This window comes from Cryptomeria japonica, chromosome 6 (assembly GCF_030272615.1).
Source record: "Cryptomeria japonica chromosome 6, Sugi_1.0, whole genome shotgun sequence".
Lineage (NCBI taxonomy): Eukaryota > Viridiplantae > Streptophyta > Pinopsida > Cupressales > Cupressaceae > Cryptomeria > Cryptomeria japonica.
In genome coordinates, this window is record NC_081410.1 from 434,765,413 (window position 1) to 434,837,501 (window position 72,089).

General features: G+C 38.4%; 2 protein-coding genes across 2 annotated transcripts; one reads left to right on the forward strand and one right to left on the reverse strand.

The window, feature by feature from the left end:
- Positions 1-6,114: 6,114 nt before the first annotated feature.
- LOC131037531 (uncharacterized) lies at positions 6,115-53,488 on the reverse strand. Its single transcript, XM_057969704.2, has 4 exons — positions 53,473-53,488; positions 7,690-7,824; positions 7,029-7,114; positions 6,115-6,939 (listed from the first exon to the last, which is right to left on the reverse strand). The coding sequence occupies exons 2-4, from the start codon at positions 7,750-7,752 to the stop codon at positions 6,621-6,623; spliced, it is 468 nt and encodes a 155-aa protein (XP_057825687.2). The 5' UTR covers positions 7,753-7,824; positions 53,473-53,488; the 3' UTR covers positions 6,115-6,620.
- On the forward strand, positions 25,139-26,866 carry LOC131876635 (uncharacterized). Its single transcript, XM_059222078.1, has one exon. The coding sequence runs from the start codon at positions 25,139-25,141 to the stop codon at positions 26,864-26,866; it is 1,728 nt and encodes a 575-aa protein (XP_059078061.1).
- Positions 53,489-72,089: the final 18,601 nt, after the last annotated feature.

A 72,089-nucleotide genomic window follows, 5' to 3' on the forward strand; every position in this document is an offset into this window, starting at 1 on the left:
ATACTTATAAAGATTAAGATGATAATATAATAAAAACAAAAAGAAAATTTCATATGTATACTTATGAGATAGAAAGAAACATGAGTACTAATAGAACAAATAGAGATAGATATTATGATGCATATATAAAAAAAATTGGCATGAGATATTAGGATTTAGAAACACATTGTTTTCCAAATCCCAAGTTCTTCTAATATGTCATATAGAGATGCAATTGATCATGACAACTCATTTCACGATGTTGGTGAGCCCACACATTGAAATTTCAACCAAAGACAAATGATTGTTGATCAAGATGAAGACTATATAGACCTTGTCAAATATTAGAAACAATAACTCCTAAAGAAAATTTACATGGAAAAGAGATTATATATAGAGGAATTATATGCTTATTGATAGAAGAAATATGGATAGAATGGTTGATGCAATATCTAAATTCATTGCATGAAGTATTGGGATCTAGAGACATATAGTGATGACCATCATCCATTTCTCCCAATATGTCATATACAGATGAAATTGAATATTAATTTTTATATTACATCGTAAAAATAGAAAGCTCTAGCAAAAGAGGCCCAACTTGCTTCAATTAAACTTGCAAATTACCTTTCAATTAACAAGGAGGAAGAATTTTCTTATGGTATATTATGTTAAGTACTAGGAAGATCATGATGATCAATCTAATGCATTTGAATATGAATTTGTGGGAAAGAAAGTAAAATATCAACTATGATGCACCTAATCATATATTTTAGTATAAACATAATTATGGTTCAAATGTGTATTAGTTCCCCACCATAATTTATAACATTCAAGATAACTCATGCAATAGAGGTGCCAACAATCCATTCCATCAAGTGAAAACATAATAACCCATACAAATGCAATAGTAGTGTAATTCCAAATTGGATATTATTCAAAAGATAGAAAAATTCATGGATGAAGTGATCCTAATATCGTTAGACCAAATGTAAGTGACAAACATTAACAATGCAAAGTAAAGAGTAAAATTTGAGGCAAGGAACACACTGCTACAGAACCAATACAATAGTAGATATTCAAGAAGAGAGATGTATCAAAATCTCACTAACATGTATTATCAATTACTACAAATGTTCCATAAGAGGTGAATTCAAATTTTAAGGCACAAATAGTTCAATCCCATCCATTGGAATAGCAATGTGTAAACATAAGAAGGAAGGAAGAACAAACTGGTAAAGGATGTTTCCTCTTGTAGTCAAGTCATGCTTTGCATTCCCAGTGTAAATGAATTGACCATCCCACATCATCAAGGGTACCTATCATATCTTTTCATTATGGTGCATGAAGAGGGGGTCAACATACATAGGGAAGAGAATATGTTGCACATTTTTGAGGATATCTACAAGACAAAAGTGTCATCCTTTAAATTGGTCCTAAGATTCTCTAAGCATATCACAATGAATGATATTGAGAAACTAACAAAATCCCTCTTTTTTCTTTCTCTTATTGAGCATATGAATGAAAATAAATAACATGAAGAAAGGAACCAAATGATGCACTTGTAAAATCAAGGAAATTCTTTAACAAGCACGAGTCTTGGTAAATCTAAGCTATTCTAATATTTTTAGTAGTTATATTTTACTCCATCCTATATTTTTGTTGTTTTTCTTAATTAGTACAAGTATGGATATGAACATCTCATTGTATTGATTGGAAAGTCTCCACGTGATGATGAATGGAAGTAATTACCTCTAGCTGATCATACATTCAAAGAAGTTGGCAAAGTACTATTTGAATTAGTCCTTGAAATAGATGTTAATATTACAATCAACTTAGGAATCCCAAAACATATTTTTTTCATAATTTTGAATAAGAACATAATGGTGTTATCTCTCAAACATTACTAGGGTTGACAAAATCTACATGGTAAAATCTTGTCATATAAGGAAACAATTTGAGGTATCTATTCAACAAGGGTCTTAATGGACATGTCCAAGATGGTGATATAGTCATTATATGGAATGCTCTATCAAATGATAAAGAAAAAGTAGAAATTTTATCCATTGTGCCTTGGTCAATATAAAGTTGTAAAATTTGAGCATCTCGAATATTTAATATGAAAAAATGATAATGGAATTCTAATTAAATTCTCAAACTAGAGAAGAGTGTAGCTTATAACATTGCCAAATAAATTTTCCAACTATGGTCATAGTGCATTTAACCTTGAGAATATAGTGAGAGATATCATGAAGCTAAAAAATTTCCATCATGGATTGAGTGTTACTTCTCATTGGTAATGGTTTATTCCTTGTATATCTTTTGTGTTTGTGTGTATTTCCTTATGCATGGAGACCCATTTTGATCATGATGAAGTTTAATTGTCTCAATCCCCTCCTTGTTCTTCATTTTGTAGCTTACTCCTAAAGATTTGATTCTTGATATGCCTACTATAGACACACATCTCCAACTAGATCTAGTGGTGGTACTCAATTTGATAGTGAAAAAATGTGTTTGAGTCCCATCCCACTTATGCATTAGGTCTCAGTTTTCCTATCATGTATAACCAATCTAGCCAATTTTTAAATGGGTCCCTCTTGTTAAAAATGCATAATTATTCGTCTTCTTCATCCCTAATGTTCTTATTAGATTATGGAAGTTGCAAAAAATAAAAAATGTTCTAAGTTTGGGAATTTTTTGGTCATTTTCTATATTTTTTATGGAGTTGCAAAGTTTTAGTGCACTACCAAACTTCTTTAATTTTCCAACCTCATAGTCTATCAAGTCCCTTACTCCCTCAATTTCCTCAATTTCATTAGTTTGTAATATTTTGGACATTTGGATTCATCTTCATTGTCTTGGCCTCAACAACCCATCCTTGTATTCTCGTATTCCCAACATCTAGTCAAGTTTCATGTGTATTGTGGAGTTTCAAGGTCCATCTAGACCTCTTCTTGCTCCCTTCTTCCTCCTAATTTTCAATCTTATTATTCTCCCATTTCCCACAACCATTGATTTCTTCCATGTTTTCCTTTTACAAACTTGTGGGGTTTGTTTGGACTTTCAATCCTTGTCCATCTCCAAATATCCTTACCACGTGATCTATGGTGGACTTTTTTCTTCCCCTTCACCTCTTGATCTCTTAATCTCTCATCCTTCCATCTTTTCGTGCATTACCTTTTATCATTTCTATGTAGACTTTTAGTGTACTTCAAGACTTACCTTTCCAATGTTTCATCTTGGTCTTCCATTTTTTACCTCTACTTTCGCATTGAATTCTCACAAAGTGTTTAGATTCTTTTTTCAATCATTCTTCTTGAGCAAATTTCAATCTAAATTATGAACTTATTTTGCTTGTTTCTTTCATTTGTGAAGTTTTATTGAACTTTTAAATTTGCATCCTTGTATCTTGTCCTATCCTATCATTCTACATCAAATTCCTACATTTACTTCATATTACCAATCACTTTCCTAATATTCCCAAGATGTCATTGATGGTTAAATTTAATTCTTACAAATACTCCAAATGTTTTTTCCCACTTCAAAATAATTTTTCATCTTGAGGATGCAAATCTACATGTTCAATGGTAAATGATGAAGAAATCCAATTCTCCATGAATGTAGTGGTTAAGTTACAATTGTTGATGATCTCCACACATGCTCCATATCATGAATTTCATGTGATTTTACTTTTCTTGCAAGCCATATATATGACTTTATTTTCTCAATTGAATTCTCTTGAGGCACATGAACAAAAGCCTCATAACCAAAGACCCTTGTGTGAAATAAAAGGCTTTCTAGCTATCTACACTTCATAAGGAGTTTTATCAACAAGAGCTAAACAAGGAGACTGATTAATCAAATAACAACCAATACTTATAACTTTTGCCCAAAAGCATCTATCAAGCTTACCACCACTCAACATGCTCCTAGCCCTTTCCATCAAGGTTCGGTTCATTCTTTCTGCTGCCCCACTTTGTTGGGGATTATAAGGAGTAGTCTTCTACCAAACAATGTCTGCATGCTTACAAAACTCATCAAATCCCTTGGAACAATATCCACCCGCATTGTCAAATCTCAACATCCTTATCTTATAATCTAATTATTTCTCAACTAAGGCTTTAAATTCCTTAAACTTGGTGAATACCTTAAACTTTGCAAGTATAAAATAGATTCGGGTGTATCTTGAAACATCATTAATGAAAACAACATAATAACGAGACTTTCCTAAAAAATCAACATCAACTGGCCCAAATACATCTGAATGAATGATCTTTAATAATCTCTTAGCCTTATTAGTCCCATTAGGAAATGATGACATGTTTTGTTTACCACACACAATGTTCACAAATACCAATAGAATAATATGAAATAGCACCAACCAACTTTTATTCAAAAGTCTCAAACCTTTCTCACTTATGTGGCCCAATCTATGGTGCCACAACACATGCATTTTCAATGTCATTTACATAGGGAGAGCTACAAAAAGTGGAGTCATTAAGCCTAAACAAAGTCCCTACTCAAGATACTTTAGCAATCACCAAACTCCCTCTTACCAACATGCCACCAAGCTTATCAAATACCACATGCATTCTAAAATCATTGGATACAAACAAAATATTTCTTGCAAGTCCTAAAATATATAAAATATTATCAAGGGTTTTAACCATCCCATCATTGAAACACAACTTTTACCTTTGTTTTTTTTTTCTTACACTCCACATGCCCTCTTTTTCCACAATTCCAACAATTATCAAATACCACATGCATTCTAAAATCATTGGATACAAACAAAATATTTCTTGCAAGTCCTAAAATATATAAAATATTATCAAGGGTTTTAACCATCTCATCATTGAAACACAACTTTTACCTTTGTTTTTTTTTTCTTACACTCCACATGCCCTCTTTTTCCACAATTCCAACACTTCAATAGACTTGTGGGTCTACAAGATTAAAGTAATATATGGAATCAAAAGCAACAAGCAAGCAACATGAAAGTTTTGCCACAAAACAAAAGGGTACCAAAGCTTTATAAGATTTTTCAACTCATCTTGATGTATCAAAAAATTCACAGCTATGTCTAACCCTGCCTCCTTAAAAGTGTTTAGATTAACTACTCCCAAGATGTGTCAAAGACCAAGCATTGCATGTAGTACCATTCTATCTCCACACTCCACACTCCACACCCTTGTCGTGTAAGAAACTTGTATCCCACTCCTCAAATATATTTTGACTTGTTTCTATGGTTACCAACAAACGAGTGCTAACACGAAGGAAAAAACAATTAGATAAAGGATCAATTAAAAGAAAGGTTTGTGAAGTAATTATTCACTTATTAACTACCACTTCCTTTTTCTTTTATGTGACATAATTAAAAGAAAGGTTTGTGAAGTAATTATTCACTTAAAGTAATTATTCACTTACTAACTACCACTTCCTTTTTCTTTTATGTGACATAATAATGAGTGTAAGTTTAACCTCTTTTGGAGGGGGCCTAAGCTTAGGTTTATTTGAAATCATTAATTTTAGTTCTCATAAGAATTTGAATATTGTGATATTAATATGTAAATATAATAAATGAATGTACCATCGATGCCTGCAGTACTCTAATGAGAGGAGCCATTGGCTCTCTCTATTTTTATTGTGTAATTAAAAGTTAACTACATACATGAAGTATGAAGTATGCTACTATGTTGTAGTGAACTGCGTTACTATATAGTAAGGAAATATCATACAATATTACTGTGCATTGTCTAATTACTGTGCATTGTCTAATATGCAATTGCATTGCCTTTAAATTAAAAAATTAGTGTGGTGTCACCTTTCTATTTTTCCCGTCTTTCAGATACCCAATTTTTTCCCAGTTAAATCCCAAATCTTAATATTTTAATTTGCCAATTTATTTCTTCAGAAGAATTTTTTCTATTCTATATGAAACCATGTCAGAAACCATGTCAGAGATGATAATAATAAGTAGTGAAATTTTGTAGAAATCCCATGGTATTAATCCTATTCAATTCCATTCTTTCCCCTGTTAAATCCCAAAATCTTTATATTTTAATTTGCCAATTTATTCTTCAAAAGATTTTTGCTACTATGTATGTCAGAGATGATAATACTAAATAGTGAAACTTGTAGAAATCCCATGGTATTAATCCTATATAATTCAATTCAAATTGGCATTAATGTTTGTCAGCATCTCTAATTTCCTGCCTTCCCGAAGAGAATAATCCTCTCACCTTTTGAAGATAGATCAAAACACGATTCATTATCACACCCATGTTTACCATTATCAGATCCATTTACAACAAATGCACATCTGGGCCAGAAGTGATAAGAAAATTATTACAACTTCCAAGAAACAAACCACAAAATTGCACTGGACTAAAGTCGAGCCTAGAGATTCACAATCTGATGAAACTGCCACTGGTATATTTATCGGTATGAAATAAATGCTGCGTTGTTTATCCTCCTCCACAATTAATTTTCCGTGTTCTTGAGGTCCTCTTTTTATGAACTGGTGCCAACATATCACAAGAAGGGATATACTGACTTCTGATTGTCACAATCTTTTAAACCCGTCCAATAGGATGTCTGCATAGATTCAGGCCAAAAACATGTCCACAAGAAGACCGCCTCTATCTATATTGCTTCTGCTTTTTTGCTTTCTTTCCACATGTAACTGAACTTTGCAGTGAGTTGGCTGAATATTTTTCTCGACGCTTGTTAAATGTATTTGCTCTGCTCTCTGAATCGCCATCGTCATCATCATAATCATCTACATTGCTATGCTTTATCTCATGTGCTTTGCTGTCTTTGTCAACTGAGCATGACTCTTCAGTGCCTGAAGCAGATTGTCGTTTGGCAGCATTTAGTTTTGCACGTAGCTTCTTCTCAACAGGGTTCAAGGTGGTTGCGAACTTAGAGTGAGGAACAAACTTTGCTCCTAAACCCAACCTTCAAAGTAAAGACAATAAACACAAAATGGTTATTTAAAACATGGACACAAGAAAATACTAAGATTGTATATAGGCACACTTTCTCACCTTTGAGGCCTAATCTGAATTTCCACTTCTTCCGCATCTTTTGCACTGTCTTCGCCTACATTCATTTGCTTCACCCATCCTTCAGCCTGCATCAAAAATGAGACTCAAATGCTACAAAAATATCTAAAACAAACAAAATTGATATAAAACAATGTCTTACAATCTATAAGTCTGTAAAAATGTAAGTTCTATCAAGAGCTTTGATCGTAATTGGGAAAAAACGGCTAGATGAACAAATAATGAGTTTTAACTAAAAACCCTACCAGAAAATCAGCCTCAAGAATCTCAAGAATGAGGATATAACTTCACAAGTCATCTAGAAGCATGTCAAACACTTGAGTATAATTGGTATAAAATAAAAGAAGGGTTGATTTTTCCCACAATAGATAAAGTCTCATTTATTCTTTACAAATTGAATGTTCTCGATGAGATTAGAAGTACTATTAATGGGTTATAGCAGTGGAGAAACTATTATGGTTTAATCAGTCATTCCAGAATTCAAGCAGATATAAACAATGGAGTTTGGCTAGGCCTATTTGAATTATAAATAATTCATATTTAGGATTAAACAAATTCAAAGATTTAAAATTTTATAATACAATATAAGAACAAAGAACCTCGTCACTACCATATGATATTAATAAAGAAACAAAATACTCACCAATTTCAACGATTTGTTCAACACGATCACTTTTTGTGAATCATTTTCCTTTGTAGATACCATGAGTACAAAATTGCACAATACACTAACTTGTTCTACCGCTGAGACCAAGATTGAAGCTTCAATTAAACTTATCTGCACAATTATAACATAATATGTGAATGTTAGAAAATAATATTAGTTTATATAAACATTCGAAACGGCATTTGCTTCAAACAAACAGAATTTTAGCAATATGGTAAGTTAAAACCTATTGGTAATAAAGTAACTAGTGTGTGGCCTTGTGTTCAAAATGCACATAAAAAGGCAAGTAACGAAGCAAAATAAAATCAACTTAAAGTATGATCATACAAATTTTCGATAAGAAGCTCTATACTTTTAAAAAAAGGCCAGTGAATTGTAAAATAGAATTATCTTTGTTTAAGCCTAAAACGAAAAAAATTTCTAGAACTGAATACCACTTACAAATAAATAATTTAGTTTAGCTGGATCAATAATCGACTAACTTCTGATAGACATGCATAATTGGGATACGGGAGAATTACACTGTTTGAAGCATCATAAAGGACATCCTTGATCTAGTCTAATGCCTTCAATCAACATTTTTTAATCAAGTCAGACGAACAGCCAATATTGCAGTAACCAAGGTGGCCAATGTTGCCTTCTAAGAAGTTGCTCCTTATTGTAGGAGACAATCTTTGAGAAACCATCATAGTGGGCACCATACAGACACCCTTTCACATATTGTCCGATGAATATTATCAACTATATAAGTTGATGAAATTATATCACAATTCAACTGCATAGTTTTTGAGTCAAACTCATTGATCCATATTTCATGACTAGCGATTCACACAAACTCAGTCTCATTAGAATGAATGGTCCACTTATCACTCATTGCATCTATATGAAGCTCACAGGGGTGAAGAATCAAGACCCCAGGAGGTTGCCTATCCCAGTACTACTCCAACTCAAGCACACTTAACCATCGAGTTTCCCCAAGATCAAGCCCACTTAACTTGCTACCCAATTTGCAAAACCTTCAGCAAGTGTTTCTAATGATATTTTACAACATCCAGGTCAAGCTAACAGAGATGACATGAATCCAGATGCAGACATCAACAACTCAGTTCTTAAAAATGTTATGGCCTTGCTGCTAAAGATAATTCCATCAATAGAAAGAAACTTTAAAGATCTGAACAATATTTCTTAATGTTTTTTAGCTACTTGTGAATAAGCATGCAATTGTCTCGAAATATAACAAGTGACTAAATAATGAACAACAACAGCAAATAAGAATGATATTACATGTACAGAAGCCAGTAGATCAATTTAACAGTTTTACATGATAATTCTTTAATAAATTATAAGTATCAGCAGGGCCTGACAATGAAATTATCATCTTGCTGACAAATCAATACCTGTCTCTGATAGTTCACAAGCTGATGAGAAAACACATATTGAGAATTACTTCCCAAGCCTAGAAACCTCGGCCTTTAACTATGAAAAACAAGATAAATGTTACAAATAAGCCTGATAATATTGAGCTTCCAGAATTAAGCACTCATGGAGATTGCCCATCTATAATAGTGTGACTGATCACATGCTGAAACTTCTCTTAACCACAACATCAATGCTTTGTCTGAATGTTCAACAGTATCACAGTTGTTGGCCCGGGTAATAATCCATCAAAAATACTTCCTATTAGCACATTCTGTTAATCATGAGTAACACTCAATTTTAATCCATGCCCCGCCAAGTTTCCAGGATGGAGATGCCAGGGGATAGAAGACGTGCTTTAGGACAGCTGGGACAGAAGGCCTTTTTTAAGGGACAGCAATTAAAAAAATAGGGGAAATCTAAAAAATACAGAAAATTTAAAATATTCTTATAATAATACATTCACCACATTTATTTTGTAACCATGTTATGAAACATTAGAGCTGAATCTGGAATTCAGCTGAAGCGACATGCAAATTAACAACATTTCAATGTCTATAATCATTTGAGCTTTCATTATCAATGTGTATGTACAACAGAATGGAAACTTTAAAACAGTGAAAAGCTACATATGCTACTCATATGCCTCCACCTTATCTTCATCTAAATCAAAATTAGAATCTATTTTTCAATCACTACCAATATGAGGGACCACCTCATCCAATGGAACCCCAACAAAACCCTCATGTGCTGCACCATCATCAATTTATATGGCAACTTCACCATCAACACCCTACCATACAGCTGGAGTCTATCAATCCTAAAGTTGCAAGGCACTATGCATGGCCACCAACTTCTCCACTCATTGAGAGGTCAGTCTATTCCTCTTTACTAATTGAACGAAGTTGAATATGGACCGAATCCTCTCTACAACAAAGGAACTAGCAACCTATGAAGAAGGCCAATGGCCAGTGTCCTCAACTTTGTTACACTTGCATCCTTGCCATCCCATGTCCACCATCCAATAGGGTTAATTTGAGATAATGCAGCCCTGGTCTTCACTTCTAGTTTGCTAAATGTTGCACACCAAAAATTAAAAACAAAGATTATCCACTATGTTTGAAGAAAATTTGCCTCCTTGTTGCTATACATCTTTCAAAGGACCTTCATGAGCCCTTTTTTCACCGTTTCATCATCAAGATTATGCATTCTCCCAAGCCTTAGTGCATACCATTTGGGATTTAGAGAATAGGCTGTAATATGAAGCAAGGTGTTCATAGTGTTCGACCACTACATTGCAATGGGTTTAATATGCCTCTTATATAATCCCAAATTATGAAACCCACTATCAATTGTATGATCCATCTGCCCAAACATGATGTTAAATGTATCGTAAATCTCTCCAAGACTAGGAGAGTCTATATCAACAAATCTAATGATCTACACAATGGATAAGATTAAGGAGAAAATGTATCAGCAAACAAAATTTTCAAAAAAGAGGCAAGACAAATGACAAAGTGTAATACTCAGAATTTTTTCTTTTTGCACAACTAAAATTTATTACTACCCAATAAGTCTACAATTCTTGGGTAACAACTTTACAAGTGAATGCTTATACAAAAATTGATAATGGATAGTAAACTTATCTCAAATGATGTAATATGGATGCTCTCTTGTCTTCTTCTCACTATTATTCTCTTATTTTCTTCATCTTGTTCTATTTCTTTGTCTTCTCACAAATGCAAAATGGAAAAATGAGAAAGTTTTTTGGCTTGAAGTGTTGGTGTCTTTGTTTCAGTCTAGGGTTGTTGTAAAAGGGTCTGGATTGGCTTTTAAGTGTTGGTGTCTTTGTTTATGAAGGGATGTGGATGCCCTTATCTCTTTCTTTTCTTTTTTTTGCTTGAAACCTAGTCATTCCCGATCGTTTTTTTCAAGTACCAAAAACATTTACAATTTTGCTTTTGCAGGGGATGGCCCCAAAAACATTTCCTACTCATCCTTGAATCCCCAGCAATTCCACAATGTGGGGTATGAGTAAAAATTCCCAAGAGACACAAACCTGTGCAACATAAAAGTACTTAATACCAATGCTCCCCCAAGTTTTTGTGACAAGGATGGTAGGGGACGGCAAGACGTGTTTCTGGTATGTGGATGCTTTTTGGCCTTTTTTAGAGTGCGGCTATTAAAAAAATTAGAATTTTTTTAAAATATAAGGAATTTTCAAATATTCAAATGATAACATTTATGTAACATTCATCATAGACATTACAGAACCTTTGTGAGCATGGCTAATTGAATAGAAATTATGATGTTCTTTATATTTACATATGAGCATGAGTTAATAAAGGCATGCCTGATTTGTGTGTATATTCAAGTGAGAGTTTATTACTAAAGTTTTCTTAAAGTTTTCCTAAAGTTTTCCTAAAAAACATTGCAGCATTTTGAGTGGATGGCCTTTGGAAAGACTATTGTAGCATTTTAGCCTTCTTAAAACTGGCTGGAATTATAGAAACTTCAGATTTAAGGATTTGATGTTGTATTTGGGGTTTCTTTCTTCAATCTTCTCTTGGTATTGAAGTCTTGTAGAACCTTCAACCAACTTATTAAAAAAGAGAACAAAGACTAGTATATCTCTATTATAGGCTGAACAAACATGATTTGTGTATTATACTTCTGAAGTTCTAATTTATTTTTATTTGTGTGCAACTTGTACAATGCCTAAAATAAAACAATGTCCTATCAATCTTGATATATATTTCTCATAGTGTCTTAAATTTTTAAGTGAAAACAGCTGTAGCTTCCTTGCCAATCTGATCAAATATCTAACGGGCAAGAAATGAAAAGTATATTCACACAAAATAACAGTCAATCACTAGTAAATCCAACGATGTCCAATGCTTGTTCATAACCCTCCAGGGTTAAGATAAGAGATTAGTAAAGTAGATATTTAACATAACTAGGGCATATAATCATAGAGAAGTTAAAACTCCCATTCGGTAGACAATAAAGCAAATTTAAAGTCCTTTTTGAAAATCCAACAAAGCCAAAGAACAGTATTTCAAACAGGATAGAACTTTCAAAACTAACAAAATAAAAACATATAATTAAAAAGTTTAGATATATCTTTATTAAAATAAAAATGCAAACAAAGGTAGGATCAAAGAATGTCATCGAAGACCCTTTAGCAAAATAGAAAAACGCAGAGAACATCAAAAGAAGAAATCCAATACTCAGTCAGATCTAAATGTCAAAAGGGCAACCATGAGCTGGTGAGGCATGTTGAATCCTCAATATGATTCAAAACAGGTCTATGAAATTCTCTCTTCATTCAGCAAAACCTTATGAAACAAAACATAAACAAAAATAAAATGTGAATTAAACAGAGAGCAAACCTTTTTTGCACCATAAGACTGGATTGCTGGAAAAGGTATATATAATATGAAGCATAAGCATAAAAAGCAGCCGTCATCTGGTGCTGCATGTTGAGTTGTCATGAATAATTAAACAGATCTAGGATTATCATCCTCATCCATCTGATATATAACACCGTAGATAAAAACCCTTGGAAACCATTCAAGATTCATTTCCATCAAACACAAAATCCTTCTTTTCTCCAGTTGGAAACCATTCATGATTCATTTCCATCAAACACAAAATCCTTCTTTTCTCCAGTTGGAAACCATTCAAACCAATAATAACTACCATGAAGTTTCTATATAGATCATCATTAAGAACTGACGGACAACAGATTATGATTCTCACAACAGAAGCCTTACTGACTCCAAGATTTTCATAGAATTGCAGTTTATTTTACAGTTCTTTTCAAGAACAATTAAACATATTTAGGTGCTCTTTAAAAAGTTTCCCAAGCTCCTGAGTTGGAAATCCAATGTTGCTCAAAGTTAACACAGTTGCAAGCAAGCTTGGTTTCCCTTCATAAACAGTTGATGTGGAGGCAGCAATTATGGATATCACAAGGCTTTAGACTAATGCCTTCAAAGAAGGCCTCAAACTCATTTAAATGGATTATAAAGCACATGTTGTAATGTCCCCTTTTGCAATCTCCCTTAATCAAGCCCTAGAATAACAATTTCAGCTTAAGTCTTAAGGGGGTCATTTATTTTTAACTTAAATTATCAAATATAATACATGTTTCAAAGTAACCCTGGTTTAGGTCCTAATAATATTAATAATCATTGAACTTATAAATATTAACATTAAACCCCAATTTCCATGATTCCATATAACAATCTAATGCCCTAAATAGAGTAGAATGAGATTAGAGCTACCTGGTATTTTGAATGAAGACCTGCAAACAGGTTAGGATGATATAAAATCATAAAACGCATGATTATAACAGATCCTAAGAACTTATTTGAGTAAAGCATGAATTCATTTTAAAAGAACTTAGTCATAGAATAGGAATAGGATAGGATGACCAAGTGTGGTGCCCTGGAAACCCTCTATCCTAGGCTCAAGGGCGGCTTAACTCCCTTGACCTCATGTGGCCCATACCATTGATGAGGTGGCCTACTATAATGTCCCCTCCTTAGGCAGAGCAGTCAGCATTGGAGGTTGGCCTATACCTGGCTCCCGTAGGCCAGCAGAGTGATTAGGGAGTCTATTCAGGGGCAGAGACAGACACATCAGAGGTTTATGAGCCTATTTGAGCAGTTTGGGGTGATCTCCTAAATTTTAGGAGGAATCCCTATTTTTTAGGGACGGACTGTGAGTTACTTGGGAAGCATCAGGAGGCCCTCAGAACCATTCTAGCAACTTTTGTCGCATTTACTATTTTTTAGGAAGGGGTCCTAAATTTTAGGAGCCACTGCCAGTTAGCTCCTAGTGACATGTGTTTACCCTCTCGGGTGAATACTTAAAGCATAAAGTACGTAATGTAGAACAATGCCATAGATATCATACAAGTATCAGATATGTTATTCTATTCATAATTCGTGTTCTTCACAAGTTACAATCAGGAGTATATAAAGATACCGAGGGGGTGCGAGCGCCAACCGTCGCACCGCAACTGCCACCCCTCGGTTGCCAACTAACAAACCCAATTACGACTTAATTAACTATTCTTATTCCCGTATACAATAATGCGGCTAACATCATCCCCCTCAAAAAGAAAAGTCGTCTCCAGGCGACTTACAACAAAATGGAGAATACATGGAGCTTGCAAAAATCCAGAAGAAGAAAAAAACTAAGGAAGTGCAAAAGGCGTCCCTGATGAAGAAGGCGCCGGTGGTGGTGTAGCAGTGGACGCCAAGCGCCCACGGAGCTCATACACCTGCTCTGTCCTCCTCTCGGGATCCCGTTCCGCGACCATCTGCCGCTCCATAGCAGTCTTTACCATATAGGCTGCCTTGAGCACCTCCTTATCCTTCTTGTCCACATTTTCCAGGGCACTGACCAACCGAGTCTCCAACAGCTCACTCGAGGCCCTCTCCTCTTTCAACTGTATCAGCAAGGCAGACTTCTTTGCTACTAAAATGTCCACTGCTGCCTGGTTTTGTGCCATGGTAGCCTCTAGCTTGCAAAACCTGGTAGTCAGCTCCTCCCGAGCTGTTACTGCTGCCACCCTCAAAGCCTCAACTGTAGTTGCCGTCTGTTGTGACCTCCGAAGCTCCAAATAACCTTCACGGAAGGCCTACTCTACCTCTCTCACCAACGACTGCATCTGGGTCATGCCAACCCCCTCAGTGAGGCGCCAAGCCTCCAGCATCGCTAGGCTCTCCGTGTCCGGCCACCCGGCACACTCAAAACACCTCTCAAACTCAGCTCGGCATCCCGTGCGGGCAAAGGTCAACAACCCTTCCATCCGCTCAACCATGGTCGCATCGGCCTGGAGCGTGGCAGATGACACAAGCCCCTGTGCTCCCAGAGTCATCTCAGTAATAAACTGCTCCAACTCTCCACCCTGCTGACTTCCCACGGGCACCTCCTCTGCTCTGTACGAACTGGTTACTACCACTGCAGGGGGTGAAGCAACCCTCTGAACTGCCCTGCTGCTCGAGGAACTCCCTTCCTTGAGATCAATGACATCCAAGGAATACGTGGTCCACCCTGGGGATAGAGTGGCCTCTCCTGGTGCCACGGGTGCCATCTGGTAACGGCTCAACCAGCTAGTGAGGTCATCATGAAGAGTGCCTGCTGCCATCATTGCCTCCTACATATATCCGGGCAACCCTGGCACATCCTGTCCTGTCACATCCGACACCTCGTGCACCATGGAAGCCTCTGCACTCGCCAAGGTCTCCACCCGTGGTGGTGTCATGGCTATCGTCGCCCGAGGCTACCCGAAACTAGGAACTGGTACCGTGGTGACTACACTCACTGTCCCGAAGGACCGCGGCACCGCCAACTGACAAGTCTCTGGTAAGCGGGCTGGTGTAAAGTGGACCTGCACCTGTGATGCTACAATAGACCCTACTGTACCTGCAGACTCCACTACCCCTTCTTCAGGCAATTGGTCGCCCCTTCTCCCTGCCAGTCGGAAACTCCCTCCACTTACCTGGGAGGTGTCTGCGGATTCCTCCCTGCCACTTTCTGCATCCTCAGCCTCGAACTCTTCCGTGTCAAACTCCGTATCGGACATGGCAGCCTTCTTTCTTTTTGTGCCCAAACGTGCCTTCGTGCCATGTGCCAAGGCGTCTAAGTGTGACCAATAGAATATGGGCGGCTGGTCTAGTGCAACACGGCCCTGTGGCTCCAATGGCTGTGAGCACGGGGTGATTTGCTTGCGGACTGCGTCCAGGAATAATCCAATGGCGTGATGCGGCATGTAGAACTTCTTGTATTGCAACGTCATGAACTCGTCCATCCTATCCGCCAATAGTGACGCCCAATCGTATACCACTCCATTGTGCAGCTCGTTCATCAGCACTATCTGTGCAATGGCTATGTCCGACGCGCAGGTGGCACCTGTGAGGCGACTCTTCACCACCCACAACAAGCATCGCCATACTCCCTTGGCAAAAAATTGTTTCTTCACTCCCCGACTCTTGCCTGCACTCTTGAGGGCGCAACATCAACTGGAGCAGTGTGGCACGATTCTCTGGGGATATTTTCTGTGAAGTGTCTATTTTCTTTCCTTTTATCCCCGGTATGCCAAATACCCTAGTGAACTCGCTTGTCGTGAATGACACTGTTATCCTCTGATGTTGATAATCAAATACCGACTGGTGGCGATGTCTGTCATAGCTGCCAATCATGGCACGCAAAACCACCTCAAAGTCCTTTATCGAAAAAACTGGCATCTGGACGGCCCAGTGTACCTGTGCCTGGCGAAGGCTTTTCTTTATTAAATCATCCTGAGGTGTCTTTGCCCACCAGTTCCGACAGTCGATTCCATTCAAACCCTCGAACATAATATTATCTGCCGTTATTTCATCTTTGTCCTTTGTCGCCAAGGGTTTGGGACAATGCTTCTTGCTTTTTTGACTGGTGCTCATACCGAAACTACCTGCAATGCGCACCCCAGATGGTAAAATCCGTTTGCCTATGTCTGCATTGGTTTCTTTTTGCCCTCCCTGCAACTTGTCTTCTAACGGCTGCAACCGTTTCCGCCAATCTGCCTTGTTCCTGTTTATGTCCATTAGTACCAGATTACTTCTTCAATTCTACTTTTATAACCTTTTTTTTTCAAAACTAAAACCCGTCTGCCGTAGCAGCACAGACTTGTGCGGCTTGGTGCGTGCGGGCTTGTGTCGGCTGCGCGTGTGCGGGCTATGCGGCTGCGCGCTGTGCATGTGCGGCTGTGCGGCTGGCATCGTTCTTCCCCCCGCGGCTATCATTTTTCCTTCTCTCCCCCTCGGCTGTGCAGGCTTTCATTTGTTTCCGCGGGGCTGTGCGGGCTTTTATGTGTGGTGTGCGGTGACCACCGCACGGTGGCATCCACCGCCAATGGCCCCACCACACGGTGGTTCCACCGTCGGTGGTCCCACAGTCGATGGTTCCACCGTACGGTGGGCCCACTTTTCTTTTTTTCTTTTTTTTTTTTAATTCTTTTAAGCATCCGTCATGGTCTGGGCTCCCTCCATTCGTGGTAAATTTTTAATTTCGACCCGTTGACGGCATTTGGTATCTCTTCCCCGTCCAGCGTCCACAACTTAATTGCCCCGTTGGTATTGACCTCGCGTACCCTGAAGGGTCCTAGCCAACGCACTTTGAATTTCCCAGGTTTGATTTCGTTCCTTCCATTGAATTTCAACACCAACTGCCCAGGAGTAAACTTCATTCGCCGGAGATGCTTGTCGTGCCAAACCTTCCGTCTTTGCTGGGCTGTCTTTGTCGCCCATTGGGCCATCATCCTTCATTCGTCCAATTTGTTCAAAGCGTACAGTCTCTGCCTCAGGCTTTCCATGTCGCCAAGTCGATTATCGATGGCGATCCGGAGACTCGGCACCATGAATTCAACTAGCACCACAGCTTCTTGTCCATACATTAGCTGGAAGGGAGTCTGTCCAGTAGTTACCTTGTAAGTTGTTCGATATGCCCAAAGTACTGACGGTAGGCGCTCCTCCCAGTCATCCTTCTCCACTCCGCAAGACTTATATATCACCGACATTATTATTTTATTGGTCGCCTCGGCTTGCCCGTTCGCCCGTGGATAGTAGGGGCTTGATAAGGAGTGGAAGATTTTAAACTCCGTTGTTAGCAATCGGATTATGTGATTTACAAAATGGCCTCCTCTGTCACTCGTCAGTTGGATTGGAATCCCATACCGCGTAATGATGTGTTCATAGATGAATTTTACTGTATTGACCGCCGAATTGTCGGGTAAGGCCCGTGCCTCCACCCACTTGGTCAAGTATTTTGTTGCCACTACAATGTATCTACATCGTCGGGCTCTACTTGGTTTTAATGGTCCGACGAAATCCAATCCCCATCTCTCAAACAGTTCCTGGGCATTCGATGGGTTGAGGGGCATTAAATCCCTTTTTAATGGCCGTCTGGCCCGTTGGCATGTATCACAGCTTGTTACCCACTCCCTGGCGTCATTATGTAGTGTCGGCCACCACAGTCCTGCCAACAGAACATTCCTCACCGTCGTGTCAGGCCCCATGTGTCCACCTGCGGGCCCTTCATGTGCTTCCCTTAGGATGCCCGAAATTTCCTCTTCTAGGACGCATTGCCGTAGGATCTGATCGGGCCCCATTTTATACAATAGGCCATTAATGAGTTGGAATGTCCTGCTCCTCAGTACCAGTTTCCTTCTTTCTCCTGGTGGCATCTCCCTCGGAAACCGTGATGTCGACAAATATTCCCCACGCTTGCGTACCAAGCGGGGAGAACCGCGATGCGAAATAAGTGAGCGTCTGGAAAATCTTCATTCACTTCTTCGGCTGGTTCTCCTGACTAGATTCTCGACAGCTGGTCAACTATCACATGGCTCTTCCCAGGTCTTACTATAATGTTGAATGTAAATTCCTGCAGCAATAGCAGCCATCGGCTGATTCGTCCTTGGATAATTGGCTTTTTTACCAGATACATTAAAGCCTGGTGGTCCACATAAAATGTGAACGGGGTGGCAAGCAAGTAATGTCAAAATTTCTGGACGGAGTACACCATCCCGAGGGCTTCCCTTTCTGTGGTGCTATAATTTTTCTCTGCCTTTGACAGGAGTCTGCTTGCAAAGTAGACCGGGTGATCTAGCCCGTGATCGCCAACCTGCGCCAGTGTGGCCCCTATGGCAAAGTTGGATGCATCAACGTGTACGTGGAACTCTTTGTCCCAATCAGGATATGTTAGGATTGGCACACCCACCAACCGTGACTTCAGTTCTTGGAAGGCCTCCTCCTAAGCCGTCCCCCATGTATACCGTTCACCTTTCCTTGTCAGCTTGTCCAGAGGGCAAGATACTCGAGCAAAATTTTTCATAAATCGCCTATAATACCCTATGTGTCCTAGGAAGGATTTGACTCCCGTGACATCTGTGGGTGCCTCCATTTCCACTATCACCCAAATCTTGTCTGGGTCAGTCTTGAGTCTAGCCTTACACACTATGTGTCCTAACAGCTTCCCTTGAGGCACCATGAATCTGCATTTTTTGGGGTTGAGTGCTAGGCGAGCTCGCCTGCATCTCTCCATGCATTCGCCAAGTGCGGCCAAATGTGTATCTTGGTTACTGTAGATGGACCAGTCGTCAAGGAACGCCCTGAAGTTCCCTACTGACATCTTTTCAAATATGTGAAGGATTATCCGTTGAAAGGTCGCTGGTGCGTTGCATAATCCGAACGGCATTCGATTATACGCGTACACGCCATCCTCCACTATGAAGGTGGTTTTTAATTTGTCTTCTTCAGCGATGGATATCTGGTTATACCCAGAAAATCCATCCATGAATGAATAAATTTCATGACCGGCCACTTCTTCCAAGATGCTATTCGTAAATGGTATTGGAAACGGGTCTTTTATGGTGACCGCGTTAAGGCATCTGAAATCCACGCAGATTCGGATCTGGTTTGCCTCCTTTTAAGGGATATCACTATGGGCGATACCAACTCGCTGGTCTGCACTTTAAAAATAATCCCGGCTTCGAGCATACGTTCAATTTCATCATTCACTCTTGCCGCATAGTTTTTATTCATTCTGTATGGCCTCTTCCGTACAGGTACGGCCCCAGGTACGAGTGAAATTTGGTGTATGCACAGTTCTGGCGGCACCCCTTTGAAGTCCTTATACGTCCAAGGGAATACATCCTTGTATTCCATGAATATTTTAAACGCAGCGGCTTTCAGGACTGGATTTCAGTCGTCGCCAACCAGAATGTTTCTTGGCTCTGCTTCCGTGCCGAGGTTTGTAGGTTTTACGGATTCTTCGTACCGGATTGGTTTTGTCATGTCAAACCTATGTGCTGGTACTTCGTTGACCGGGGCATCCCCTTCGGTGTATTCCTCGTACGCTGGCGGAAATTCGTTCTCGTCTTGATCCTCGTCAACCTGCAACATGTTACACCCATACAACAGCTCGTAGTCCTCCATTTGCCAGTGGAAGAGCCCATTAATGGAATCGGTCTCGTCCTCAGAACATCCTTGGATTTCGAGAACGCCTTCCTCGTTCGGTTCCCTTCCGTACTTTCCTCCGTCAACTCCACCTTCGCCGTCTGATTCCGACTCTGACACGAGTTCTTCACTCACAAGTTGTGTTTTCAAGTCGATAATAAATTTTCTCCCGGCTTTCTCCATTGACAACGTGTTACGCTTCCAGTTGTGATTCACTCTGGCTGCCACCAACCACCCTCTGCCCAGAATGGTGTCGTATCCTTTCTTGGCTAGCGGAATCACCACGAAGTCGAGGACAAATGGTTGTGTCCCGATGGTCACTTGTTGCGCCATGAGCGTTCCAAGGGGTTTGATACCATGTTGATCCGCTCCCAGTAAGTTGAAGGTTGACGGCCATAGTGTCGGTTTGCCAAGCTGCTTCCAGGTTTCTTCTGGAAGCACATTCACTCTCGACCTGCCGTCGACGATAGTGTCAGTCAGAATGGTGCCCAGTATTCCCATTTCTACCACCGTTGGGTGCCAGCCACTGTATAGTGTCAGGACCAATGGGTCAGTAGGTGTTCTGCCGGAACCATCCGTATTCCGGGTTGCCTGATTGTGCGAGGTTACTTGGACCGTACGTAGGAGTGTCGTACGTAATTGCGGCATCGTTTCCAGGAGGTCCTTCATTTTCACCGGCACTTCAATCTGTAGCATTTGCTTCAGGATATTTTCCTCCGCCTCAAATCAGGAAGTACTTACCGCTTCCTGGGTGCTCCTTTGTGCCAACATTTCCTTCGCCACTTCAGCCTTGGCCTCCAGCGCCTACTGCTTCTCCGTGCGAGGGTCCGAGTATGTGGCCTTCTTTGCCTATGACCGTGTGATTGCCAATACCCGTTCCTCCGTCCTGTCGATGTTGAGCAGGTTCACTCCCGACTTTGGGCAAGTTCCATCATCATGGTCTCCAGGCCCACACCATTTGCATAGTTTTTGTGGAGTTTCTTCTGAGGTGCATTCCCTGGCTAAGTGGCCCCATTGATTGCAGGCTCGGCACTGGATCATTGGCCGTCCCTTTGCATCATATTGGATTCGGCTCCTATTATTATTATTGGTCCTCCCCCCTTGCCAGTTGTTCCGGTATCAGCCAGGTGATGCATTATTGTTGGCGGTTTGCGAAGTTCCGACGGCCGACTGCTCTTGCGTGAAGAGAACTTGTTGGTTCCTGGTTTTCATATTGTAGGGACATTCCTTTGTCAAATGTCCCGCAATCTGACAAATGTTGCAGAAAGCCTTCTTGGGGCAGGACCCCTTGGTGTGTCCGTCACTCCTACAGTCGGTACACCACACGTCATTTTCTTCTGTCTTACTTGTACTCCCTTTCATGGCTTTGAATTCTTTCAACATTCGTTCCATGTCCTTTTGGAGGGTGTGCACCTTTTTACTCGATTCGCCACCACTGCTGCTTTCCCCGTCAGAATCTTCATCATCGTCAGATGAATATTTATTACTTTTCTTCTTCCTTGATGTTTGTATTCGCTCTCTAGGTCCATCGCCCTATTATAGGCATCGTCATATGACGTCGGGGGTACAATTTTCATTTTTTTCCGTAGGGAGGATTTCAATCCTTCAACGAACCATCGTTTTTTCAAGCCCTCAACCGATTGGCTTTCCATTTTACCCAACAATTCCTTCAGTCTCCTGTTGTATGCCCGTACTGTCTCCTTGGTACCTTGTTTGGTACTGTATATCTCCGTTACAATTTCGTTGTCATCACGGAGCAACCGAAACTCCTCTGTGAATTCCTTCTGTAGGTTGGCCAACGTGGCCACTTTTTGCTTATCTACATCGAAGTACCAATCTATGGCAACTCCACGTAACGTGGCTGGGAACTGTTGTACCCAGTCATCCTGGTCTATTACTCCGTTGGCAGACCAAATGGTTTCACATGTACGGCAGTGTCGTAAGGGGTCTTCCTTGCCGTCCCCTGTGAACTTTAGCAATTTTTGTTTACTCGCCATCCCGGGTCGTCTTCCTGGGGGCGGTTGTGTCTGTGTCTATGATCCTGCGCTGCTTCCTCCAGTGGCGTCGGTGGTGTGTCCTGCGTGGGCGACTGGAGGTACAGTGTTTTGCCTATCGTGTGTGGCACCTACACCCGTATGGTTGCCCTCCCCTTCGCTCTCACACGCACCCACTCCTGGTTCCCGTTGGTGATCTTCACTCCGTGGCGTAAGGGATAAGTTTCTAAACTGATCCCGAGTCTCCTCGACTAGATTTCGCCGTAACCTTGTTTCTTCCAGAAACTCTTCGTGGCTCCGCGTCCTACAATGATCTGGCGATGCATAGAAATTTCCGTCGGCCTCTACACCCTCCGTGACACCTCCTTGGTTCCCCTCGGGCCACCCTTCGGCAGGTCGTCCTTCGGCAAGTTGCCTCAGCCTCCGTCTACGTTCTACTTGCTGCTCTAGAATCAAGGCCCTCTGCGCGGCCTCCCACTCGTCCGTTTCTGGTTTTTTATTTCTATCTTTATTCAATAGGTTTGGCATTAATTGTCGCACATTTCCATAACTCACAATACATAAATCAAAACATGTCTTTATTAATTCATCTGCTCAAATACAACTCATGTCAATGACACTTTTATTTGAAAATAAAAAGTTCAAGGTTCAATTCCCTCCTGGCCTGGCGCCATCCTATTCCATTTCCCGTCGGCTGTTTTCTTCGTAGTGTCGAAGGATCTGTTGGCGTCGCTCCTCCTAGGCAATCTCCTCCAGGTGAGCCTGTTGTGCCAGCGATGCCTGTGCAAGCAACCGGGGGAGGTGGTTCATCAACCGGTTTACTGCCGGGCTAACCTCCAGAGCTGTCCACACGACACTTGGTGGGATTTCCGCTTCCGCCGCCTCTCGTCGGACGTAGGTCTGGATGGCTACCTAGAGTAGAATTGAAAATTCTCTCGTTGTCGTGTCTTCTCCTGTGTAAAGTTCTGTACACGCGTCGTCGGCCTCTGGGTTTATTTCACCAACGGGTAGGCCCATTGTGTGTGTGCACCATCCGTGTCTTCCGTTCTCGAGTACGTCTAGGCAACGGCGCCAAATATTTACCCTCTCGGGTGAATACTTAAAGCATAAAGTACGTAATACAGAACAATGCCATAGATATCAGACAAGTATCAAATATGTTATTCTATTCATAATTCGTGTTCTTCACAAGTTACAATCAGGAGTATATAAAGATACCGAGTGGGTGCGAGCGCCAACCGTCGCACCGCACCTGCCACCCCTCGGTTGCCAACTAACAAACCCAATTACGACTTAATTAACTATTCTTATTCCTGTATACAATAATGCGGCTAACAACATGGCATCATCAGAGAACAAGTGGTTTCAATCAGATCACATTTTGGAGTCCCGGGGCATTTTAATGAATAAAATAGGAAATAATACTTATTTCCTAAGTTTGGGATTTAATTAAATAAATAGTTGAAGTGATTAGTTTAATCACTTAAACTTTATAATAAGGAATAAGTGGTCTTGGGTCCCACCTCCCTAGGCCAATGAAGTAATAAATTATTGTTAATAACTTTGGCCCTCTTTTATGAATAATAGACCCTTCATTATGGATCGAACTCTAGGAAGGGAAAATTATGTTATCATAATCAAACATTAAAATAAAGTACATTTTATTATTATTTCAAAAAGCTTTTGGAGGGAAAAGGATCCACCATTTGAGAGGGAAAAAAAAAGAATGAATAAAAAGGAAAGGAGGGAAAATTGTTTCATTACGGTTGAGGATTATTTTAATATGGGAGACTATGAGCTCTGAAAAAGAGTGTTGCAGCAGCAGAAACCCTCAAGAACGTCCATTCTTGGGAGTTGGGAAGTCTGGACGTAGCCCTACCCTCACATTCTGAAGGGAATTCATCATTTTCAACAGCAAGTTCATCATCCCAGGGATAGATCTGATAGATTAGTTCACTGAGGTGCAGGAAAGGAGACAATCTCGAGAATCAGAAATCAGTTTTGAGCCTGCAGCAGCATTTGCTGATTGTTCTCAGCCCAGTCGTACCTGCAAACATCATTCCAGCAGCCGTACAGAGCCTGTTCTGAGTATCTGGTGGTGAAATTAGCAGATCCTGTAAAGAAAGAAACTCAGTAGCATCATTGCAATGCAGATCTGGGCGTTGGAAGGAGAGTTCTGAAGATTCCAGACTTGCTGGGCGAAAACCACACTAATCTGGGCCGTACAAACACCAATATCAGGCTGTACAGTACCTGCAGTAGCTCCATCCTTGCCTGGTACGGACCATTAATTCATTGGATTGTGTAATTCTGGTTTATTGAAATTAAAGTCAGGGGTTTGAAGTTTACATTTGTTGGTAATTATTTCTCTAGAAGTTCATTGTGGTTTCTAGTTTTTTTTAATTCACTGTTGCAAATAGTTATCAGTCACAAGCATTGCAAAAAAATCCAAAAAAAAAACAGAAAACCCTCAAACCAAAAAAATAAAAAACAGAGAGAAAATTAAAAATTCAGATTTCAACGAGAATCACTTCCAGATCTTGGTTCAGAAATGGCATCCTAGAGTGCCAGTTACAATGGTATCAGAGCTTTCAGTATCCTGCTATCCTGTGAACAGCCAGTTGAATGACTGAACAGCAGTATCAGACTTACACCAGAAGGGGAAACAGCAGGTCAGACCAGATGGCTGAGAAGGATAAGGAAAGACAGAGATCAACCAGTCCAAACACCAGGATTGAAAAGAAATTTGATACAATAATGGACATGATGTCTCAGCTATTGGGACAAATGGCCAAACAACAGTCACCGCGTGAGGAGTGACCTCAGCACACATCATACTCAGCTGAGACCAGCAAGGCACAAGGTGAACGTACTGCCTCTAGTTCAGTACAGTGACCCCTACAGCCTGTCTTCACTCCACGAGAGGAGACACCAGTCCCACAGGGACGAGTTCAGGAGGCACAGGTTTCATTATCGGAGGAGATTAGACAACACTATACAGAGTACATGACTCTACCCCCTGAGGTCAGGGAATTATTGACTTTGGATCAGTTCTTGGGGCAGAAGAACAGTAGGATTGGTTCAGCAGGAAGAGCAGAATACAGGACCAACCAGGGACACAGAGACTTTCAGCATATGGTGGGCAAATTGACTCTACCTTATTTTGATGGTAGTGGTACATGTTCAGCCCGTGCTTGGGTTCAAAAGTTGGACAACTACATCTCTTTGAGACCCATGCCTGAGGAGGAGGCAATCAAATTCGCCACATTGCATCTGGATGGGATAGCACACGAGTGGTGGTACCATGGGCCGATTACCTTGGGACACCGATACATCACCTCATATGATGAGTTAACCAATAGACTCATCAAACATTTTGATCATAAGGATCCAGAGATGTTTTTCAGAGAGTTAGCACAGCTCAAGCAGTATGGTTCCTTGGAGGCTTACATTTCAGAGTTTCAGAGGTTATCCGTTATGGTTCCAGATATCACTAAGAGGAGGTTGATTGTATTGTTCATTGAGGGGCTTGCAGACCCATTACGCAGTTGGGTTAGAGCCTTTGATTCACCTTCATTGCAGCATGATATGAAGAAGGCCAGAAGCATGGAGCATGCTGATTTGAAGCATAAGTCTTCCTCCAAACCTTTTCAAAGTAATAATGACAAAAAACCCTTCCACAAAAATTCAGATCAGCAAAAGAAACCTTTCCAAAAACACAATGAGGAGTCCTTAAATGACCTTAGAAGAAGAAATCTTTGCTTCAAATGCAACGAACCATGGGACCCCAAGCATAAGTGTGCTTCTAAGGGAAAAGCAAACCAATTGGAGTATTTCTCAGGTGATGATGCCAGTTCTGAAAATTCAGACCAGCATACTGAAAATGAGGACAGCGGTGGAGAAAATGCATCAGAAGGGTCCGATAAGGGGTTGGAAGAGGACAAACCTATGGCACGCTTGTCTAGCATTCAGAGAGAGGCTTCTTTCAGGATGAGGGGAGTCTTAGCAGGGCAGAGGGTGGTTACCTTACTTGATACAGGAGCCACACATAATTTCATCAACGAGGGCCTCATTGCCAAACGTGGGATTCAGACAAAGGAGTTTGAGGGTTTTAGAGTGAGAGTAGCTGATGGCTTCATTCTCACGTGCTCCAGGAGAGTTCTCAACCTCCCTTTGAGGTTGAATGATTATGAGTTCAAGGCTGATTACTATGTTGTGGGATTAAAAGAGATGGAAGTCATCCTGGGGATGAAATGGCTTCATCAGATTGAGGAGTTCTACCTCAATGTCCGCACTATGGAGATGAGGTTTGAAATAGATGGGAGGAAGCATGTTTTGCGGGGTATGACGGGTGGGAGTGTACGTATAGTTTCCTTGAGGATGGAGAGACTGATTTGTCATGAGCAGGTTGAGTGGGCAGCAGAGTGTGTGTTGATGCCTACTACAGTTGAGCAGCAGAAGCGTGAGTACCCCCCACAGATTCAGCAGATGTTGACTAAACACAGTAAGGTGTTTAGTGATATTCCACCAGGTAGACCACCTGATAGAGGGATTGAGCACATTATAGAGTTGGAGGGGTCTAAACCCATTATCATCACCCCATATAGACACCACAAGCGACTCAAGGATGAGATTGAGAAGACCATCAAGGAGTTGCTTGATATGGGGCATATTAGACCCAGCAAGAGCCCCTTCGCATCAGCAGTTGTCTTGGTGAAGAATGTTGTTGTGTAGCTAGGTCGGATCCCTTCTAGGACCGACCTAGTGCACAAAATGCGAAGTGCCCTGTCGGCCTTGGCATTTGGTTATCTCAGTTGTACGAGTCTAATTTGGGGCAGGCCCTATTTTGGGCAAACCACTTGTGTGTAACTTGTGATTAAGTTAAATGTAACTTGCAACTAAGGGAGACTCATATGTAACTTGTAATATATAGGTCTGACCCTATCCTTGGCGCCAAAAGTATATGGCCGACTTGAGGTCTATTAAGAGGTATTGATTCATATATATGCAAGGTCATGATGGCATCAATAGACATGAATTCAATAACATGAAGGACATGTAGTGTGCTTGGGGGTGACGATAAGAGCTTATCGTCTATGGTTGGGAAGGCAACAGATCTGATGTTTGCCTGTGGTTAACGAGCACTACCATAAAATCAACATGGTATCAGAGCGGGTTCCTTCTATAGAGCCTAATCGCTTGAAGGTAGATCCTGTGCTTTTGAGGAATTTTTAGAAAAGTTCATCCCTTGATCACAAGGGAAGGAGGTTGGCAGACTGCGAATGAGAGCGCAAGCTCAACAAAAATCTAATCTGTGAGAAAATTTAAAGGATAAATGCTGACGGTGGAGCATCAGTTTTATTTTGGAAGGTGGAACAATTTGTAACGCTTTCGATAGTTTAGTTTAGCAATGGCCACCACATCAAAGACATTCGTGTTGTCCATTACCGTGGCTAGATTCCGTCCAAGCACACATTGGAAAGAAATTCCATGGTTGTTCGTCCAATACATTGGCCATCAAGATATTTTCACCTCCGCACCATGTCCATGACCACGAAGGTTCGAACGACAACGACATAAAAGAAGTCCGCCGGCCTACTTTTTTGGTCAAACATGGCGATGTGATGCTCACGTGGGACCTTGATGTTCGCTTTCCCTTCTCAAGCGCAAGCATACATCGGCACCTCCACTTCTTCAATTTGATGTTGTTCTTCATGGAATTTGGCGTCAAATTCGTGCTCACCTTCGTAGACATTGTTATGATATAACGCGGAGATTCATAAAATTTAGCTGCTAATAGAAATTGGACACACAAAGCATAAATTAGAGTTTGCGAAGAGAAATTGGAGGCGCGGAGTAGAATTTTGGAGCTGCAAAGGAAATTATGAGCAGCTCTTCGATTCGATCAAGGTTTGACATTGACCTTGCTTTGTATAATGGCGGCATCAAAGCACATTGCCTTGAGCTGCAGGGCACAAAATAAAGCATCTTTAGATTGCAAGAAAGCTGATCCCAATCCCAAGAAGTGTTTGGATAAAGGACGGGATGTTACCAAATGCGTGTTCAACCTGATGAATCAAAGATTACATTCAAGGAAGGAAGGAAGATTGCATTTCTTCAAAGAGGAAGAATTAGCATTCAGAGGGAGTCTGACATATCGTCATAAGTAACCTTGGACGATGAGGTCAGAAGATTGATTTCAGCTCCAAAGGGAGCTTGACGCTTCAGCTTCAGAGGGAGCTTGGCATTTCAGCTTCAAAGGGAGCCACGTCATCATGAAGATTGTGTTAATGAGTTATTCTCTGTGAGGGAGAAGTTTGAGGTGCAATCGCTTGTTAATGAGTTCTTCTCTGTGAGGGAGAAGTTCGAGGTGCAATCCCTTGTTAATGCATTCTTCTCTGGGAGAAGTTTGAGGTGAAAGCCCTCGTTCCACCCTCTGCGAGTAGGCATGGTGTGTAAAGTTATTTCAATTTCAATTAAAGAACAAGTTATGAACTATGTATGCTATAAATGTATATAAGGAATTATGTTGATGTCTAATAATTCTGATTTTATCTGCAGGTCTGAAAGAGAGAGATCATTTTATGTTTTCTATATCATCTCCAAATGAATTCAATTGGTATATATATCATTTAGGCAACCGGTCAATTGGTGTATTGACCGGTCATGCCTTTTAGGCATGACCAATCAATGCACCCATTGATCGGTGCCTTTGTAATTATACCATTAACACAAGGCTGTTTATCGGTTCAAAACCTTGATAGCATATTGTAATATAATATAATGATTGATCAAGATAATGAATCGGTTCATGTAAACACCGATGATTCAAAATGCACGATGTATGTAATCCAACCGGTGCAGTTGTTAACCACTGTTAATTCCAAATGAAGCGGTGTATGTATTAAGCCCGATAACAAATATGCCCGATGATTAAGCTCGATAACAGATGTGGATCGGTGCCAATAGTTATGCACCCGATAGCAAGTATGTATCGGCTAATAACCCGATAACTTATAGCATTTAATATGCTAAGCAATGTTTGTAAAATCCGATAATCATATGCAATATAAGTTTAGACATGAAGCATGTAAATAACAGAACAAGGAAGGTTAGAAATATCTTATCTTGCATAAGCTACCATGCATTAACACTCCCTCTTAGCTTTGGAAGATAGATAAGGCAACCTGCATCACATTTCCTTTTCATAACTAAGATAATGTCAATCAACAAAAATCATTTATACATGAGAAGTACCATCAAGACATATGATACAAAATAGAAGAACATCACTTGAGTATGTGACATAAAGTATTATTTTAACATGTGATAAAAGTAAGAGAATCATCACCTGATCATGTGAGAAATCACCAAAACATGTGATTTGTAAGATTCATCGAGATATCATCTAACACGTGATATTAGTATTGCCTAACACGCAATACTTAAGGATAAGTCTATGAGAAAGGTTAGTTTCTCATCATATCCAAGTTGTGATAAGTGCAATAACATTTGTAAATGTTTATCACAACATAGTCATGGCAAATCCATGACTTACCAGAGATCCAATCATGATCAATGGTTGAGATATCACCTACACGTGATATCAGTATTGCCTAACACGCAATACAAGGATAACCATATGAGAAGTGCTTAATTTCTCATTATATCCAAATTGTGATAATGCAATAACATTTGTGCAAATGTTGTATCACAACATGGTCATGGCACATCAATGACTTACCAGTGATCCAACATGATTACTGGTTTGACTATCATAAGATCGTCACCTCATGATGTCTACATACAAGTGTTCAGTATCTGAGAGATCGTCACCTCTTAGATATGAACACAGGTGGCAAGAAGCCAAGAGATAGTCCAGACATGACAAAGAAGTTTACACATTAAACATCTTAAATATATGTAAGTATAGATTACAAAGCAGATTACCTTTCTATCATACCTAAACCCTTTCTGAAGTGATCAACCTTCACTCTGGAAAGTGGTTTGGTCAGAATATCTGCAGTCTGATCTCCTGTACACACATATTCTAACTTTATCACATTCCTGTCAACCATATCTCATACATAGTGATATGGAATCTCAATATGTTTGGACCTATCATGAAATACTGGATTTACAGAAAGTTTTATACAGCTTTGATTATCACACTGAATAATTGTAGGTTTCATAGGTTCTCCAAATAATCCCACGAGCAATTTCCTTAGCCATACTGCTTCTCAGGCAGCCATTGAAGCTGCAATATATTCAGCCTCTGTGGAACTCTGAGCTACTGAAGATTGTTTTCTGCTGATCCAGGATATCATGGCTGACCCTAAACTGAAGCAACACCCTGAAGTGCTCTTTCTGTCAGTCACACTGCCAGCCCAATCTGAATCTATAAATCCATGTAGATCTATGTCAACCTTTTCATATTTAAGACCAAGCTTTAGGGTACCTTGTAGATATCTCATTATATGCTTTACTGCAACCAGGTGTATCTCCTTAGGTTCACACATGAACTGACTTAAGGCATTAACAGCATAGCAGATATCTGGCCTTGTATTTACTAGATACATCAGGGACCCAATCATCTGCCTGTATTGAGTGGGGTCAGTAGGTCTTGATTCTGCTGCTGCTTCTTTAAGTTTATGGAAGTTGGTTTCCATAGGAGAGGTCATGGGTCTGCAGTTTAGCATTCTAAATCTTGTCAATATGTCCAAGGTGTACTTCCCTTGGTTCAGTACAATATTATCAGAATTCTGCCATACTTCCAATCCTAGGAAGTAATGAAGAAGCCCCAAGTCTTTCATATCAAATTCTGTGGATAGATCTTTCTTGCATTGATCTATTAGGTGATTATCTCCTGTAATTAATAAGTCATCAACATATAAAATTAATATTAACATATCACCTTTATTTCTTTTGAGGTAGAGATTAGGATCTGCATCATTCTTAGAGAAACCCAGCTTTGAGAGGTAGGTGTCAATTCTTTCATACCAAACTCTGGGAGCCTGTTTGAGCCCATAAAGAGCTTTCTTGAGTCTACACACATGAGACTTTGCATCATGAATTTCAAACCCTTCAGGTTGCTCTAAGTAGACTTCTTCCATGATCTCGCCATTTAGGAATGCTGTCTTAACATCCATCTGATGTACCTTCCACCCCTTTGCTGCTGCAATGGCTAGGACAGCTCTTACTGATGTGTACCTAGCAACAGGTGCAAAAGTTTCTTCGTAATCTATTCCTTCCTTCTGTGAGAACCCTCTAGCTACAAATCTGGCCTTGTGTTTTTCAATACTGCCATCTGCAGCATGCTTGATTTTAAACAACCATTTAGAAGACACTATAGACTTCTTGGTTGGCCTAGGAACGATCTCCCAAACATCATTCTTCATAATGGACTGATATTCTTCAGTCATGGCATCTATCCATACTTTATGTTTGAGTGCATCTGAAACATTGTTAGGTTCAGCTTTAGAGAGATCATTCATAAGTGCAACATAGTTGATGAATTTATTAGGCCTCTTGCTTTCCCTAAAGGTTCCTGAAGGAGCAGCGAACTTCTGAGCTTCTGCTATAGTTTTGGTGGCCCATAGTGGTCTTTTCTTGTGATTATCTATAGGTGGGTTTTGTGTTTCACTTATAGTTTCCTCAAGATACTCCCTCTGAAGCTCAGGAGTAGGTTCTTCTTCTAGGTTAGAAGTAGGATTATGAATTTCAGGTTCTATTGTATTTTGAGCCCTTTTGAAGGCTAAATCTTCTTCGAAGATTACATCCCTACTGAGTTCAATATTTCTCTGTCCTTGTACATAGATTCTGTAGGCTTTAGAAGTTTCACTGTATCCTACAAGTATTCCCCTTTTTCCAGAGGGTTCTAGTTTTAGTCTTTTCTCTTTAGGTACATGAATATAGACCGGACACCCAAATATCCTAAGATGGCTGATATCTGGTTTTGTTTTGGTAAAGACTTCCTCAGGAGTTTTATCTTCAAGGTGTGAATGAGGACATCTATTTTGTATGTACACGGCAGTGTTTGTTGCTTCTGCCCAAAGGTTCAAGTTTAGATTTTGATCTAGTATCATGGCTTTGGCAGCTTCTACTATGGTCCTATTTTTCCTTTCAGCTACTCCATTTTGTTGTGGATTATAAGGTATTGATAACTCCCTCTTAATCCCAGAATTTTTACAAAAGTCTTTAAATAGTTCTGATGTGTATTCCCCCCCATTGTCAGTTCTTAAGGTTTTAATTTTGTTTTCAGAGAGATTTTCTGTTAATGTTTTAAACTCTTTGAACCTACTTAGGATCTCTTCTGATTCTTTACATTTCAGAAAGTAGATCCACGTCTTCCTAGAGTAGTCATCAACAAAAATTACATAGTACAAAAATCCCCCTAGCGAGGGTACGGACATAGGTCCACATACATCAGAATGAATTAACTCCAAAACTTTGCTAGTTTTCCTAGTACTATTCTGAAATGCATTTTTGGTATTTTTACCTAAGGCACACCCTTTGCAAGCCTCTGAATGATATTGCTTCAACTTAGGTAGACCTGTGACAAGGTTTCCCATGGTTGACAAAGCTCTATAATTCAGATGACCTAATCTCCTGTGCCATACTTCATTTGCATTAGTTGCTTCATGGATCAATGCTAGATTGGGCTCTGTACATAGCTCATACAAATAGCCTTGTCTTCGACCAATGACCTTAGCGTCTTTGATGGAGGATCTCTTTGGCCAAGCCAACACCTTGTTTTCCATGAAGGTCACTCTGTATCCTTGATCTTCTAGTGCTGATATGGAGATTAGATTTCTTTTGATGCCTGGAACATATAGTACTTCTTCAAGTCGTAGTGACATGCCTGACTTCAGTTTGATGGTGCAGGTTCCAATTCCTCTGACTGGATGTGAAGAATCGTCTCCGATGGTTACTTCCTCATCATCTTTCTCTATCATGGAGTCTAGTATTTCTCTAAAGCCGGTGATGTGTCTGGATGAACCACTGTCGATCACCCATGAGTTAGATTTGTTTGAAGTATGGCTTGTAAGTGCTGAGTAGAGGACATAGTTCTCGGAGTCATTTTCTTTTCTAGATTTCTTCACTTTTGCAAATGTGGCTTGCTTCCCTTTCTCCGGACAGTTTGCAACATAGTGTCCGAATTTGTCACACCTATAACATTGAACATGTGATAGGTCTTTCTTAGAAGTGTTCTTGCCTTGTTTGGCTTTTCTTTTCTTGAATTGCTTCTTTTTGTACCTTTTATTGATGTTTGTATTTAGGACTTGCAAGTCTTCATCTATATTCTTCTGTTTTATTCCTACTTTGTTCAATCGGGATTCTTCTTGTAGACAGTCATCTCTTAGTTTTTCAAACTTAGGATATTTGGACCTTACACTGATGCCTTGGACGAATGTGCTCCATCCACTAGGCAACCCATCTAAAGCAATGAGTGTTAGTTCTTTGCCTCGGATCTCGTAGTCCAAAGTTGCAAGTTCATCTTTTAGAACTGATATCCGCATGAAGTAGGCGTTGATTGTCTCCCCTTTGTTCATGGTGATATGATTTATTTCTCGTTTTAGTGCTAGAGTACGACTTGCATTTGATATCTCAAATGTCTTTTCAAGTGCCTTGAACATTTTATAAGCCGTCTCCTGCTTTCTAATGATGGGCATTATATTATTTCTTACCCCATCCACTATTATTTTAATAGCCTTATCATTTCCCTCGATCCATGTGGATTTCTCGGTTTCATCTTCTGGTTGTGCACTTTCAATTTGGACATATGAATCAACTTTGTTTTCTCTTAAAATCATTTTGATTCTAAACTTCCAAGCTGAAAAATCTTCGCTACCTCCGAGTCTATCTTCGAATCTGATAGCGTTGGCCATTATGGAAATGTAATGTAGTTTGTAACTTAGTCCTTGAATTTTATCAGAATTGAATAGCCTTAGGTTCGATTACCTTGGCTCTGATACCATGTAAAGTTATTTCAATTTCAATTAAAGAACAAGTTATGAACTATGTATGCTATAAATGTATATGAGGAATTATGTTGATGTCTAATAATTCTGATTTTATCTGCAGGTCTGAAAGAGAGAGATCATTTTATGTTTTCTATATCATCTCCAAATGAATTCAATTGGTATATATATCATTTAGGCAACCGGTCAATTGGTGTATTGACCGGTCATGCCTTTTAGGCATGACCGATCAATGCACCCATTGATCGGTGCCTTTGTAATTATACCATTAACACAAGGCTGTTTATCAGTTCAAAACCTTGATAGCATATTGTAATATAATATAATGATTGATCAAGATAATGAATCGGTTCATGTAAACACCGATGATTCAAAATGCACGATGTATGTAATCCAACCGGTGCAGTTGTTAACCACTGTTAATTCCAAATGAAGCGGTGTATGTATTAAGCCCGATAACAAATATGCCCGATGATTAAGCCCGATAACAGATGTGGATCGGTGCCAATAGTTATGCACCCGATAGCAAGTATGTATCGGCTAATAACCCGATAACTTATAGCATTTAATATGCTAAGCAATGTTTGTAAAATCCGATAATCATATGCAATATAAGTTTAGACATGAAGCATGTAAATAACAGAACAAGGAAGGGTAGAAATATCTTATCTTGCATAAGCTACCATGCATTAACATGGTGGAGATGCATTCTTCTCTGGGAGAAGTCTGAGGTTAGAGCCCTCGTTCCACCCTATGCGAGTAGGCATGGTGGTAATGCACCTTTCTCTAGGAGAAGGTTGAGGTGAAAGCCCTCTTCCACCCTCTGCGAGTAGGCATGGTGGTAATGCACCCTTCTTTGGGAGAAGGTTGAGGTGAAAGACCTCTTCCACCCTCTATGAGTAGGTATGGTGGGTATCATGGAAGAAATTCCATGATGTACTTGTTCACCCTCTAGGAGTAGCTATGGTGAATGTATTATTCATGGGAGTAGCAATGGTGGTAGTCACTGTGACTTAGTTATTCAGAAGGAATCCCCCCTAGCTAAGAGGGAGTGTTGTTGTGTAGCTAGGTCGGATCCCTTCTAGGGCCGACCTAGTGCACAAAATGCCAAGTGGCATGTCGGCCTTGGCATTTGGTTATCTCAGTTGTATGAGTCTAATTTGGGGCAAGCCCTATTTGGGCGAACCACTTGTATGTAACTTGTGATTAAGTTAAATGTAACTTGTAACTAAGGGAGACTCATATGTAACTTGTAATATATAGGTCTAACCCTGTCCTTGGCGCCAAAAGTATATGGCCGACTTGAGGTCTATTAAGAGGTATTGATTCATATATATGCAAGGTCATGATTGCATCAATAGACATGGATTCAATAACATGAAGGACATGTAGCGTGCTCGGGGGTGACGATAAGAGCTTATCGTCTATGGTTGGGAAGGCAATATATCTGATGTTGCCTGTGGTTAATGAACACTACCATAAAATCAACAAAGAAGAAGGATGGGACACTCCGTATGTGCATTGACTACAGGGCCCTCAACAAAAAGACAATAAAAAATAGATATCTGATTCCCCGCATAGATGAGTTGATTGATGAGTTACACAGGGCATGTTACTTCTCCAAGATCGACTTAAGATCTGGTTACCATCAGATTTGGATGAGGGAGCAGGACGTGGAGAAGACAACATTCAGGTGTCACTGTGGGCACTTTGAGTTCTTGGTTATGCCATTTGGCTTAACCAATGCACCCGCTACATTTCAGTCTTGTATGAACATGGTGTTTCAGAATCAGCTGTGGAAATTTGTATTGATTTTCTTTAATGACATCCTGGTTTATAGTCGGTCTTGGGATGACCACTTGGAACACTTGGACAAGGTGTTGGATATATTGGAGAGGGAGTCCTTGTATGCCAAGGAGTCCAAGTGCGAATTTGGTATGACAGAGCTGCTCTACTTAGGGCATATTATCAACGTAGAGGGTGTTAGAGTTGATCCAGAGAAGATCCGAGCTATCATGGATTGGCCTCCACCCAAGAACCTTACTCAACTTAAGGGGTTCTTTGGGCTTTGGGTTCTTTGGGCTTTGTGGCTTTTACAGACGCTTCGTCAAGGGCTTCTCACAGCAGGCTGCTCCACTTACAGACTTGACGAAGAAGGGGGAATTCCATTGGTCAGAGGAGGCACAACAATGTTTTGACAAGTTCAAACGATTGATGAGTTCATGTCCAGTGCTAGCCATCCCCGATTTCACTAGACCGTTTGAGCTTCAATGTGATGCTTCAGGTGAGGGAATTGGAGCAGTGTTGATGCAGGATAAGTACCCGATTGCCTTCGAGAGTAGAAAGTTGAGAGGTCTAGAGAAGAGTTACAGCATTTATGATAAGGAGATGTTAGCCATCATGCATGCATTGGCTAAATTCAGGCAGTATCTTGTGGGAAGCAAATTTGTGGTTAGGACAAATCACAACAGCCTGAAGCATTTCCTAAATCAAAGGGACCTCAATGATAGGCAGCAAAAGTGGGTGAGCAAATTGCAGGCCTATGACTTCGATATTCAATATGTCAAGGGCAAAAAGGACATGGTTGTTGATGCCCTATCTAGGAGGCCATATTTATGTGCTCTCGGAGAGGTCATGGAGGATTGGTATGGACTGATTTGTGCAAAGTATGTGAAGGATACATGGGCGACCAGCATTATTGATGGATCAATGCAGGATGACAGATACTCCGTTGTAAATGAGCTATCATTCACAAAGGGAGAATATGGTTGGTACCCTATTCAGAGTTGAGGAAGAAGATCTTGAAAGCCTTTCATGATGCTCCCATGGCAGGACACCCTGGTTACTTTAAAACATACAGGAAGATTCAGGAGCGTTTTAAATGTAAGGGACTCAAGGGTGAAGTCCTCCAATATGTTATAGAGTATCCTGTTTGTTAGCAGAACAAGCAGGAGCATTCATTTCCAGCAGGACTATTGCAGCCCTTACCCATTCCTGATAGGAAATGGGAGTGTATATCCATGGATTTCATCACAAGCCTACCCAAAGCCCAAGGCAAGGACAACATTTTTGTAGTGGTTGACAAGTTGACCAAATTTGCCCATTTCTTTGCGATCACCACTACATATACAGCAATACAGGTAGCAAACCTGTTTTTTAGGGAGGTATTCAGACTTCATGGGTTGCCTTGGACTATAATCAGATCGGGAATGCAAATTCATGAGTCACTTTTGGCAAGCGTTGTTTAGATTGAGTGGCACAGAGCTGACACCGAGTACTAATTACCACCCACAAACTAATGGACAGCCGTGGATAGTGAGCAAATGGGTGGAAGGATACCTCTGGAATTACATTGCAGGGCAGCAAAAGGTGTGGGTTAAGTGGTTACACTTGTGTGAGTACTGCTATAACACCACTTACCACATGACTATTAGGATGACACCATTTATGGCACACTTGTGTGAGTACTGCTATAACACCACTTACCACATGACTATTAGGATGACACCATTTATGGCACTATATGGCTATGATGCACCTAGCTTTTTGGATTTGTTACTAGGAGATAGTAGGGTACTGTTGTGACGTTTTCACACATCGCCCCATTGCAAATGGGGACCCTTGCTTTTTTGTTTTTTTAGGGTTTTGTTAGTTAGCCTTTGCATTTTGAGTGCTGTCGGGGAGATCAATAGGATAGCATCTGAGGATCCAGAGCGAAAAGCGCTCCTGTCCCTCTCCAAGGGTCCAAGGCGAATCGCTCATGTCCCTCACCAAGGGTCCAGAGCGAAAAAGCTTAGTGGAGTCATTCCTGACCTTGTTTGGACAAATTGAGACATCAAAGGCATGATGGAGGACAAAATGAACGTGATAGAGCATCCAGACTTGATTAAGGACGATGAAATGATGAAGTATTTGTCTAGAAAGGTAAATTCGCTCCTGTCCCTCACTGAAGGACCAGAGCGATTTTATTCATATACACATTTTTAGACCTTGTTTGGACTCGAACTTTTATTCATGGCGTGTAAAGAGATGATATTTTCCTCAGCGAAGGAAATTTGAAGTGAAAAGTAAAAAGATTTGGCCCTGAGAGCAAAAATCACTCCTGTCCCTCACTGAAGGACCGGAGCTTGAATTCCAATTTCGCATTATCCTTGCAAGATTTAAGTGGTTTCGCGATTTGAGGAGGTCAAGGGAAGTATGTTAGTTTTTTAATTACAAAGGCATTTAATTAATTATTATTAAATTAAATTTAAGAAAGGGAGCGCTTGGGTATTATTTTAATGTTTTTATAAAGTCGGCCTCTTCTTTTATTAATTTTGTTTATTTTTGGTTCTATTTTACCAAGTCAGCCTATGGATAATGAAATGGTGAGCGCCTATATAAGAGAGGTGTGTTGAGCGATTTTAATCCATCATTCACTCATCATTTCAAATGCGATTTGGAAGGGCAAGGAAGGAGGTGCGAAATCTAGCTTGTGTGGAGCAAATTTCTACCAAGTGTGGAGACTAAGGAAGGCGAAATTCATCTTGAAGGCCATTGGAGAGGCGTATTTCTTGCTAGATTGGAGGATAATTTCCAGATTTTGAAGACATTTGAAGGCGAATTTCCAGATTTTTGAAGAGGACGATGGAGTTCTTTTCCAAGCTAAAGGGGGCGCATTTTGCTAAAGGGAGTCTTGATCTACATTTTGCCTAGCGAATTCTCCTATTTTTGCATCATTTTTTAGATTTAATTCCCAAGTGGAGGTATGGCGTAATCACCTTGGCACCATTTTTGAAGATTTAAATTTTGCTTTGAAAATCCTAAATTAGGAAATGATAACTCAAGATTTATCATGAGGTTTCCTAAATTAAAATCTTGAATCTTCCTTTTAAAGTTTAATTTTTAGATTTCAAGATATATTACTAATTTTGAAATGTTGTGTAGGTATCAAGATGGCGACTCCAAGCTCGAAAGATCTGCAAGTCGGAAGACTCTCCTCAAGGAAAATCAAGCCAGATCAAGGACGATCAAGCGAGGACAAGGGCGACCTCCTCTAGCCTAGCATCGACAAGGATGGCCTTCTTTGGACTAACGTCATCAAGGGCAACTTTCTTCGATCAAACATCAACAAGGGCGACCTTTTCCAATCCAGCATTCCAAGGCGAGGTACATCATCATCCTGCAAATCAAGGACACAAGAAGTTAGAACAAGGGTTCGTTGAGGAAGCAAATAGTTCCAGATGAATTAATTAAAGCTAGCTTCTCAACAACATCAAGTTGAATATCTACCAAGTTCCAAGTGTCAGACGAGGTGGCATCCTAGTCATCACTTCTCCAGTCAGTGTGGTCCACCTCAGCATGTCCAGATTCAATGTACCTAACTCATGGAAGGTGGCACAAACTCCGATGTACCTACCCCGGCTATCCATTGGTCGATTTTTCTAGAGAGGACATGTGTCCAAGCAATATAATTTTATCATCGGTCAAGCATTAAATGTTATGTAATGGTTGTAACAAACCCTAATTAGGGTTTTTATTATTGAATCTTGGCCATTGATCTCAAATTGATCTTAGCCATCGAATTGTATTGTGGGCACTATATAAGCCCTGGCATTTCATTTGTAAAGGCTAATTAGCAATAGTTAGAATAGTTAGGAATAGTTGGAAGCAGTTAGAAGATAGAGAGAGAATAGCAATTAGAGTAGAGTAGAGAGAGAAGGCAAAGATTGTTGCCAAGATGTTGTTGTAAAAGACTTGTAACTTCATTGAAGAAATGGTGAAATTTATGGGTCGATTCGACAATTTGCATGGTCTTTATACTTCTCATGTTTGATTTTATGATTAGATGAGTGGAAGAAATGTGCTTGATTGATGGTGAAATTCGTATATCCATACTACTAGCAGTTTGTTGATTGCAGACTTGCCTTGCGTAGTCAACTGGAATCATTCAGCTTAAGCTTAACTTCAATTGTCGCCTCTTCATCGATATGCATCAACCTGATGGTGTCTATGCCTGCAGTGATGATTTGAACATCATAAAGCTTTCCTTCGAAGATCGCACTAACCTTGTGGAGATGTTCCTATGATGTCAAAACAAGACTTAGTTAGAATTTCATCAAAGATCATTCATTGCTCTTACATTCTTAGTGTTAGGATTAGATCCTCTCCTCGCCCTCGTCTTTTTTCCTTTTTTCAAATCTAAGCTAGTGAAAATCCTGTGTTCCAGCAATATTCAAAGCAAATCAGAAGTTCAGGTATCAAATGTAAGTCCCCTTGTGATTCCAGCAAATCACATCATACCACAAAGAGCTTATCCACACGTAGAGACCCTACATACAAGAACCTTGAAGTCATCCCGATTGATCCTTTTCGCGACATCTTCAGCATTCGGAGGCTTTACTCAAGAGAGGATAAGGTACCTTTAGGTATTTTATTCTGTGTTTGATAGTGTACAAAATACACGTCAATAGGTACCTACAGAGATTTGCTACAGGAGAGTCGGGATATTGTCAGGTCATTGAAGGAGAACATCCAGAAAACCCAGAATCAGCAGAAGCAATATGCTGATCAAAAGCATGTAGAACACTCATTTGATGTGGGTGATATGGTGTACCTCATGCTACAGCCCTACCGACAGTCCACTCTTCGTAAGAGTGGTGCAGAGAAGTTTAAGACATGGTATTATGGGCCATTCAAGGTCATCAGGCGCATTGGAGAGGTGGCTTATGAGTTGGAGTTAACAGCTAACAGTCGGGTACACAATGTCTTCCATGTGTCTCGCCTCAAAAAGGCGATTGGGCATAATATGATTCCTTCTTCAGTTCTTCCACCCCTTGATGAGGAAGGGAAGTTGATTTTAGTCCCTAAGGGTATTTGTAGTACCCCTCCTCGATCAGACCCTTTTTGGACTTATGTTTGACTTCAGTTGGTTGTTCAGTGGATGCATTATTGTTGTATATTGATTCAGACTTTATGCGATGTTATTACATGCTTTAACTGGATATGTGGTGTATGTTTTCATGCAGTATTTCATTACTTATGTTAAATGTGATTTTATGGATTACTGACATGGACTGACATTTACTTTATATGTGCAATGTGTTATTTATATGTTTCGTGTTTGCAAGTGTATGGGATGCGAGGGGATGATTTTCTTTCACTCACTTCGGTGAGACAAGGAACGTCACGATTCTCCTTCATCGGTGTGCGTGTCGTGTCTGTTTGTATATTTGTATATATGCACATGTGGTTCTTTGATGCAGGACATTGCAGGTACAAGTACCGGGTAGGTACGGGGTATCGTCTCCACCTGGTTTCACAGGTCTGAGCATGCCCTATTTATCCAATGGGAGTGGAGGAGATAGTTGTTGGACTCTAACTTGACCCGCAATTACACTCATGTGAGTGTTGTCAGTCGGTCGTCTTTCTCGTTTGACCGGTGTGCAAGTCAGAGTGCTTTGGTATTGTCATTTTGCGAGTCATCGTTTGATCATTCCTCGTTTTGTGTGCTTCTAATTATTTGAATAGTTATTTAATTGAGTGAATGATGTTATTGCGTTGGCGTAATTAGTTAACTATTATGATCTTGAGTTTATTGATTCTATTTAAATGAGTTGCTAGAATTAAATGGTTAAATTTGCTTATTTTATTGTGCTAAGTTGTATTAAATATTGGGAAAAGAAATGAGTAAATGCCTTGCCATTTAAATATTTTAAATGCTTATGTTGAAATAAAGTATCTTGAGAAATAGAAAATAAATAAATAAAAACATTTCCCTTTTTACCTTTCTTATTAGCTTTTAGATTTTATATTGTTGAAAAAGAATTGTTTATGGAAAAGGTAAATCTAATTTCTTTGACTTTTTAAAATAGTTTATTCTGATTGGTGGAGAAAACTTTTAACCTAGAAAGTTTAGGTTGAAAATATATTTTTCCCATATATTCCTGGGAGTTCACGGGAAGAAGGGAGGCAGATTTTTGACTGCAAAATTTGGAAAACCATTTGGAAGGAGGAACCTAGAGTTGAAATTGGTATGCAAGGTTGGAAATCTTCTGCAAGTTTGCTTCCTGGATTGCTTTAAAGGTTGGTTAGTCTTCTTGTTTTGCAATTAAAAATTTGAATGTTGAGTTTTCTTCTTGTGTGTTCAAAATTTGTGAAATCTTATTGAAGATTCTTGTTGGATGTTGGATTTGAAAGAAAGAGTAGTTGTTATTGAGTTTTGTTGAATTCAAATCAAATGTGTGTATGTTGAAAGGAAATGGTTCAATTTTCTATTTGCTGTGTGTTGTATGTTCTTGCAAAATTTAGTTCTTGGATTATTTCCTCTAGTTTGTGTGGAAAGAAATAGATTTGGTTTTCTATGTGATTACAAGTTTCTATTTGCCCAAGATTTGGGGTTTATGTTGGCAAAAATTGTTAAATTGCCTCTTGCATGATGCAAAGATTCTTCCTGTGTGAGAAGAAGTGTGGAAATTAACCATATCCCTCTTATCTCTCTTAAATTCTTCTGATTTTGCCCAAGATCTTTATATATTTGGGGCTTTTGTGTTTTATTAATTTACAAAATCTCCTTATTAGAAATATCATGCCAAAAATTGAAATGCTATGCACTGGGTTTTTCTACCAGTAAATGCGAGGCAGGGGATGGTTTAATTTTTTTTTTTTTTTTTTTTTTTTTTTTTTTAAATTATAAACTAGCCCACGTGGTTGTTGTTTATAACTAGGTAAGATGGGTTCGGATTGCCTTAAGGCAACATCCGAACCCATATAGGACTGGGCCCTATCTTAAAGGGGTAACGTGCCCCCAAGTCAAGTCCGGCCCCATACCTCCACGCCACACTAAATGCACCACGCCTCAATAAAACAAATTGGCGCCAAAAGGATTAAGGCCGACTTGGGGTATATGGGATAAAGACTCATATAAATAAAGTTAAATTGCAAACACAATTAAATCACTTCATCTCTCATGCAATCAGCAAACTAGCTCTGCAACTAAAGGTGCGAAATATAGAAGAGGATTGTGCAAACTTGTCCAAGAGGATATAAGGCATTTTTGGTGCAGACTTGGTGTATTTAGAAGGGCAGATCTGATATACTAAAAGGGATCAGATCTGGAGATTCAAGCTAAGTATTGTATTTGTGCAATTAAGATTGAATACATAATCTGACCTGTGGGTCTTTAGTGCTGGGTTTTTCCTCCTTGGAGGTTTTCCCAAGGTATTTGTGTTTGTCTCTTGCTCTCTTGTTTCAACCTTGGATTTACTTGATTATGGTTTACTAAATGCTAACAAATAATTAAATGTTACAAATCTGATTACTAAACTAGGGCACAAATTTAACATGGTATCAGAGCTAAGGTGTCACTAACTTCAGATTTTAGTAAATCATTTGTTGCATATAGTTGTTGTTTGTTTTCAGATTAAAATGTCATGTTTGAGGGCTAAAGATAGACTTGATGGAGCCCTTGATTTTGCTGCTTGGAAAGTCCGTATTCTATTGATTCTTGAAGAGAATGATCTGCTGAAATTCGTAGAAGAAAAAAGGTTGTCCTCTCTAAAAGATGCTGAAGAGCTGAAGCAGTTCAAGAAAGACTCCCTCAAGGCTAGGAAGATCATAATTGAATCCGTCAAGAATCATCTTGTCACTGTCATATCAAAATTTGCGTCTGCCAAGGAAATGATCAAACAATTGGAAGGGATGTATGAAGTCAACAACCTCAGCAGGGCTCTTGCTCTAAGGCAGCAACTTCTTCAAATGAAAATGAAAGAAGAAGACTCAATCATGGCCTACTTCATGAAGATCAATGAACTAAAGGACAAGCTAAGTACTCTTGATTGCCAAATTTCGGATAAAGATCTTGTTATGATTGCATTAAATGGTCTACCTGATGAATGGGAACCATTCATTTGTAGCATTGGTGGAAGAGCTGATCGTCCCAACTTTGAGTGTTTTCAATTTGATTGCATTGAAAAGGAATCTCAAATTGAGGTAAGAGGAAAACTCAAGAACTCTCACAAAGATGATAATCATGTTCTCTTAGCTAAATCTAGAAAAGGTGGACATTGGAAGAAAGAAAAGAGAAGCAAAGATTTTAGATCCTCCTCCTATGATCCAAGGAAGAAATCAAGAGATTCCTCTCACATTCGTTGCTTCAAATGTAATAAGTATGGTCACTATGCTAGAGATTGTCAAAATGATCCCAAGGAAAGGGAAGTCAATTTAAATGAAGTTGCTGAACAGAGTGAGGATTATCTTCTTATCTTTGCTCTATCAAGCAATGTTCCTACGGACAGTAATACTTGGATAATTGACAATGGTGCCTCCAAACACATCTCGGGTTTTCGTGAGCATCTTTCAGATCTGATTGAAAAAGATACCAACCTTCATGTGGTAATCGGTGATGATGCTTGATACTCGGTAAAAAGTTCTGATACTAACTCTTTAAAACTAGATTCTAGTATTTCCTTACAACTCTGTGATATCCTTTTTGTACCTGGTATTAAAAGAAATCTTATTTCCATTTCTGCCTTAGAAGATAAGGGTTTGCAAATAGCATTTTCTGAATGGAAAGTACTTGCTTGATCTAAAAAATCTAATTTCAAAACTGCTCGTGTTATTGGAAATAGATGTGATAGTTTATATAAGCTTGCAGCTAATTCAATTCAAGCTCTCATCCATGAGGCCCCTGAATCATGCGAGCTATGGCATAGAAGACTTGGACATCTACACTTTCAAGCTCTTCCCACTCTCGATAAAATGGTTAAAGGTATGCCTAAACTTAGTTTATCTCATGATGATACTTGTAAAGGTTGTGCAATGGGTAAGAATGTAAAGAACCCTTTTCATAAAAGTGATAGTAGGGCTAAAGAAAAGTTAGAACTTATTCATTCAGATTTATGTGGTCCTATGTCTGTAGCATCTCCTAGCGGCTTCCTTTATTATGTTATCTTCATAGATGATTTCTCTAGGAAAACATGGATTTACTTTCTTAAATCTAAAGAGTCTGAAGAAGTCCTAAACAGACTTAAAGAATTCAAAGCCTTAGTTGAAAACACTACAGGAAATCAAATTAAATGTTTAAGGTCTAACAATGGAGGTGAGTACACCTCAGGTAGTTTCTATGATTTTTGTGTTAAGGCAGGAATTAAGAGGGAGTTTAGTGTTCCCTACAATCCTCAGCAAAATGGAGTTGCTGAAAAAAAGAACAGGACCATTGTTGAAGCTGCAAGAGCCATAATTCATGATCAAGACCTGCAAACTTTTCTATGGGCGGAAGCATCCAAAACAGCAGTTTACATTCAGAATAGATGTTCTCATCGTGCTCTAAAGGATGTAACTCCTAAAGAAGCCTTTACAGGAATCAAACCTAACATCAACCACCTAAGAATATTCAAGAGCCCGGTGTATGTTCATGTGCCCAAAGAAAAACGAACCAAGTTGGATCCCTCTGGAAAGAAAGGCATCTTAGTGGGATACAGTGAATCTTCCAAAGCCTTCAGGATCTACATTTCAAGTCAAAGGTATGTTGAGGTAAGTAGAGATGTAACTTTTGAAGAAGATATTGCTTTCAAAAGATCTAAAAGTTCATTATCTGATAATAATGATATGGTGATTGAAAATCAAAATTCAAAAGTTGATGCTAACCCTGAGATACAGAAGGAGTCCACTGACCTTCCGGATCAGGAAGTTCAGGATGACCCAACAGAACCCATGGACTCTACCGATATACCTCAGGATATTGTGGTCTACAAGAAGAGACCACTTTGGGTTAGAAACACGATTCAAGATGCTGAAGGATTTGCTGCTCCTAGAGGAACCTTTAGAGATAGCAAGAGACTCCAAAATCACGCCAACTACATTTCCGTGATGTGTAATATCATTGAGTCTGAACCTCACAATGTCGAAGAAGCTATATCCCATCATGCTTGGAAATCAGCCATGGATGAAGAGTATGGGTCTATCATCAAGAATGATGTCTGGGACATTGTACCCAGACCCAAAGGTAAGTCTGTTGTTTCTTCTAAATGGTTGTTTAAAATTAAGCATAATGCTGATGGTAGTATTGAAAAATATAAAGCTAGGTTTGTAGCTCGTGGTTTTTCTCAAAAGAAAGGAATAGATTATGAAGAAAATTTTGCTCTTGTTGCTAGATATACTTCTATTAGATCTATAATAGCTATTGCTGCAGCCAAAGGTTGGGAGCTGCATCAAATGGACGTTAAGACAACCTTCCTCAATGGTGTCATTGAGGAGGAAGTCTATATTGAGCAACCAGAAGGTTATGTAATCCATAAAAGAGATTCTCATGTTTGCAGGTTGAAGAAAGCCTTATATGGGCTCAAACAGGCTCCTCGTGCTTGGTATGAAAGAATTGATAAGTACTTACTAAGCTTAGGATTTTGTAAGAATGATGCTGATGCTAACATCTACTTGAAGATTTATAATGATGATATGCTTATTTTGGTTTTGTATGTGAATGATTTATTTCTCACTGGTGAAAATAAATTAATCATAAGATGTAAGAAAAAATTAGCCTCAGAATTTGAAATGAAGGATTTAGGACTAATGCATTACTTCCTAGGGTTAGAAGTATGGCAAAAATCCAATGAAATTTTTCTAAGTCAAGGAAAATATACTATTGATATTCTGAAAAGATTTAGAATGGTGGATTGTAAACCCATGTATACTCCTATGAAATCTAACTTAAAGAAGTTAAGTGTTTCTGCAGCTAACTCTGATTTTGCAAATCCATCTGAGTACAGGCAGTTGATTGGATCCTTGATGTATCTAGTCAATACTAGGCCAGATATCTGTTATGCTGTGAATGCACTCAGTCAGTTCATGAGCTTGCCTAAACTTGTTCAACTGGTTGCTGCCAAGCACATTCTAAGATACCTGCGTGGCACTATTGGTTATGGGCTGAAGTATTCACTTAATACCTCAATCTTCTTGGAAGGCTACTCAGATTCAAATTGGGCAGGAAGTGTCAAGGACAGGAAAAGTACTTCGGGTATCTGCTTCAATTTGGGCTCTGTAGTGATCTCTTGGGCATGTAGAAAACAATCTTCGGTAGCATTAAGCACTGCAGAAGCTGAGTACATTGCAGCATCTGTTGCATCCAGAGAAGCAGTGTGGCTTCGCAAACTCCTTTTTGGATTATTTGGTCAAGCTAGTGGTCCTACCACCATTCATTGTGATAATCAAAGCTATATAAAGATGTCAGTAAATCCTGTGTTCCATGACCGGTCCAAACATGTGGAAACGCACTATCACTTCATTCGGGATATGGTGCAAAGAGGCACCATTCAACTAAAGTACATTAGCACAGATGAACAGGTTGCAGATATCCTTACCAAACCCTTATCTAGAGTGAAGTTTGAATACTTCAGAGACAGACTTGGTATTGTGGAAAATGAAACCCTGATTGAGAGGGGGCTCCAATCTCAATGACTCTATCTGCAGCGCTTTGATCATTCTTTGCTTGTGTGCAAGAATGAAAAGTATCCAATCTATGCTTGTGTGCTAGATGAAAAATTGTAATTATGTAAAGACTCACTTGTGTATTACACTTTCTATGCTTGTGTGCTAGAACCATCCTATGCTCGTGTGCTAGGTGGAAGTTGTAATTCTATGCTTGTGTGCTAGATCCATTCTATGCTTGTGTGCTAGATGGAACTCTAAAGGTTCAAATTATGTATTCTCTTCTTCCCTAGTTAAGAGGGAGTGTTGTTTATAACTAGGTAAGATGGGTTCGGATTGCCTTAAGGCAACATCCGAACCCATATAGGACTGGGCCCTATCTTAAAGGGGTAACGTGCCCCCAAGTCAAGTCCGGCCCCATACCTCCACGCCACACTAAATGCACCACGCCTCAATAAAACAAATTGGCGCCAAAAGGATTAAGGCCGACTTGGGGTATATGGGTTAAAGACTCATATAAATAAAGTTAAATTGCAAACACAATTAAATCACTTCATCTCTCATGCAATCAGCGAACTAGCTCTGCAACTAAAGGTGCGAAATATAGAAGAGGATTGTGCGAACTTGTCCAAGAGGATATAAGGCATTTTTGGTGCAGACTTGGTGTATTTAGAAGGGCAGATCTGATATACTAAAAGGGATTAGATCTGGAGATTCAAGCTAAGTATTGTATTTGTGCAATTAAGATTGAATACATAATCTGACCTGTGGGTCTTTAGTGCTGGGTTTTTCCTCCTTGGAGGTTTTCCCAGGGTATTTGTGTTTGTCTCTTGCTCTCTTGTTTCATTCTTGGATTTACTTGATTATGGTTTACTAAATGCTAACAAATAATTAAATGTTACAAATCTGATTACTGAACTAGGGCACAAATTTAACAGTGGCGGGCTAATCCCACCACGTGGGACGGTAGTGTCTGCTACACGAGGTAGCAGCACTACCGGTCGGTAGGACTGCTATGCGAGGTAGCAGCACTACCGGACGGTAGCAGCACTACCGGCAAGTAGTGTCTGCTGCTTACCGGCAACAAACACTACCCGCAGGTAGGGCTTTGCCCACCGCCTTGATCTATTTCCCCTTCTTGCGCGGGATGTTTAACGGTGTTCACTATTTTTTTTAAATACGAATTAGATTTAAGTGTTAGTTTTATATTTTAGTTTGAATAATTTTTAATGTTAATTATATATATATATATATATATATATATATATTTTTTTTTTATTTTTTTTTTTTTCTTGTCAATTCAAGGCTTTGGTTATTAAATCAAATTGATAAATTTAGATTTAATTTTGAAAATAGATAATATGTTTTAATGTAATTCATATTATATTTGGTTAAATATTTAATATGGATTTTATTATTTTGTTGGAATATTGTTTTGGAAATACATAGAATCGAATGTAGTTTTTGAATGATGTATTAAATATAGGGTGTTTTATTTGATTTTCAATCAACGAATTTGCAAGTGTGTATAATGTTGATTTCTCAAAGATTATCTGAGTTCGGACTTAATGAGATTAGTTGTTCTTGCAAAGAGTTTATTTGGTTGTTGTTCTTCGTCTTGTTAGTCGTCCTGTTGTGGCATATGTTGTATCTTCTAACCAAGTGATGTATGATGACCTCGTTGTCTTAACCATGTAGTGTTTTTCCTTATGGTTAACCAAGAGTTAGTATGTCTATGTTTTTGGCCACTTGTATTTAGATAGTGGTGTTATGGCTGTCTGTTTCGCCTTATGGTTAACCAAGAGTTAGTATGTCTATGTTTTTGGCCACTTGTATTTAGATAGTGGTGTTATGGCTTTCTGTTTCGCCTTATGGTCCTTGTAGAGTGACCATGTCGTTTAGCGTCCTATGAGAGAGTGGCTTTCGAGTGGGGGCCACACCCGAAGAGGTTGGCGGGATAACCCCTTAAAAGTCAAATAATAAGTGATAACCTAATAATTGATTAGGGGGTGAGTAGTTTATAACATTATATAAGATATTGTACCCCGTGCATGGTTGAGTGCTCGTATAGGCTCAAGATGTAATGGGAAAGCCTGGAATGGCAAACCGACCACCTTGTCCTCACGAAGGGTTGGTAGGGTCCGCATGAGACTTAGATGGAGTCGGAGGTTCAGGAAAGGTTACCAGGATAACCCAGGATGGGGGTCGGGACCTCTGGAGGCCTACCTAGGGTAACCATCTTAAGCTATGCGATGACACTCTCTCTTTAGGGTCACTTGAGTATTGTGATGTTGAGTCACCTGGATATTGTGGAGTCGTATTGTACAGTCATGGAGTCGTTTTGTTCAGTCGTCCATGTCTTGCTTATGCTTGTTTGAGGGTCCTCTGCTATCTCCTAGCACGGTGGGGTGATTCCATTTTGGGATCACATGGTCGGGTGGTAGTGCCACTTCCCATCGGATGTTCTTGTTCGTACCTTCATGCGAGGATTGGCTTCGCAGGAGTTCCTGTGGTTCGTGACTCATGCTCTATCTCATGTTGGAGATTATTGTTCTTTGGTGACCTATGTGATTCATTGTATCATGAATTTATGTAACCTTGTATTTGGTGAAGATGTAAACTTTATATGTATTTTGGAAGCCATGTATTTTATGGTCAATATAATCTTAAGTTTTGGATGTTATTTATCAACTATCTATATGATTTGTGTAAATGCTTTATTGAAGGGAAAATTATATTGTTACTCTTTCAATCTTTAAATGGTGTTATCTGTTATTGTGTATGGTTTATTATGTTCTTTGAGCAATGATGGATAATTGGATTAATCGTAATTGTGGAATTTAACTTTTAGTTTACTTCTTTGTTGGTAACCCTTTAAGAATTCTGGTGTTAGTCTTCCACTTGTGTTATTATTGTGCAATGTAGTAATTAATGCACTTAATGTGATTTATACTTTTTTTTTTAAATTAATTCACCCTTAGTTGTTGGTTTTCCTTTGGGGTTCCTGGCGGGGCATTACAGTATTGTTGATGTCCGTGAGAGGAAGTTGAGCAACAAAGTTGTCAGGGAATATTTGGTGAAGTGGAAGGATCTACCAGTGGAGGAGGCTACATGGGAGAGAGAGAAGATTCTGGTGCACCCAACATTTAGGTTGCTTGAGGACAAGCAATCTTGGGGAGGGCGGACTGTAATGTCCCCTCCTTAGGCAGAGCAATTAGCATTGGAGGTTAGCCTATACCTGGCTCCCGTAGGCCGGCAGAGTGAGTAGGGAGTCTATTCAAGGGCAGAGATAGACACATCAGGGGTTTATGAACCTATTTGAGCAATTTGGGTGATCTCCTAAATTTTAGAAGGAATCCCTAATTTTTGGGGACAGACTGTGAGTTACCTGGGAAGCATCAGGAGGCCTTTGGAACCATTCTGGCAACTTTTGTCACATTTCCTAGTTTTTAGGAAGGGGTCCTAAATTTTAGGAGCCACTACCAATTAGCTCCTAGTGACATGGCATCATCAGAGAACAAGTGGCTTCAGTCAGATCACATTTTGGAGTCCCGAGGCATTTTAATGAATAAAATAGGAAATATTACTTATTTCCTAAGTTTGGGATTTAATTAAATAAATAGTTGAAGTGATCAGTTTAATCACTTAAACTTTATAATAAGGAACAAGTGGTCTTGGGTCCCACCTCCCTAGGCCAATGAAGTAATAAGTTATTGTTAATAACTTTGGGCCTCTTTTATAAATAATAGACCCTTCATTATGGATCGAACTCTACGAAGGGAAAATTATTTTATCAAACATTAAAATAAAGTACATTTTATTATTATTTCAAAAAGCTTTTGGAGGGAAAAGGATCGACCATTTGAGAGGGGAAAAAAAAAGAAAGAATAAAAGGAGAGGAGGGAAAATTGTTTCATTATGGTTGAGGATTATTTTAATATGGGAGATTGTGAGCTCTGAAAAAGAGTGTTCCAGCAGCAGAAACCCTCAAGAACGTCCATTCTTGGGAGTTGGGAAGTCTGGACGTAGCCCTACCCTCACATTCTGAAGGAAATTCATCATTTTCAACAGCAAGTTCATCATCCCAGGGATCGATTTGATAGATTAGTTCACTGAGGTGGAGGAAAGGAGACAATCTTGAGAATCAGAAATCAGTTTTGAGCCTGCAGCAGCATTTGCTGATTGATCTCAGCCCAGTCCTACCTGCAAACATCATTCCAGCAGCCGTAAAGGGCCTGTTCTGAGTATCTGGTGGTGAAATTAGCAGATCCTGTAAAGAAAGAAACTCAGTAGCATCATTACAATGCAGATCTGGGCATTGGAAGGAGAGTTCTGAAGATTCCAGACTTGCTGGGTGAAAACCACACTAATCTGGGCCGTACAAACACCAATATCAGGCTGTACAATACCTGCAGTAGCTCCATTCTTGCCTGGTATGGACCATTAATTCATTGGATTGTGTAATTCTGGTTTATTGAAATTAAAGTCAGGGGTTTGAAGTTTACATTTGTTGGTAATTATTTCTCTATAAGTTCATTGTGGTTTCTACTTTTTTTAATTCACTGTTGCAAATAGTTATCAGTCACAAGCATATTGTTTGTAACTAGGCTCAGAAAAGGGGATTCGGATTGCCTAAGGCAACATCCGAATCCCTAAAGGGCTGGGGCCCCTTTTACCAAAGCATAACGTGTAGGGCTGGACCCTTCACACCAAAGAGGGTAGCGTGCTCCTAAACAGGGCCAGCCCTATAATGAACACGCTACACTAAACCAATTTGGCGCCAAACATATATATTTAGTTAAGGCCGACTTAAAGGTTATATGCACATATAAATAAAGATCGTTTGCCAAGTTCAATTCACTCAATTCACTCATGCAATCAGCGAAATCCATCTGCTCCTTGGTGTGCGAAAATAAGAGGTGAACTGGGCGAACTTAGTCAAGGAAGAAAAAGCAATTTTGGTGCTCCTTATTACTGTTAGATGGTGCATTAAAGAGCAGACTTGGTGAATATAGAAGTGCAGACCTGGTGTATTAAAAGGGCAGATCTGATTCATTCAATTGTGCAGTTTGAAGATCCCAGATCTGAGTCACATGACTTGAGCTAAGTATTGTATTGTACAATTCAGAGTTGAATACATAATCTGACCTGTGGGTCTTTAGTGCTGGGTTTTTCCTCCTTGGAGGTTTTCCCAAGGTAATTGAGTTTATCTCTTGTGCACTTGGTTTCTCTCTTTCGTTTACTTGCTTATCATTTACTTAATGTTAATCTGAAATTAAATATTGAAAGTCTGATTGCTGGTCTGAGACACAAAAACTAACATGGTATCAGAGCTAAGGTTTTACTAACTTCAGATTTCAGTAAATTATTTGGTTGCATCTAGTTGCTGTTTGTTTTCAGATTAAAATGTCAGGTTTGAGGGCTGAAGATAGACTCGATGGAGCCCTTGACTTTGCTGCTTGGAAAGTCCGTATTCTATTGATTCTTGAAGAGAATGAACTGCTTAAATTCGTAGAAGAAGAAAGGCTGTCCCCTCCTGAAGATGTTGAAGAAAGGCAGTCTGAACAAAAATTGAGGGCAGCAGTTTGAAGTTTAAATAATGAAAATCCCAGTTAACCCAATTCTGTTTAAAAAATGAAAATTTAGGATGAAGCGCATATTTTCGGAGTGCCCGCTGAAACATGGGTAGGTGATACATTACGGTTTATTGCTGAAACAGACAATTGGGAGTATATCATAATGATCGGAGCCAAAATTAGTGGCATTGAAAGACTCTTTAAATACTGGTATTGAAAGACTTTTTAAAATGGATCCCATTCCCGGGCACTGAAATTTTTTTAACATAAATTGTAACTATCAAGTTTGATGTTACGATGAAATTACAAATCAATACAGCTGTCCAAAATGACCAATAAGCAAAACAGTCATGAGATAAATCCATTTTAAAATTGAACGAACTTGAAGAATTAAGGTGCAGAATGACTAATCCATTGTAAAATTAAACTTACTTGAAGAATTAAGGTGCGGAATAGAGGGCAGAACTCTGTAAATGATCTTTGTGTTCCGCTGCACCGTCTCTTCACATAACATGAATGCTGAGGGAGATTTGATAAAGGATTTCATTCAAGGGCTTTATCAGGGTTTGTGTTAGGAGTCCCTCGTTCTCCACTCGTACGAAGTTAATATTGTGAAAGAATTATTAAAGGTTAATATTTATCTTTTAAATATGAATATTTTTAATTTAAAATAAATAAAATTTTAATCTTGTAAATTATTGGTTATTTTTAGTGTTTATGTGAATTTACTTGAAAAATTTTATGAGTTGTCATCATGCATTGGTATTTATAACATTTAATTGTGTAATTAATTCATGTTTGGTATAAGAGAATTATAGTGATCGTAAGGAGACGGCACAAGAGTGCATTGCACTTTTAAAGGATAAAGTATCTAAATAGTCATCATAATCACCTACACTATCTACGAGTCTACACATGTTGTCTTCAACCATTTGCTTAAAGTCTCAAAGCTAATTTAATGGAAGGTTGAATTAGGAGAACTACGCTAACAAGGTAGTCTCCTCTAGGATCTACGAGTCTACACATGTTGTCTTCAACCATTTGCTTAAAGTCTTAAAGCTAATTTGATGGAAGGTTGAACTAGGAGAACTACCCTAGCAAGGCAGTCTCTTCTAAGGTGTTTGTAAACATTGCCTTAACAAAATCAAACATAGAAGAAGGTGAAAGTGAAGATATAAGTGCTTCAATTTTTTAATAATTCATTTTTTGCAAGCCACATATCATTCTCACACATCAATACATTTTTGCAATACTCAAGTTTGATCTCATAAGATTCAAATTTGAACAATGGAGATTTATGGGATTAGATAGTAAAAATAAAAATAAAAAATTGAAAGCACTAATTTTTCATACCAAAAAAATTAATTATATAACATAAGCATTAATTCTTCATTATTTTTCTAGAAGCTAAGTATATATATACTCTTCATTTAATTTAAAAATATGTATTAATTTTCTTGTCCTGGTGCCTAGGTTCAATCTAGGATAATTAAAATTTGATTGCATTATATTTATTTAATTACCTTGAATTCAAGTAAAAGAGATTTTTTTTATTTTATTTTTTATGAACTTGACTTTAATTACATGGCCTACAATTTCACCTTAAGGTTTATTTTATTTCCACTATGGTTTTAGATATGATAATATGATTGTTTACCTTTCACATTAATTTTTCTAGGGTTTTGATTGATTATTCATCCATTGCTTTACCTCCTTTCAGGTTTTACTTGTTATTGTTTGATCTTTTTGTCACCCTACCCACCCTAGATTTGGTCTTTTAGGGTTTGCATTTGTAGACACCTAAAATTCATCTTTACATCTTAACTAATTCTCATTGTCAATCATGTATCACCTCTAGCACATAGTAATTAAATAAATTATTTTGATAGTTAGGTTTCACCTCTCCCACGAACTCATTAAATATATTATATATTTAATTAGATTATTTATTTAATTAAACCATTAATATTAAGTTAATGTAATCATGTTATTTAATTAATTAACTTAATGTCCACATCCCCCTATTCATTGAAAAAAATAAAGCATTTACCATTTGATCCAAAAAATGCATCATCTATTATCTTAATCTAAAATTCCTAAAAATCTTAAATGACATCAACATTTGATCCTAGTCATCCAAATCATCAAATCAATGTATCCATTTAATTCTAGCTATGAACGAATTAAAAATTATTTTTTAATCCAAATTATCGAATCTTGAACGAAGTCAATCTTAAATCCTAATCATCGGTTCAATCAACTAAATTCTAGTCATTCATTTCCAATTACCATCTTTTTAAATCCAAATCAATTTTAGACTTCAACCATCCACTTAAACAAATCAATCTCAACACTCCATACATCAACTAGCTTGATTTATTTCCTCATCCCTCTTAGATTCGAATTCAAAAATTAAAAAAAAATCTCATATAATCTTAGCCACCCATTTCAAATAAATCTCAATCCTCTATTCTTTTGATCCCTTATTTATAAATCAATCATCATCCCTCATCCAAACTAATCAAAAAGAACCCAATGGAGCAGGTATATGTCACCACATTAAGGACTGCATGAGCAATCCAACATCAAGCATATGTAAAAACTCACTAGATTTGTATTGGCTTTTTATTTTTTAATTTACTGCATGAGCAATCCAACACCAAGCATATGTACACTCGCTAGATTTGCATTGGTTTTTAATTTTTCAATTTAAGTGTGTATTCCTAGTTGCGCAATTAGAGGTAGTGGTAGGATATAAAGTATCATTTATTCTTGTTCTTGTTTTGATCCTCTCTTTTTTATTTTCTCATCATCTAAATTTCTAGCATGCATAATGGGGACAATGCCCCAAACTATTTTTTTGTCTTTGCAGACCTATTTTATTTTTTAAAGGTTTTTGCGTGCCATATATGTTTTTTTTATGAAACATTAAATATATCACTTTTATGTCAACACGTGTTATCCATGTGTGAATTTAAATTCAACATATTCATCTAATAAAACACATACACAACCCCTACAATATATATGTCTTTGTCAATATAAATTGGCTTATGTCATTTTTTTAGGTTTTTTCTACCTTATCCATATGTCAAGTGTGTTGCATTTTTGTCTTGTATATCATTTTTTTTTTCATATTTTCTCGTATTTAAATTAATAGTTATTTGTAGCTCATTTTAATCTATTGGTGATTGAAGGATTTGTCCTCTCTAGACCTTACCAATTCAGAGAAATTCATTAGCCCCTAATCACATTTTACAAGTTCTTTATTACTATTTTTGTAGAGTTTGTACCACACTATCTATCTCTAAAATGAATTGGTACTTTTGTTCAAGCTTCAACCTCCATGACAATTTTTTGTGCATCATTTGAGCTTCAACCTCCCCATTATAGTTTTGGTGCATCCCTTTGAGCTTCAACCTCTTCATGATAGTTTTTTGTGTGCCCATCTTGTAGTGACATTTTTCCATCAATGAAATCCTTTGCTCCCTATTTCAAAATTTTCCTAATCTTTTGGTGCATATATGTTTCTTCCTTAAGTGCATGCATTGCTTGGTTTAATGTTACTATCTTGTTTCTAAAAATTTATACATTATTGTTTGGTATAATATTTGTTGTCTTCTTGTTGACCTTGGCATGACTTTTTCTTATTATACTAACCTCATATGTGTCATGAGTCCAAGGCAATATTTGAAAATATTAACCAATAGTGATTCTAGATTCATTTATAGAACAAAATTTGGAAACCTCATTCACACATATTTCTATTTGTGAAGGAATAAATAGTTTTGTGTCACTTTGGTATGGGAAAAAATATCTTAGAATAATATTAATACATTAAACTAGATCAATCCTTCTCCCATACATTGGGGGGAATATGACAAGCCTGGCTAAAATCCTCAAGGAATAATCAAGCTACATGTACTTAATTCCCCCTTTTGTTGTTGTGTTATGGATGTGATAAGGATTGTTGAGTGTGTGTAATGAACTATGTTAATGATGATCAAATTGAGTGTATTTAAAAAAATGTAGATGATATAAAATAGAAAGGTAGAAATGGAAAGTATATTTGATAAGGTGATATATAAAGGAACCCAATGCCAAAAATTAGAGCAGATTGAGCAAAATATCAGCATAGGATGCTAGTATCTAGGTGTTATGAAATCTGGAATCATGAACAAGAGTGGAATCAATGAAGATCTGAATTTCTAGTAACACTCAAACAAAAGTGGTAGGACATTAGTGTTGAGTGCTAGTGTCTTTAGGATTGATGGAATCCATAGTCTAATAATCTCTATCACAATCCACTTTATCCTTTTGTAACTTTGTCATTGTCAAAATCTCTCGAATCTAAAAACATGAAAGAAGGGAAAAGGTTGTGTTGTATAAGTGCTTTCCTCAATCAAATTCCCAGCTTGGTGTTCCAACCTCCACTATGATGATGATGATGATGATGATAAATAGTTCACACTCTTGGGGGAGCATATACAAAAAAAAATACACATAAATGTTGTAATGAAAAAGCTACATTAGATGTGAAACCATTGCTTGAATCTCACACAAGATGATGATGTAACTTTCTCTTTGGTGTCTTGCAATTGTTAGTGCGTAATATGATAATAATAATAATAATAAATAAGAAATAATACTTGACTAAAACAACATTATTATAAAATTTGTAGATCGTAGTATGCTTGATAATTGCTAGATAATTTACCTAGACGATAATGATAATTCTACTTAATAGAACATCCTCTAGGATTTGTTTCTATAGAAGGAAGTTAAATATATGTGGCTAACATATTTTTTAAATAACTATTCAAAGTAAAGATAACAAGAAAGATCGTGTTCCACCATATATCACAAGGCCAGCATTTGAATCTCAAAGTTTGGCATGTTTTGTTGGGTAAATTAACATTGGATGCTAGTGTCCTGGCACAATTTGCACTTCAAAAAGCTCGATGATAAGGAATTTATCCAATTTTGCCAAAAAGGACTCCAAATGGGCACATTCAATCATGATCAAGAACTTACACCAAAATGAGTGCTAAACCTTGCAAGAAATTATGAGCAACAACCATTTATGATGCTACATTTAGCTCGCTATTCTACGGGAGTATAAGCTTACACTCATATCCACAGTAAAGTAGAGAGAACCCAAAGTCGGATCACTAAAGTGAGAGAATGACTCTAAATGTAAAGATGTGATAGCCCCCATACTTGGGATCTTATCAATCCAGAACAACATTCATGCAACATACACAACATAAAGCATACACAAGGCAAGCATTGAGAAAACAAAATGCATACAAGAAGCAAACACAAAGAAAATATGAACCATACATGTTGCAAACATGAAGCATACATGTTGTAGACATAAAGCATGCATATTGCAAACATGAATCATACACAAAAGGCAAAAGGAATATAAGAACAATGTTAATATGCTTTAAAGAAAATAAAAATTTAAAATCAACGAGGTAAGGAGACCTTAGTATAAATGGTTGTCCCCATACGAAGCATAATTCCCAAAATATTACAAACATATGGAGAAATTCAATCAATACATATAGCAAACACATGCAATGACTCAATCAATACAAATGCATACAGGAACTCAATTACTACAAACGAATAAGGGTGCATGACTTGAGTGATAGCTCGCTTTGTCACTAGGGGCCATGCACCCTCATGCATCACAAGTTGGAAAGTTGTGTTATGTTGGGTGAACATGGATGGAAAACCTCATCATATGAAGCACACAATTTAATAAGTTACATTATGCTAGGTGGTTCATAGAGTACACAAATTCACAAGATAGAAAGTCACATTATGTTAGGTGAACATGCATTGCTAATGGTAAGCCATACGAATTCTATTGGCTAGCAAGTTGTGTAATGTTGGATGATTCATAGACCACCTATGCTTCAGGGAGCATAATAAATGATGGCTCAAAAAATAGTAAGTTACATTGTGTTAGCTAATTAAGGTAAATCTTATGAATTCCACTAGCTAACAAGTTGTGTCATGTTAGGTGATTCATAGATCACCAATTCTTTTGGGAGTAATAAATGTCGGATCATATTAGTAAGCTACATTATGTTAGGTGATCAAGGTAAGTCATATGAATTCCTCAAGTGACCATATGTGTTATGTTGGGTGATTCATATACCACCAATGCTTTAGAGAGCATAAGAAATGTTGGACCACAAACTAGAAAGCTACATCATGTTAGGTGATCAAGGTAAGTCATATTAATTCCACTAGCTAACAAGTTGTGTTATATTGGGTGATTTATGTTGGAATCCAATAACACTGAGATAGGGGTGAATCAGTGTTATACTGGAATTATCAATTTTAGCCTTATTAAAACATGCATACACCAACCAGTATACCGATACATACAAAATTGAAAGAAGTAAAGCAACCAATACGCCAATCACATAAATGAACACCATAACACACAAAATTATATGTGGAAAACCTCAAAGAGGAAAAACTACAGTGGTATTTGTGACCCACAATATCAATCCACTAGCCATATGAAGAGATATTACAAAATATAGGGGCCTGCACTTACAGGAAGGCTTACAGCCTAGAGCACGCTGCTCAATCATAAAAGGAGCCTCACTGACTACATACAAATCTAGAATACAATCCAGAGAAATGATTGAAGTGCAAAGATAGCATCTTCTATGCCTGAATACAGTTCCAGTTAAGCTATGTTTGTACTGGTTTGAAACCCTAAACCCTTTACCAGAATACCCCTTTACAAAAATATCCTCACATACATGATCTCTTTGATATAGTTTGCATTAAATAACATCATCTATATTCGTATCCATATCATTTTCTCACAAAATGATCTATCCAATTGACCTATATACCCTATATAATTTATCATGCCTTATGTCGGCTTACAAAGATATTTACAATATCAAATTACATGTCGGCTAGATAACATAAATACATGAATATCAAAAACAATTGTCGATGTTGGATCCAAAAGATGTCGCCCTCCAATACTAATAACCTGATTCTAAACCATGTCAGCCTGCATTGTCGGTAACCAAAGAAATCCTTCCATCTTGTCGGTGTCGGTGTCAGTGAAGTGTCTGCATGTACACAATTGAACCAAAACATGAAGTCGAAACAAGATACCATATTGCCATCAATGACAACATAGTGAAACCAACCAATTGGGTGTCAATTGCCAACTATATCCCCCTTTGACATTGATGACAACACTCATGTGAAAAATGGTCAAGGTTTCATTTGTCAATTTCATTCTGAACCTGCTCCCCCTGAGTTGAATATCCATCAATACAAAATACTCCATATCTCCTTATCTCCCCCTAATGTATACAACTCCCATTTTTTTTCTTTTTCACATCTATATCACTCCCCCTTTGACATCAATGCCATCAAAAATTCCAAAAAGAGTACCAAAAATCCAAAACCGGGACGAAAAATGAAAAGATTGTAGAATGAATATCCCAAAAAAATACCTTACCGGAGCTTTATATATTTGAAAATTTCTAGATATGCCTTCTCCAAAAGCTCTAGATAAGTATCCCAAACAGATTTGAAAGTGTCGAAAATAGATACAAGTCCACTTAGCATATGGGCAATGACTCTTTCTCATTTAACTCTTTTGGTGTGGGCTTACCAACCATATCTATACACTCCTTCTTATGTACACTAAATGAATCCAACCGGGGACTCACCAAACCTCTAAGACTTCTGGCTCTTCTTATGATTTTGTCTTTTTCTTTCTCAAGAACAGAAATTTGGGCTTCCAAAACCAAAATCTGACCATCAATGGATGTAGTCAATGAATTCAATCCATCAAAAGAATTGGCTATACTTGCAATTTTCTCCCGAGCTTCCCTAATCCTCTTATCCAAATTAACTGTAAGTACATATGTGTTACAACATACCCTATAAATATTTGTACACTGCTTTAAAGAATTGTCTATCAATTTCAACTTTTCATTAATATTCTTTCTCTTAGACTCAATCACTTGATCAAATGTAGCTCTTTTTGCCTGTGTGAACCTCTCCAGTGATTGTCGGTTTGAAATCTGTTGTAAGGATTGAAAATCCTTTGAAGTGTGCTATGTAATTGTCTTAAGTTTGTCGAATTGGCTCACTTCTCTGTCAAACTTGCACTCCAGGACTAGTTTATGCAAAACAATGATAGACTGATCAATAATCCCTTTATGCATAGATCCCTCCTTCAACATTTAATATGCATCCATCATCATGAGTTCAGTAAGATTCATCTTGGTTATGCTTTTCTTTTCAACATGCGAGGTGTCAATTGACAACAATGATGGACTTACTATCGGTTCCTGTCGGATTCCCCTTTCTTCTCCTCTAGTGTTTTGTCCTTTATAGCTTGCTCACTTGCACCGATGGCTTCGCCACTTGGTGCAATCTTTGTAACTGTCAGTTCCTCCCAAGGAAATGTAGCCTCAACCTGCACATTTGTATCTGGAGGATTGTTGTCCTCAACATTAGTATCATGTACATTATCAACCTCTACACTCTCTGTATTTGTCGATATCTCAACATTTACTTGTACATTTGTATCTACTGGGGGCTTAATTTCCACTATCTTGATGTTTTTCAAAATTGAGGGTGAAGTACCCATAATACCCTTTCATTTCCCTTCAACCGGGATGTCTGCAGTATCTGTCAGATTCCGGTGAAGTATTAAAACCTCAATTCTCTTCAAAGAACTTAACCCATGCCTTGTGGGTCTCCTTGATTATCTCATTTACTCTTCCTAATATAAGACTGATTATTCTATGTTTGTTGTTAAAGATTTTCCTATCTGCAACCTCAAGTGTCTTATCCATTTCCTCTAGAGTAATAGAAACACAAACAAATAACAACTCTTGTATCTTTATATGCCTGTCCTCTTGCATTGTTGATAGTCTCCTAGCATCTAACATATCATACAATTTTGTCGGTATTTGGTTTTCAATTTCTATCAAGGCTTTCTTATAAATATCCAAATATAGCAAAACTGCTTCCTCTACTTCCCTTTGTTCATCTTTTTCTAAATGTTCATAGTAAAATTGTACATTCTTTAACATACCATCCTTAGTGATTTCATCAACTAACTATGCACAAGTTTTTGGTAGAATGATAGTTACATTACTAGATTCAGTTGCCAGATCAATGTTAGCCTTCTTCTTCCTTTTTCCAGTAATGGATGGAACTGAAGGTGTTTCTTTTGGAGCTCATTTTTGTGTTGATAACTTGAATGTAATTTTCCTAGCCGGTTGCTTTTTAGCCTCTACCTTGGTTTCTTTTGTTTTCTTCCTTATAACCCTTTTGAAAGTCAGGGGTGTGTCATCCTCAAATGTAGACTCTGTTGCAATAGGCTCAATGACTACTTATGGTTCTTTTCTCTTCCTGCCTTTCTTTGGGACAACATCAATCAATGCTTTGATGTCTTGTGAAACTTTTTCTACAAATTTACTTGCCTTACCTTCCTGCTTCTCTCTCTTCTTCCAGTTGAAATCTGTCTCAATCTCTTGTGTCTTCTGCTTAGTAGTACCACAGGGCTTCTCAGCTTCATCAATAGGTGCATCAATCAACATCTCTACATAAGCATCTAAAATTCGTGTATCAACTTCATAGCCCATTTCCTCAATCTAGATCTTCCAGGGCTTGACTGCTTCCATGAGTGTTTCGTCTTTTTTCACCATGAAGCATATGTCAGTTGAGTATTTCTCCACAATGTGCTTAGGAATCATTTCTCTATATTTCATAGCCTTCTGGAACTCCTTAAAATAACCCCATACTTTGTCATCTCTTTGACTACCTAACAAAGCAATTAACTGTTTCAGTTGCCTCCCTTCTGGGATATCAAATGTCCATTGTCTCTTCCCAAAACTGGGAGCCTCATTGATGAAAAATTGCATTAAACAAACAATTAGGTTACCATACTGAAAAGTCCCTTTCTTTTCTCCTTTAATCTTTCCTAGGTTTATCAACAGTTGATCCAACATCCAACCACATAGATCCAATTTCTCATTTTCTCTCATCATCTTATAAGTTGTGTAAATGCAAGAGCTAGAAACAAAATTCAATCAGTTTAATTGAGTTACCTTGTAATTGATGACCATGCTATCGAATCTAATGTTAGTGTCGGTGATAGTGTTGATTCTCATAGATCACCTGTCCGAAGTTGCGTCGATAATCTTATTGACATGATCATTAGAAACCTTCTTATCTGGATGTTGCCAACCTGTGGTAAACCGGTGATTGCCCCGATGGCCTCCTTCATGATCTTATATGATCTATCTATCCAGAAAAACTCTCCATGCACTTTGCTCAAAACATACCTAATGGTTTCATCTTCTAATTCTGGAATATCCAGAATGTCGGTAAACCCTAAATCCTTAATGTGCTTGTACTTAGATTTAATCTTTCTAGAATCTCCCATTAGCTCATTCATGTACATGCCTTTAATATCAGACATTCCCAAATCTTCAATGTGTCAATGAACGAAAGCTCTTACATCTTCGACATGCACAACTCCTTTCGGGACACAAGAAAAGGTGCAAACTGAATCATCGAGGGTAGCCACATGCGGATATTGCTTAAAAGTTGGTCTGGGACGGTCCTTGACCTCAACTACAGTTGGATTTGCAACAAAGATAGGTACAGATGATGATCCCACTTCCATGATTAAAGAAAAATACCTGTGAATCATTGTCGGTGAAAAACCTTAATGACCTCTTCCAATCGCTGGTGAAATCGCTCAAGAAGATATCTGATCGCACTGAATCGCCTTTAATCGCTCTGAATCGCTCTTAATCACACTAAATGCAAGGTGATAAAAAATGAAATAGATTCAACCTTTTATCCTCCAAGAAAAACCCTAATCTTTCATTAACATCAATGACTTCCGGTGAAAGATACTGAATCTCAATAAAACATCTCCATGCTGGATAAGCATCTCCAATACCTGGAACATCTTCCAGAACCTCTTCCTGGGGTATATGTAGCATCTTCATGAATTTTTCCTACCCTTAAGGCATTTGCCTTAGTTACTGGATGAGCTTCCTGCCACTACAGGAGCAACCTCTTTTGCTAGATAAGTAATCAGAGCATTCCCATCTGTTGATTATTCTTCAATCTTCCTGACCCATCTCTGGGTATAATCTTGTCAAATTTCATTAACCTTTTCTTTTCCTTTCTCATTTGATCCTCCATTACCAACCAGTGGATTTCTGCTTCTACAGAACTTAGCAATATGTCCAACCTCATTACATGCATAACATGTAACATTGTTCTTTTGAATTGCTTTGCTAAAACCGATATAATTGCTTGACCTGCACTAATTAGCCATATGTCCAAATTTTCCACATGCATAGCATTTAACATTCATTCTACAATCTTCTATCTTATGACCATACTTATTACATTTAGAACATTGACCGGGAGCAGAATCAGGGTTCCAATTTGCTCTGTTTCTACATTGCCTAGCCATGTGACCAAATTTATTGCAAACAAAACGTCTACCATTAAATTTATAAGCATTAAATTGTCATACATGTACCTTATGGTTTTGATCTTCATTTGCAGTACTGGAACTCTGTCCTTGCTCAAATCCAAGTCCACTAGAATCTCCATTCAACCTTTGTCTCTTCAATAATTCATTTAGCTGTGTTGGACTAATCTTAAAATTTTCCTTATACTTACTTGCAATAGTCAGATCATCGCTCAAAATTATCATTTGTCTCTCAAGCTCTTGTTCATTACTTTGGGATTGTACTAAATCAGTTCTCAACATATCATTCTCATGAACCAACCTACCACATTCTTCAAATTTGTTCTTCAAAGATATAGCAAGATTTCCTTCCTTTTTCTTCTGGTCCTCAATCTCTTTAGAAATTCTCATAGTTATAGCTTGCATTTCATTTTTCATGACCATGTTCTCCTGACTCAGCTGCTGACACTGTTCCTTAAGTGCATCTTTCTCTTCATCATCCTAATTTTGCAAAAGTTTCTTCCTCCTAGCTTGTACAGATGACAACCTCTCATGTAGGACAAGAATTAATTCCTTAGCAGAATTCAATTCAACTTGTAGCTTTAAGTTCTTCATCCTTCAGCATCATAATCTTTGAGTGCCATCTCAAGTTGCTTCTCCAAACCCATATCCATGGATTTCGGATCCAGGATCTCTCTCAAGTTGTTAAACTTCCTCCGAGGCACAAGGCTCTGATACCAATTGTTGGAATCTAATAACACTAAGAAGGGGGGGGGGGGGGGGGTGAATCAGTGTTATACTGGAATTATCGATTTCAACCTTATTAAAACATGCATACACCAACCGGTATACTGGTACATACAGAATTGAAAGAAGTAAAGCAACCCCCAATCACATAAATGAACACCATAACACAGAGAATTATATGTGGAAAACGTCAAAGAAGAAAAACCACGGTGGGATTTGTGACCCACAATATCAATCCACTAGCCATATGAAGAGACATTACAAAATATAGGGGCCTACACTTGCAGGAAGGCTTATAGCCTAGAGCACATTGCTCAATCACAAAAGGAGCCTCACTGACTACATACAAATCCAAACTACAATTTGGAGAAATGATTGAACTGCAAAGATAGCATCTTTTATGCTTGAATATAGTTTTGGTTAAGCTCTGTCGGTTTGATGTAGAGGTCGGCAGCAGTAGGGTGATAAACTCACCCACACACCTCTGGTCTTCTTTTCCGGTTATGTTTCACACCTCAACTGTGAAATCAACTTCTCACCACTAACCAGATTCACACACGCATGCCCACTTCCTAAGACCTATCAAGATATTCCACAATGCTTATTTAAAGCACAAGACAAGTATTGGATTTTGAGGACTAGACAAGCCTACCGGTATAGATCTATAGATTTCATAGACTTATCGGTTCAGGTTTACCGGTTAGTAGCCCTACTTTCCTGTTTTTAGATACTTTTCTCCAAATAACACCAAACAACACTTTAACCAAATTTAGGTTTTAGATACCCTTTTGGGACCACTATGATATTCAAAAAGATTGGATTTCCACCCTATTCTTGCATTCTTCAACACGTACTTGGTTACAGGCCTAATTGATTAGGTTAGACCGGTTTCACAAAAGAGGTATAGAGAATGGCATCACAGAAAGGTTCCAACTTTTCAGGAAGTTTCTACTATGTTCAAACACCCAGTTTCAACATTACAACTCATCATCTCATCATTGTTCATTGTCTACTCAAAGAAACTCATCTAATCTAATCTAAACCCTCAACCAATTTAGACTAGGGCTTGGTGGCACTTTACCAACCAACTCCTTGTTGGCATTTTGATGATTATGTTGTGATTGCCATTGATGGACACACACTTGCTATGAGATCACTTTGAGAATGTATGAATTATGCTCAACCAGTAATTGTTCCAAACCGGTATCATGTTGTAGTCTTTAGACTACTGTTGTTATGCAGAAAGTGTTTACCGATCTCAAGCGGTATAAAGACCCAAGTGGCATAGAGAGATCAAGCGGTTTAAGGATCTCAAGCGGAGCGGAGCAAAGGAGCCACAAGTAGCAGTTATCTTTTTCCAATCTTCAAGTTTTGTCAACCAAAAATCTATTTGAACTGGTATTACTCTGAGTCACCAACCGGTAATTGGAAAGTTGGACAAACTGGTAATGCTCTGTGATGAGTTACCAACTGGTATATTTTTATGATGAGTTACCATCCATTGACACTTTGACGGTGTTTTTATGTCGTGTTGTCAAATGTGTCTAGATATAATGAACCTAGGAACTTGTAATGAAATCCTATTGGACCGACATGAAATCAAATTCCTTTTAAGGACATCATGTCTAGGGTTTTGAGAGAGAGAGAGTATGCGAGTATAGCTGTTAGGTTTTGTAGTGGTTGAAAAACCTCTTGAATGTGCGATCTTAACTGAGAAGATCAAGTCTGTGAGTTGTAATAGAGTAAGGAGTTACTGAAGACTGAAGTAATGCTAAAATGCATTCGCTATGAGCTACAATGGATCTTAGCAAGCAGACTATGCCATTTGCTAGATCATTCACTTGTTGATTACTCACATCTTTGACAAGTTAGAAACCCTTAACCGGGTAGGCCCAGAAAAGCCTTTGTAAATCCTCTAACAAGGTGGTTCACATCCGTGGATCTGAAATCCTCTCACCCCCCCTCTTAGTATTCATCACTCCTCTGACCTCGCCCCTCTGGAATCTCAAAATATACATCCCTAACTAGCATTCTACCCATGACCATTGGATTGCAATGAGTAGAATGTAAGTTAGGGCCTTACTTGCATTATAACCCTTGAAAATGGAGGTTTCAACCTGCATAAAATAAACGTTTGTAACTTCTAATAAAATTTACTTTGGCAGGTCAGACCAAATGCATTGGAAAGGTGTTTCAGAGTTACTCCTAACCAGATCAAAACTTCATCAGAAATTCTCACACTCCGTACAAATCATACGGAAAAATTTATGTATGGCGAAATCAAATTTGTCTTATATTACTTTCTCCACCAAACTTTACAAAACCTTCAACAACCACTCCTTCCTACGATTCTCCACATATTTATAAACTTCTTCCAACATCCATAACCAACTTTTGAATAGTTAGGACCATTGGAAGTAGTTGCCATTCTACCGGCAACTTTGAAAAGTTGCGGACAACACCGGTTATTAACTACACCGATTATTAACAACACTGGTTATTAACAACACCGATTATTAACAACCTAGATCTTATGATAACACATCCAAGGTCATTATTTACTCCAATACCAAAGACACCATACTAGGCATAATAACTTTGAAAAATCCAAATTCCAAGCCTTCATGGCCTAATAGACCTCTAGGTTTATATGCTCACCTAAGAGATTATTGACCATACAAAATAGGCATTTAGTTACATAAAGGTTGTGATAGTTATGATACTAATTGTTAAGTACATATGCCAAGCTAACAAGATGAGAAGGGGGGTGAATCATACAAACTTAATCTTCAATATATTCAACAGATTCAACCTCAATATCTTAAACAGATATATGTAATCAAAACTGTAAGACATGCAATCTTAAGAACACATAATCATAACAACACTCATAACACCAGATTTAATGTGGAAACCCAAAAAGGGAAAAAATACTATGGGATTTCAAACCCACTAAGAAATATACTCTTCTAGAGTATGCTCGGTTAAAAGCAAATCTTGTTAAAGATTACAAACACATTGCTAGATGTGACCCGGTTAAGGGATTTCCCTCAGAGCTGTTAGGATCTTCACCTTGTTAGAGGTGACCTTGTTAAAGGGTTTCAAACACTCAATCAGAATGTCACCTTGCTAGAGGGTTTTACAAATAAGACTATTAAGTCCACTCAGTTAAGAGATTTTCTGTCACTTCACAAAATAACAGTAATAAAAATATATCTGCAACTTTGCATCTGAAATGCTAAAGCAGATTCTTATTTGCTCAATACAATCTAATCATAGGACTTATCTTGTCCCTCTGTTGGGCTCTATACTCTGTGATGCCCTCCTAAATGGCACAATGTTAGTCTATGATCAAAGAACACAAAACACACAAGATGTTAGAGTTAATCAATCAAAAACTAAAACATAAAGGCATTCCAAGAGAGATACTAAAAACACATGCTAATGAATCTAACTAAAGAAGTAAGACAATGAGATATCTCCAACTATCTCTTAGCATGAGATTAGCTCCTTCTCCCTTGTTCCTCTCATCTCCAAGTTCCAAAATAGTGTAGCTCTCAGCAGCTTTTTGCACTATGGATGCTTATGGAGGATTGAGATTGTAGAATAGCTCCAAACATGAAATGAAAAGCTATTTTAATGCTAAAATGATGTGTTTTAACCAAAAAGACAATATTTAGTTATGCTATTGCTAAATGCTCTCTAAAATGGCTATAGTCTAAATGCTTACAAGTTTTCAGGATCTGGATTATGAAGGAATGGGCTCTATTTATAGGAAAAATGGAGCGATGGATGGCCAGGATTGAAAGGTTTAATCAAGGGTCAAGCTTGAAAGTTGGGGATCCATGTGCACAATTTGCACCAATGAAATGGTGACAAGTGTCAACACAGGATTGGGTTGAGAGAAGAGGTTGGAGGCATTAAAGGCCTGAGAAGACCTCATGGTTATCTAAAGGCTAGGAGTCAAGCCTAAATTAGGATTACCCACTGGATTAGGAGTTAATCCAAGGATAAACCTTTGTGCAAATGATTAAGAGATAATCATGGTCAAAGCATTGAAGGCTTGATGAGACCCTTGGGTTGGGTAGAGGTTGAGTCAAAACAAATGTTTTAACCATGTGGGAGAGTTGAATTAACCATTAATGGTTATTGGAGACTTTGTGGATTAAGTGGTTGAAAGTTGGAAGCCTTTAATGGTTTTCAAAGACTTTGGGGTTTTTGGTGGTTGAAGGTTGAAAACCTTCAATGGTTATCCAAGACTTTGGGCCATTTGAGAAGTGACTCCATTTTGCTTAGGAATGTGACAATAATTAGGGGATGGATTAGGCTAATTAGGAAGGGGTTAGAAGAATCTAGAAGGGGATTAGATTTTTGCAAGTGGATTTGGTGGGTGAGGGAAAATAGGATTTTATTGAAATAAAAATTCATTTATTTCAAAATGTGTGCAAGTTGCATTTGTAGGAAAATGCAAGTGGGGGGGTTTTAAAATGATTTAAATAAATGTTAATTTATTTAAAAGAGGAAAAGGGGGATTTAATTAAATAAATAGATTTATTTATTTAATTAATGGGAATTTGATTTTAATGAATTAATTAAAATAAATTGAATAATTTATTTAATTAATAGAAGAATGTTTGGGGATGATTTAATTAAATATTAATTTAATTAATTGGTGGCTAGTGGATTTTTAATCAAATAAATACGAAATATTCATTTAATTAAAATGGACAGATTTGTGTGACTACACTCTGTTAATCAAACAGGTCTTCAAGCTTCTGTGCTCGGTAATCACTATGTAGCATCCTTGTGCTTACACTTGCCTGCATACATTGTTTATCAACAGTTCCTTATTTATAAACAATTTGCTAACCGTTGAATCTCCTTGATCACATTTCCCATTATCAATCATAGCCATCAGATCTTCAAACTTGACCAGGTTCAATGTATCCTTTGATCTGAAAACGTTTTACCTTGCCTTGGAACTTGCATACATTTCTTGGAACTTGTGCTAAGGTATTGTGGTTCAATCTGAGCTATAGATCTTTCTGCTGATCTTCCATTGTTATAGATCCTTAACAAACTTCATGCATGACATACCAATCATTTAATCAATTCCAGCTCATCATCTTCCTTCATTAAATAACGCATGTATACATCCAATGCATTCTGTTACAGCTCGGTTGCAACTCGGTAAATACTAAACTTCACTCGGTAGACATTCCGCCTTCATTAACCAATAGCGATAACCTTAGGGTTTACCGACTAGGTTCCTTAGGGTTTACCGACTAGGTTCTTTGCTCGGTAACATAGTATAGTATTAACCTTACAATCAATAACAGATGTAGGATATCAAAATAATCTAAACATCATGATCTCATCATTGTCTAACTCGGTAATAGTTGCCCATTGAATAACTTATTCCTCCCCTTATTCATCACATTCTTTTTGTGTCTTTTACCGACATCTTTATACTCATCAAATCATACTTCTTAAGATATGGCAACATCATATTGAATTAGAAAATCAATTTCTTGACATCAATGACAAAATAATAATATTAAGATAGTAAACATCGTTAATCAGTTATATCCATAATCATCAACAACCTTCTCAATATCCTTATTGAAATGCCAATAATCTCTCCTTGTCTATTATAATGCCAACAATCTCCCCCTTTGGCATTGATGGAAAAACCAATTGATTTGACCTAATTGATTCGGATTCAGATTGTTGTGAGATTCTGAAATGCTCTCCCCCTGTCATCAGTCTTCTCCCCCATACATTAGTCTTCTCCCCCTTTGACAACAATGCCAAAAAGTAAAGAACTAAAACATGATTTCTTCCGCTGAGAAGTGAATTCCTTGTTGTTATGTGTCAACTCAGTCTCGGTCAGAGCATTATGTCTTCAATTCCTGTTCCCTGTAATTATTTTCTGCACACCTTTAGAATATCTCCTAAAGTGTGTAAATAAGCATCAATCCACACATAATATTCAGTAGATTCATTGAATGTATGCTTTCACCGAACTCGATCAGTGAGTAGAAGATAGGGGTAGGACCCCTAACTTACTTCTAAGATACTCAAAAGTGCCCCTTGGCAGTGGCTTGGTGAAGATATCTGCTATTTGTTCCTTTGTGCTAACATACTCCAACACCACTTTCTTCTCTTGAGCTTCTTCTCTAAGATAATGATATTTGATAGAGATGTGCTTTGTCTTAGAGTGCATAACAGGATTCTTTGAAATGTTAATGGCACTAGTATTGTCACAGAATATAGTTACTGGCTCGGTAACTTTCTCATTTATACCTTCCAATAGTTGTTTGATCCATGCTATATTGGTACAATTCAATGTTGCAGCAACATATTCAGCTTCTGTTGTTGACTGTGAAACACATCCTTGTTTCTTGCTAAGCCAACTCACTAGTCTTTCTCCTAAAAAGAAAGCTCCACCACTTGTGCTTTTCCTGTCATCTATGTTGCTTGCCCAATCAGTATCAGTATAAAATTTTAAATCAAAGTCATTTCCTTTTTGATATACTAAGCCATAATCCTCAGTACCTTTCAAGTATCTGAAAATTCTTTTAATTGTTGTCATGTGTGTTTCCTTGGGATCTGCAGAAAATCTTGCAACTATACTTACTACATGTGCTATGTCTGGCCTGTTGTGAACAACATATTGTAGCTTTCCAATCATAGATCGGTAAAGTGTCTCATCAACAGATGCAGATTCATCATTCTTT

Excerpts from the sequence above, each read along its gene's own strand:
- LOC131037531 (XM_057969704.2), bottom strand. The coding sequence starts at position 7,752 with ATGGTATCTACAAAGGAAAATGATTCACAAAAAGTGATCGTGTTGAAC. Across the intron at positions 7,115-7,689 it reads TGAACAAATCGTTGAAATTG|GCTGAAGGATGGGTGAAGCA; the intron begins GTGAGTATTTTG and ends TTTTTGATGCAG. Across the intron at positions 6,940-7,028 it reads ATTCAGATTAGGCCTCAAAG|GTTGGGTTTAGGAGCAAAGT; the intron begins GTGAGAAAGTGT and ends TTTACTTTGAAG.
- LOC131876635 (XM_059222078.1), top strand. The coding sequence starts at position 25,139 with ATGACTCTACCCCCTGAGGTCAGGGAATTATTGACTTTGGATCAGTTC.